The following is a 72,089-nucleotide window of genomic DNA, read 5'->3' as shown; positions in this document are numbered from 1 at the left end:
GTGGATGGAGCCTTTCAGACCCATGAAAGCCGTATTACATATCAGGAACAACCTACACAGAGAAGGACTTGGGGCAATTGTCACAGCTGGCAACTGAAGTTTGTAACAAATGGGTTGGGAAATGGAAATTGTAGGAGTGACTCAGTGGGAACATAAAAATGTATGTTATAAAAAAGTAGGTTTGGGACTGTTTTTAAAAATCAAGCTATAGGTTCAGAACTCTTTTGTAAGAAAGAAGAACCAGCCTTTCCCTCCTTCACTTCTTCAAGTTCTAGCCTGTTATTTGAAGCTTGCTGAGTTGCTATCATGGAGAGCTAGTGAAGTGTACTCAGGGCCGGCGCGCCCATAGAGGCCAGGTAGGCGGTGGCCTCAGGCGTGAGGGCACTGGAGAGGCGCCGTAGGGGGTGTCGGGGACGGAGGCGCGTGCTGCGGAGCTGGCATGGCTGGCCCGCAGCTGCTGCAGCCAGCCAGCCTTGTGCCACTGCTGCCGCCGCCACACGACCCAGCCAGGTGCAGCAGCCACGAGCCGCTGCTGGGGCGGCGTGCGGAGTGCGGAGCAGCCTCTGCCTGCCACCCCAGCCATCCGCCGGCGAATGCCCCCAGCTTGCGCTGCGTGATGACGTCATCGCACGATGATGTCATTGCGCACTCCATGGTGCGCGCACGCTGCATGCACGCGCGGTGGGGGGTGCCGCAGGCGCCAGAAACCCTGGCGCCGGCAGTGAGTGTACTGGTTAGCATGTTGGACTCAGAGCCAAGCTACAAGTGACGCCTTACACAGGTTGGACACTTGTCAGCTTCCCTCAAGTTTGGATGGGAAATGTAGGCATCCTGGTCTTGCAGCTGTAATGGAGAGCCAAGCTGTAAAACCAGGACGCCTACATTTCCCATCAAAACTTGAGGGAAGCTGACAAGTGTCCGACCTGTGTCAGGCGTCACTTGTAGCTTGGCTCTCAGACAAGGAGACCTGGGTTCAAATCTCTGCTTTGTCATAAAATATATTGGGGGACCTGGGGCAGTCATTCTCTGTAAACCTAACCTACTTTAGGGTGATGGTGAGAATAAAATGGAAGAGGAGAGAAACCATGTGTGCTCCTTAGCAGATCTTGTTGAGCGGCTTAGAGGAAGGGTAGGATAGAGGGCTGCCAATTCTAGGTTGGGAAATTCCTGGAAATTTGAAGGTGGTGCCTTGGCAAGGTTGAGTTTGGGTGTGTGTGTGGAAGTAGCTCATCAGGGATTCCTAGGATTCAGGTTCTCCTAGACCAGGCATCCCCAGTGTGGTGCCTGTTGGTGCCATGGTGCCCATTGACACCTAGCTGGCACCCACCAAGTGGTTTCAGAAAGTAGGTGGGGCTGTTACCCAGCATCGTTATTGATTGCCCATTGGAGACCTGATTGGCTTTGCAGATAAAACTAACATTGCTTCACTGGCAGCTGCCACCATAGTGTTTATTTTACCCCCTCTCACACTCTTTTTCCCCATAAGACTAACAAAATTAGTGGTAGCTCATGAAAACTTATACCCTACCACTAATTTTGTTAGTCTTATAGGTGCTACTGGATTCATGCTCTTTTCCATGGCTACGTATCTTGATCTTTTCCCCCAGTTCTATTTTATTTTTATGAAATTAACATCTGAGTAAATATGCATAGGATGAGGCTGTAAAGTTATCCAATAATGCCTGCAGATATCAAAAAAGTCAGCAAATATATTCTCAGCTGCCCTGCTTAACCGATTTGCAAACTGTGAAGTTGAAACTTTTCTCTTGGTTTGGATCCACTTTCTACATGTCAGAGTTGAAGAACTGGAAGATAGCAGTGTTGGGACATTAAATAACTTCTTGTTCCCTCCCCCCCCAAAAAAGGCCTTGCTAGATTACATGCTGAAACACTGGGAAATCCCATCTATAAGTTAACGGAGTTAAATGTTGTCTGCTTCAGTTTGTGTGGATTCAAGTTCTTCTTCCATGCAAGGTGGAATATTAGGCAGAGCTTAAGATAGAAATATTGCTTTTATTATACTTTTTTTACAGTTCCTGCCCTTCTTTCTATTTCTTTTTGTCTTAATTTCCTTCTCCTCCTCTCCACAGCATGGTAAGCAACATAGTCCCTTAATGAGGATCAGCAATATTGTCTTGAAGGTACAGAGAACCTAAATGGCAAATTTCTGAACTCAAACCAGAGACTGAAGTCATAAGGATACATACAACAGTGGGGGGGGGTCTCTGAGTAACAGCTGATCTTGAAATTTGCTCCCCTCCCGCCCCAGGAGATCAGAATATCAATTCCATCATCATTTATGAATTTCATAAATAAGGTGTTTGGCAGCATCCCTTCCACCACCTCCTGCTCTGTACTTTCAAAATTAGTCACTTCCCTTCTGTGTTTAGGAATGAACTACAAGCAGCCAATTGCTTTTTTTGCTCAGCTGTGAGTCACTAACATCTTACATAATGATATTCCGCGGTATCATCCTCTTTACAGTTGGACCTAGATGATAGAGGGATGCCTAAAAGTATTGTTACACGCAAACACGTGTCCTGAACTGCTTCTAGGCCAGACTCAGAAAAGAAGCAGACGGCAGAGTCCAGGGACAAGGGTAAAACTTACTGCTTTATTCGAATAGACGGAAGAGAGAGTGGGTAGAAAGTGTAAGGCCCCTCAGAACCCAAGTGCTCTTCGGGGTTTCAAAGCCATTACGCAAACTTTTATCACCTTTGGTTCATTAGCAGAAATTACACATTCAATAAGTTACTGGTCAAGTTAGTTATGTGGACATATGACCTAATGTCATTCCATTGGTTTGGCATAATGAGGGGTTGTCCCGTTACTCAACACTTGCAAAAGTTGTTTATCATTTCAAAGAACAAACAGTCCTTTTCTGGCACCTGTAGTATCAATAAAGTAACTATCCTGCGGATGCGTGCCATTCCAAAGGCCGGCAGTTCATCTGTTCCCATCCATTAAGACAAAAAGAGGCCATTGTTACCCTGTCCCATATGGAGACAAGAGGCAATTCAAACTAAAACCAGTATCCTAATTCTGAGGTTTGAACATATCTAATCTACTTAGCAGAGACCAGGCAGGATGGGCAAGTTGTTTCGTATCTCTATGTGGTACACAGAATTTTGTATCTCTATGTGGTGCAAATCGCAAGTTTGTTTTGCAGTTTCAGGAATGCAGTTCCAATTGTAAAGTCAGCATTTTACAAGTTTGCACAGCTAAAGGAAATGTGGGTAAGGGTTTTTTTCTACTTTTTGTAGCAATGTGAGAGCCAGGCTTCTTCATAGTAAAACAAAATCATATACACAATTACATTAATATAAACTCCTTCTATCCTGCTAATGATTGTACTATATCTAGTGTTGCGTAAGTGCCTCTCAGGTGTCCTGAGGGTTCCTGCTTACTACACTTTTGGGGAAGATTCGAGTGCATCCTACAGTATCCTATAAGTGTTTCCTCAACCTGATGTTCGTGCTCATTGTATAACGGCTTCAACCAATATTCAGAAACTGTCCGCCACACTTTGCAGACTTTGTCCAAGTTCTCAAAAGCACCTTAGCATGCCTTTACAGTACGCGTTGTTTAAAATATCTTCCTACCTTCTTGGCAAACTAACCATTGAAAAGGGACACATGTAACGGTCAGTTTGTTGCTTCCTAAAGGTAAAGGTAGTCCCCCTGTGCAAGCACCAAATCGTTACTGACCCATGGGGGGGATGTCGCATCACGACGTTTTCTTTACGGGGTGGTTTGCCGTTGCCTTCCCCAGTCATCTACACTTTACCCCCAGAAAACTGGGTACTCATTTTACCGACCTTGGAAGGATGGAAAGCTGAGTCGACCTTGAGCTGGCTACCTGAACCCGGCTTCCGCCAGGATCGAACTCAGGTCGTGAGCAGAGCTTGGACTGCACTACTGCAGCTTACCACCCTGTGCCACGGGGCTCCTTCCTGAACGACACAAAAAACTGCTGAAAAGTAAATGACTTGGGGTGCCACTGCCAGCTTTTTCTGGCCTACAGCTGTGCTTTTAACAACTGTGTGATACTGTCTCAAGATAGAATTATAGACACGGCAGAAGGGGCTGGTTAATAAGTTGGCACCTTTGTGGCAGAGATAAGCTTCCAGCAGTTGTTTTGTGAAAGTGTGTGTGAGAGAGGCACCATGTGCTCCTCAATATCACAATGTTAAAAATGCCCCTGTTTTCATCTATGAAATCTTGGCAAGTGAGGTATTGATCAGGCATCGTGACAGGAACTATACCCTGAATGAGCTGATTTGAGATCATTTCTGCTTACGATTTTTCCCAGAAAATGAACAATCACACCTTCCATTGGAAAAGAGCAAGAGTCCAGTAGCACCTAGAAGACTAACAAAATTAGCGGTAGAGTATGAGCTTTCGTGAACCACAGCTCACTTCTTCAGATATCTGCGTATCTGAAGAAGTGAGTAGTGGATCACGAAAGCTCACACTCTACCTCTAATTTTGTGCGTCTTAGAGGTGCTACTGGACTCTTGCTCTTTTCCACTGCTACAGACACAAGGCTATCCATCTTGATGCCTTCCATTGTAAAACTTTGGGATGTAAAAGAATCAACAATGTATCCTAACATATTGCTATCTGCATATCATATATCTAATAGCGAACCTGACTATTGTGTAAATCTGTAGATGGGGCCAGGTACACACATTAGATATTTTCTACAAGGCTCCCCTGCAGTCTGCAGAAAAATTCCAAAAGTAAAAAAAGAGGGGGGTTAAATCATACAAAACAGAGGTACAGTGTATGCACAGACAATATGACTCTGTAGGCCTGCTGTGGGAGCAGAAAGGGGAGTCATTGCTACTGTAAACCAGATTGGCAGAAGTAGTGGCAGTGCAGGTGGGAGAGGGAAGAAAAGAAGCTGGGAACCATCCCCCTCCTTGCCAGAGATCCCCCATGAATAGTGGGGAGGGGGTTTCCAGATAGGGCAGCAGGCAGGCAGACCAACAGGCAGAGTAGGGGAGGGGTACGTGAGATTCAGCCTCTCTTGCAAGGTTAGTGGGTACCTGGGGGCGGGGAGCAGGAACCTGAGAACAGGCTAGCAAGCAATGGAGGGAAGGGTGCCCCCCCACAGGGCGGGCCCCCCACAAAGTTCACAGGTCCCCCACTTTTAAGTACTGAATTTTACCTGAGTCATCCTGACTTTGGAAAGGTCTTTATTTTAGTTAGTCTGCTAAAAAAACCTCCAGTGCACCTGTGATGAACTCAGCTTCAGATGCTGAGATTTCCAGTCAGTAAGTGTATGATTGACATGTCCCCCCCCCCCCCCACCAATGTGGCTAGCCTGAAAAGGCAGTTGGGGATGGAATGTTGAGGGGGCTGACAGTTGGAGGAAACTGACGAGTGACAGAGAGTGGGAGCCTGGCTTTTGAGCAGAGAGGGTCGGCCAGAGAATCCTCTGTGTGAGGAAGTAATGTTTATGAAGCACTTTTAGTCTTTGAACTAAAGTGGGTAAAAACCAGCACTAACTCCTGCTTAGACTTGAGAGATCTGGCAATTATAGTGGGCCAAGGAAGTGGGTAGAAAGGAGTCTCCCCTTCAGCGCCAGGAATGGGGTTATAGCTCATAACTATAACACCTGCCCAGTATCTAGTGAGGGTTTGACTCAGTGGAGCACCCTAAAGTCTGGAGAGGAGGGAAAGTCGTGCTGTGTTTGTGTGTAAAAAGTGAAACATTTGTGAAGCAGTACCAACCTCTCAAAGAAACCAAGTGTTTTTGTGCCTCACACCAGTGAAGTTGCTGTACAAAAACCTTTCTGTTACTTCAGTTTAAACACCTGCCTACCTGCCTTCTGACTTCACCTACTGTAAATAAACCTTCTGTTACCTTTTGAACCTCCCCAAGCCTTGTGTGCCAGTTTCTGCTAAAGGGAAGCGCAAACCCTTGATCTGTCCCCTGCTAAGACTTGGCTGGCTAACCATTCCATTTTTAATATTCCTTAAGGGTGGGACAAAAAAGAAAGTTGAAGCTACACATCAACCACGCTACCAGAGGCTTCCCAGCCCAGTATACAGCTTCATAGGCTTAAAGACAAGGAGTTTTACCTCAGAGCAGGGGAAGGTCAGCCCAAGCCTGAGTTGGACATGAGTTTGTGACAGCACCCAATGCATCTTTGTAAATTTATGAGCTTTTCTATTCAGTCTCTTTCATTTCCTCATCTTGGGCCACCTTTCACCTATCCACAGCTACATACTCAGAGGATTTTCTTAAACTTAAAAATGACCTAGTTCGTAACACTAACTTTTGCTGTTACTCCCTTTCGCTATAATCTTGGCCTCTGCTCATACATACAGGTACCTGTATGCAAAATTCATGCATTTACTTTAACTTGCCTACCACTCTTTGCATGGAGAAGTCCTTTCATGTGCAGTGGGATGCCAGTGTGTGTGGGGGGAGTATCAGAGAAACTGAAACATCTCAAAGCCTCTCTTCCTTTTGTTCCAGTAAAAGAGGCACTTCTTCAGACTTGTTCTTTATTAATGATATGCAGCGTTCTAGCAGTGTAAAAGTAGGGCAGCAGTTCCATTCTGCAGATATTTCTCTTTTTGCATGATCCCAAAATATAAAGCCAAGCCCATTTTTATGCAGGATTATACCCCATCACTGAATATAAACCAAGTTATGCTCTGAGAATACTGAAGCGTTGCACCAGCTCCCCAACAGGATTTGGCCTACTAAAAACTGCCTGAGAGATTTTGGCAACCAAGTAGTATTTTATGTTGGCCTAGTTGAAGAGCCAGATTCAGGTCCAGTAGCACCTTAAAGACCAACTAGATTTCCAGGGTATGAGTTTTCAAGAGTCAGAGTTAGACTCTGACTCTAACGACTCTGCGGTTCGTGGTTCGGTGCCGATGATGATCCCAAGGTCGCGAACTGCAACGAACATTTTCTGTTGGTGAACCGGTTCGCGGTTTGTGGTATGGCCCCCATGGCACTTAGAGAGCCCATATTCCCGGGGAGTGTTTTGCAAGCTCTCCTACAGCAATCACCCAAGTTTGGACAAGGTTCCAAAAGGGATCTTGGAGTTATACATTCTCCAGTCCAAGGCCCCCAGGAAACTCCCACAATAATCCAAGCTCAGTTATACTCTCAGTCTCCCCAAAGGCTAGCAAGTGGCAAGCAAGAGCTCTGTCCCACTCCACTGCTCACTGAAAGTGAAACCCAGGCTGGGAGCCCACGGCTATTTATAAGCACAGGTCCCATTGAGCAACGCAGGAGGTCTGTGTTTGGCCGTCAGAGCTGCCTATCAGGGTTTGCAGGGATGAGATTGGAGTTCCCATGGCTACAGAACACCCCTTTTCCCCTCCCTCCCCTTGGTGTCTTCTCCCAACTTGTAACCGCTTTGCAGCTCTGTGGTTGGAAGGAAGACCTGCCGATCAAGGTAAGCTGGGCTTCCATTCGGGTTTCCAGGGCGACAGAAGGAGCGCAGACAGAGTTCAGGCATTCCCCCGGCTCTGTTTCCAGGGGAATTGATTGCTGGCGCCTGTCTGGCTTCCCGAACCGTGGCCGAAAGCACCGAACCAGCCTTCTTCCGAATGCTGGTTTGTTGGACGAGGACAATCACGAACCGCCGGATTGCGATCGCGTGATTGCCAATTTCGTGGGTTTTTGAAGTTCGTAATGTGGTTCGTGCCCATCTCTAGTCAGAATTGCTGCATTTTTTTTTCAGATTAGACAAGGCCTTTCTGCAATCAGGCAACAGTACAGTAACTAGGGAAGCAAATGAACACAAGATGAAAATTATTTCAGTGAAGTGAGCATAACCCTACAGATTCTTTATATACTGCCAGTGACTGGAAGAAGCTGAAAGAAATTTCAGCAAGCTAGCACTTACCAAAAATTGCAGATATTCTCACTGGGGCAAGAATAGTTAAATCACCTAGCTATCTTGTCTATTGACAATGAACTTGGAAGAAAAATGGACATTAGTGAGCTAGTTCATAAGGACCAGAAAATAAAAGCTTTAAATTAACTGGCCTGATTTTTGCAGCCGCATTGAACCACTAGAATAATTTTTAAAGACATTGGCAAGAGAATTTCTGTTTAGTGACCAAAAAGTTACAAAATAGTTATCATCCTTGTAGGACTCTCAGGCTGGGTGCTACTATTAAACAAAAATTGCAAAAGCAGGCATTTTTCTGAAATGTCAACTATGTAACATTAATAAGTAAAACAAACTTTTCCATGGGTCATGAGATTGTATGGGTTGAGGGACAGTGGAGTTAGTGTGTACATGGGACCTGAAAAAATATTGCCTGAGCCCTGTTGCCGGAGATTGGGAGCCTGAGTGAGTTACTCATCCCTGGAACTCCCAAAAGGAAAGTACTACACATAGAGGCTTTGTATTGCTGTGTCTTTCAGGGAGGAAACATCTGTCCAGTATTGATGTTCAACCTCTCAGGATTCCAAGATTCCTAGGAAGACAATTTGAAAACAGCTAGTCTAGATTATCAGTTGTACTTCCTCAATTTAAATGTCCTTTTCAGATATGCCTGGTTAGATCTAGTCGCACTATGGCCATTTTATCTAATCTGTACTTTAGCAGGAAGCCATGGAGACACATGGAGAGCAACTGTAACACAGAGGTTAAGTGGTTTGGCTGCGAATCAGCACTCTACTGGTTCGAATCCCACCACTGCCATGAGCTCAGCAGGAGGCCTTAGGTAAGCCACTCCTCTCAGCCCCAGCTCCCCAGCTGTATTGTGGGGATAATAATAACACTCACTTGTTCACCGCTGTGGGTGGGGCACTCATCTGTCTAGAAGAGTGGTATGTAAGGGCAGTTATTATTATATCTTTCCCATAGTATCATCCTACTCCTTTCTCATCGGTTGGTGCTGCTTGCTTGTTACTGACTGGCAGTCTATTCCAAATGGGTTGCCAGCAGCTGGCCCAGAATCACTTTGTATTGGCTTGAGAGAAAGGAAAAGGATGTCAAGATAGATCATCCAGTTCTGCCAAAGCAGTGGGACATGGCTTTACGCCTTATACCTATAGTTTCTATGAATCTTAAGCTGATACTTATCCAGCAAAGAATTATGTTTAGGGTTTATTGGATACCACAACACCTTTTTAGTAAAAATGTAAATACAGTGTCTAATTGTTGGCATTATACCTCACCGTTTCCACACGACTTACCTTCCTCCAGAACGTCACGGAACATCGCGAAAAAGATGCGGAAGGTAGTGTCTTCTCGCACAAAATCGTGCCAAGAAGGCACAATCATCTGAGAATTTTTGTGACATTGCGTCTTCCTGTTGTGAATTCACGCAAGAAGACGCTATCTTCCGCATGTTTCTCGTGACGTTCTGGAGGAAGGTAAGTCGTGTGGAAACGGCCAAGGTCATGGTCTTGGTCGTGTCCAGTTATTTGGTCCTTTGGGGAGGAAGCTATTACTCATATTAATTTTATAATAAAATACTCATTTATTTTTGAGGATATTTATGTACTTTTAAACTATTTGCCTGTCTCATGGAACCTAACTGATGGTTAATGGCAACAGACACTCCATGCCCGTACAGTTGCTAAAAGACTTATACTACAGCATTGGAAAGACAAAAAGCCACTTCCCATAATTCATTAGATTGAAGACCTTACAACTTACCAACATGTGAGCATATCGCACAGAGACGATAATTGTGTATGGACTTATTTTTAGGTATCCAGAGTCCTTTTATATGTTATGTATACAGTTGCCTCCTTCCTTCCCTCCTTCCTTCTGCTATGCACAAATTAAAAAATAAATTAAAAATAATTTTTAAAAAGGAAAAGGATGTCAAGATAAAGGGTTACTACTTACACATAATCCCCCTTTGGTATTTTCACAGCAGTTTGCCTCACCTTTATCAGAAAGCCACTTTACTGTTTTATACAGTTGTCTCTCAAGTACCAGACGAGTTCTTTTTGTGGATCCCTAAAATCAAAGACATTTTGTCCAAAGTAATACATTTAGATTTGGAAAATAGGCAGATTGGGTGGAAATTTCAAGTGAGTCATTTCTTACTTGAGGTTGGCCCTGCATTACATTAGCATCACTTCCAATTTTAAAGATTTCTGTCTTATGGCCCTTGTTTTTGGTACTTTGTCTAAATGTGATTATCATCCTATTAGATAGTGCCTTTGGATGTGTTTTCTACAGTGACTATTTTTTTAAAAATGTTTTATAAATAGTATTATTATTAATGTAATAATAATAATAATAATAATAATAATAATAATAATAATAATTTATACTCTAGTTGTATGCGTTCAGTTCCTATTAATGACAGTAATGTGTACCAGCAGAGGAAGGACAAGCAGTTCACAGCACGTTATACATGCCTAAGCTGCCAGTTTTTCTGTGCCTGTCCCTGAAACGGAGCCAAAAAAAAAAAAGCGAATTGACTGTAGCTAAACGGCAGTTCTAGGATTCAATATATCACAAAAAATAATAATTTGTCAGACTTATCTCATTGCAATGCCAGACTCCGCATCTTCCTAATCCTATTATGAAATCACTAGGGAGAGATTTTTCAGAGGCTCAATCTAAGAGACACTTTACATATTCACTGTCATCTGTAGATCTGCTATGATAAGGATATTTTTATAAATTCTTTCATGTGTCATTTTTTAAACCCATAGCGGAGGTGCCTGCATATATCCAGACAGTTAAATCCAGGAATCATTAATAGCACAATATCCAATGTTGTGTAGATCCATTTGGTAGAGCAAAAAATGTTCTAAGGGTCGACTGTATGTGTTTTCTTTGCTTAGAGCAGTAATAGCTTTGGCTGGTATCCTTATCAGCCCAGCCTGAGCCATACTGCCTTTGGTTGAAAGATGTCCCATTTCCAGTAGGTGCAGTCTAGCCTCTTCAGTGAAGGTAGCAAGAGTTATGAGCTGATGGATAGGCTCCAATGTATCTGGCAGCTGGGAGAGGGTCCAGACTTGAAAAGGAAGAAGCTGGGCAGCGGATTAGCATTCCAGGAAGTCACTTCACAAAAACCCAACTATAGGGAATCCTGTACCAGCAGAAGTTAGAATTAATCTTAGGTGACCTATATTTTGTGGTTTCCCTCCAGTTTCTTGATTGAGTGTGCCACAAAACTTGCCAAGGCTCAGAGCTTTCCTCCTGCCTCAGAGCTTATCTCTGTGAGCTGTGAGACCATTACTCTATCATTTGGACCAAGCAGCTGCTATATCGACTCACTTCTGACACCACTCTTCGGTGGGTGCAGGTGTTCTGTAGCCTGTTAGGCCCAGTCTGGAGACTTGGTTCACCAGTCCCCTGATTCCATGATGTGGCCTTCCAGCTTCCCTCTGGGCATCTCGACTTGCTCTGGTGCTTGGGTTTGGTGATTTTTGAAGGGAGGAGTCCTAAGGAGATATCATCCCAGTCTAGAGCTAGACTGGTAGGTCCTGACAAAGACAAAGAAGTTGGGGCCGTTAGTCTGGGGAAAGTAAGTGGATCCCTGTCTTTAACATGGCACAGTGCCCCTCAGATCAGAGAAGGGGAAAAAAGGTAAGCATGTGAACTGAGGAAAGACTTAAAGCTTAAAGAGTTAAAGCTTAAAGGATATTCTGCTTGCACATCTGTACAGGCAAAGAGTCAGCAGGAGGAACACAGTCACTGACATGCCCCTAAAGTGGAAGGAGGAAAGACCATGCCTGACGTGAAAGGCACAGAACAATTCATGGGGAAAGGAGAGAGCAAAAACAACCATGTAAGAGAGGTCTGTTAGAGATAGAACGTTTTGGAGGTCTTTCATTCATAGGGTCGCCATAGGTTGGAAACGACTTGACGGCACATAGCACACACACACAAGAGAGGTCTACTGAAAATAGAGTATAAGGTACATAAAGTAAAAGTGGGAAGTATCTCTAAAGCAGCAAGTTTTCAGATCCTGCTGACAAGTTGGTTACCTCTGTGCTAAATTCAGTTCTTCCTAAACTTCTTTTTTGGACCATAAAATTAAAAGAGGGCACTGTCAGGTGCAAAAGGTTAGAGCGTGAACCCAAAAATATGTGCTTCAAATTGCACCTCAGCCACAAATTTTCATGAATTCAACTTAGCCACATATACCCTCAGCGCTTTCCTCTATGTACAATTCCAGGATAGCAATATGAGCCTACTTTGCAGGGCCATTGCGAGACTCACTGAAACAATACAAGCAAAAATATTTTGAACCGCTGTGCTATAAAAATGCTCAGTATTTAACATTTCTGATTTTGTATCATTTGGAAACTTCAGTCCTTATTTAACAGTTTTGCCAATGTTAAGGAATGGATTGAAAAAATGATTTTTGGCTTCAAAGTATTAAAGCCACGTTTAAAAACTTTGAAACTTTTTTGAGAATTTAAGATGTAGGGTGAAAAATAAGAGTGGTGATTTCCATGTAGCAGCTATAGTGAGTCTGGCAGTAGCTACCAATAAGGAGAACAGATTCTTCTGCTGTTTAGAGACAGCAGAAAAGGGCCAAAGGTCTAACAACAAAAATTCGGGGGTAAATGTTACCGCAAAATTTGACATCCTTTCAATTTGCTCTGTCACTTCTTTCCAAAATGCTTGACTAACAGGACAAGACCACCAAGTGTGTAAATAAGAACCTATTTGATTACAATTTTCCCAACAAAATGGATTATAGATTTTTGTTATCTTAATTCAATTGTAATGGATTATAATACCAGAATGTAAACAGTTTGAAAAATTGAAACCAGATATTATATAATTTGGATCTATTAGAGAGTGAGTTCCAAATTCTGATCCAGAAATCACCTTTCCACCCCCCCCCCCTCCATCTCGCTGTGGCAAGAGAAACTTTGGTGCAACTATGTTATGGGTAAAATTACAAACAATTCTTTTTTTGAGACTTAAGATAAATTTCTCCCGTCAATGGTATGAAGATATATGGGCTCCTGTGATACGCTATTTAAATGACCAAGAAGTTATATCTTCAAGTTGGGAACGACTTCTGATAATATAAGGGGGGATTTGGTTATTAGGATTTTAGGATGTTATTTATTAAGATGTTGTATAAGAAATTTTTAAACTTTTATCGCATGTGCCTTTTTTGGTATTCATTATATTGCATGTGATGAATTTTTTTTTTTTAAAAGTAAGAGTGAACAAGAAAAGAGTCTTTCTTTGGCACAGGAGTTACCTGATTACAGCAAGGCCTGGCCTGGGTAAAGGTTACTTCCTATAGGCAGCTCAGGGCTTATTATGTAGTCTCTACTAGTACTAATAATAAAGTAGTACTATGTGTTCTCTTTCCTGGGTTTGGATGTTATTGGGAAGTGAGTTTTTCCCTGCTTCCCCTTAACATTGTGGTGTTTCCATTCACCTACCTGTCCCTTCTGCCATGTTTCCAAACTTTTTTGCTTCAAAGTTTTGAGAGAGATTGCAGCAAACCAAGGCTGGCACCCAGTCTGGCTCTTCCCAGTCCTGCCTATATTGGTGTCATTTTTCCTTTACAAAGGAAATGGAAGGTGGCTATCATAATAACGTTGTAACAGTCCTCCAAGCATGTTCTCTGAATTCCCAACATTCGTTTTAAAAAGGAAGTCTCTAACTGCTTTTGCTGTGTTAGGGTTGCCAGGTACTTGCAACTGGCAGGAGAGCCAGTTGACAAGAATATGGAGGGGGACATTTTAACATCAGCTGTGGTGTCACATCTCTTCTGGTAAAAAAAAAACCCTGGATGTGACATAGGTAGCTCTAGGAATCGCCAAAAATTCAGTTGTAAAACCATCGAGTTTCTAGTGTTTCCCAGATCTGCTTATATCATTTACTTTTTTTTTACTAGAAAGTGAGATGATGCCACAGTGACACTGTAGGTTTTAAAAATTTTTCTCCCACCAGTGGTTTGAGCAGTGACGGGCAGAGGGCTGGCAGCCCTTGGGGTGGGGATACCCTGTCCCCACCTGCTACCCCTTGCCCCGTCTCATCTGGCTGGTGGGGCGGGAATTGTCAGGACGCTGGCTGGAGCCCCCAGAGCATGCAAAAATAGTGTATGTACTCCAGAAGGCTTCTGCTGATATCACAGTTTAAAATGGAACAGGGGTTCACCGTCAAATTGCTCCCAAACAAATACATTTCACTATGTCTGGGGGCAGATTTGGCCCCACTGCCCTCTCATCTCTTCCTTTTTAAACTAGAAGTGATATCAGTGGAAAGCCTCTGGACTCTGTGAAGAAGAAACGGAACTCCCCCTCCCACCTGGCCAGAACCCCCTGCCCTTGCTTTGAAGGTAAGGGGGAATGACAACCCTAGGTGAGCAATGGGAGGGGGGGAATGGGACCCCTGTGTTGTGTAGATAGAGTTACTTATTTTTAAGATGAACGCAGGGAATACAGAGAACATGCGAGACAGTTTATAGTGTTATAATAATATGCCAAATGCTAATATCTATTTTTAAAAAGGTCTTTGGGTGGCAAGAAAGGGAAAAAAAGACCTCTGGGGGCAGGCAAGGTTGTGGGGGGACTAAAATGGGCCGTTTGGGGCCTGTTTTGGTCTTCATCAGGGCGAAACCGTCCTGATCGGGTTGGTGCTGGGCAGGGGATGTTTCCCCCGCCTGGCACTGACCCAGTTCTGGCCATTTCGGCCCCAATCCGGGTCCAAAATGGCCATTTTTGGCCACTTTGGCCCCCTTTTCCACTGGGATTGGGGCTGGAACGGCCAGGATCAGGTTGGTGCCAGGTGGGGGACCCCTCCCCTGCGCAGCACTGACTTGGTCCGAGCTGTTTCACCCCTGAGCCAGGTCCAAATTGGCCCCAAATGGCCATTTTTGGCCCTTTGGGGCCTGTTTCGGCTGGGATCAGGGCTAAAATCACCAGGATTGGGTCGGTGCCAGGCAGGGAACCCCTCCCCTTCCCAGCACTGACCTGATCTGGGCCATTTTGGGCCTGATCCAGGCCAAAACGTGCCCCAAATGGCCATTTTGAGCCCCTTTCGGCCTGGATTGGGGCCAAACCATCCCTGATCGGGCCACTGCCAGGTGGGGGAACACTCCACTGTCTGGCAGCAGCTGAATCCCGGTCATTTCAGCCTGGTCAAGGGGCATGGCATATGCTAATGAGTTATGCTAATGAGTTCCTGCAGCTCTTTTTTTACGAAATGACCCCTGTATCACAGGTTCTGGAGACCTCTTATGACAGCCAATAAGCACTCCAGGTTTAAGCAAGTGATGTTTTCCTCAGACTCTGGAGTAGTCTATTTCTTGCCCTATTTTATCTTGCCTGTGTCATCTCTTTATCAGTGCAAACTAAGTCAGAGGGACAGGACAGCTGGCACAGTTAAATCGTTGGCTGCTTCTGGACCTGTAGTGCCAAGTTTCCCTTCTGGCTGAAGAGGATGAGTTATCCTTGTAAGCCCCTTCTTGGACATCTTTTCTTCTGATTGGCCTGCTTAGGCTATTTGGGTCCCTTTGTGACCTGGCATCCCATCTGGAAGAGTGTGATAACAGATTAGCTCCTTTCGGACAGTCTACTGGGAGACTAGAAAGAAAGTGAATGGGTAGGTGGGGGAATAATGGCATTGTAGTGGAAAGCTCTGCCCTTGGATTCACTTTCACTGTGAAGTGTGCATGGAAAAAGTAGGGTTCTTGAATGCACAGAGAGAACTATGCAGGCATAGCCACGAATGTATTAGTGCGCACAGGTCATGATCCTGCCTTCTCCTTTGCACAACTCATCTTACATGCGTTGAACATCTGAAAAGAAGTAGTGACCCATTTTCCATTTGTCAGGGACTTCATGCATCCGAACGGGAGAAAGAGGAAATTTAGCCGTGCCTAATACAGATTATTGTCTAGGTTGACTGCTAATGGTTCTGTCCTTCATCCATTCAGGACTTCTCTCTTGTCCCGTCGGACCCTGATGCGTTTGGGAATGAGCACTTGCGGCAGAAAGGCCCTGACTCTGCTCAGCAGTGTATTTGCCGTTTGTAGTTTGGGACTCCTGGGGATTGCTGTAAGCACTGACTATTGGTTGTATCTGGAGGAAGGCATCATCCTGCCCCAAAACCAGAGCACTGAAATCAAGATGTCTCTACATTCTGGCCTCTGGAGGGTTTGCTTTTTGGCAGGTATGGTATCTTCGAGTCAAATCTTGCTTTTCTTGTCCTTGTTGCTAAGTATATCTATTTATTAATATTAACTGTTTCTATTAGTGGAGTATCATGATTAATTTATAATTATAATCTTTCTCCCACTCAGTCTTGGCTTGCCAATTGTTCATTACCTCCCTCAGAATTTCCGTGACAAAACTCATTCTTCTCCTGATTATTTTCATTATAAACTTGTGCTTCCTTTGTTCTCTCGTTCTGTCTCAGCCTCAGCTATTGTATTTTGCTTCTCTTACTCATCCCCTCTTTCCTATTTGAGTTTCACTTGCTCACCTTGTAGCTCCTCCTCTTCCTTCTCCTCCTTTTTCTCCATGAGTTTTGGTGAATTCTTGGGTAAAATTTCTTCTCTTCGCTCTTCAGGTTAGATCCATGAGTGAATTCACGGGACACATCTCTCCCCTTTCCTTCTGAACAATTGGCTCTTGAGGGTCAAGGAACTGTCACAAAGATGGGGTGCAGGCTGGCAAGGGGGCAGAGGAAAGTGGTAGAATTTGTCTCTCCATGTACACTCTTGATGGAAGCTTGGCCTGCTGATTTGCTTCTCAAGCTGCCGCCTACACTCCATCCTACTCTGTTCACAGGTTCTCCCAGTCCTGAGGCATATTTTTCAGGGAACTGCAAGGAGAAGAGAGAAAAGGGGAAAACCTGGCTATTTATAGATATTACGAACACAAGTAGTAATTACAAGCTGAAACCTCATCAGAATTGTGGAAGGAAAAATCATTCTGATGTCCTCTCATCCTTCAGCTGCCTGATTTCTTTACTTTTTAACTGACTGTCAGCTGTTCTCTATAAAATCTCCTTCAAGCTATTCTGTTTTCTGATTTATTTTCTTTATTAATTTATGAAGTCTTAATTTTCTTCATACGTGGGGAACCCCCCAGTATGTAGAAACTCTTAGCGTATATGGGTGGCCCCAGTGTACTGTTGTGATGGGCATAAGAACCAGCCAGTTTACTATTTAATATAATAACAAGCTAGGAACCTATGAGGAGTTGTGAGAAAACAATATGAAATCTTGTCTCACCCACCAAAACGTTGTCCTCAAGGCTTTTAGAAGTGTTCAAGGACTTGGGCAGGCTGATTCTTCTTTCTTTTTAACTAAGAGCCAAGCTACAAGTGACGCCTTACACAGGTTGGACGCTTGTCAGCTTCCCTCAAGTTTTGATGGGAAATGTAGGCATCCTGGTTTTACAGCTTGGCTCTCCATTACAGCTGCAAGACCAGGATGCCTACATTTCCCATCCAAACTTGAGGGAAGCTGACAAGTGTCCAACCTGTGTCTGGCGTCACTTGTAGCTTGGCTCTGATTCTCGCTTCCTCCTGGATGATTTTCAGCCCATTTTAATGGTTAAGTTATGAAATTGTATTTTCTCTGCTTATCTGGAGAGTCTCCCAAGTATGTAGAAATGACCCCTGCCTTTTCTCGGTGTAGCCCCAATTGCATAACTTTGGTCATCTGTAGCTAGGCCAACCAGTTTATTATTAGCTAGAATTCTTTGATAATAATTGTGCTTAAACATAAACATTACTTAATATATTGATTTGTGAGTATTGCCTCTTTACTTTTTACTTCTACCACCTACCTAAAAATCTTGATGGCCGTTACGAAGCTTCTTTTAATGATGGGGAAATTATCTGATAACATCCTGGTTCATATTATCAAGGGTGTATGTTGGCTGATATAGACGCACACAAATCACAATAAGTGTCACCACAGAAGTGTAACAGTCACCATAAAATAATTGACAAAAGGTATGTAGCTGTGTTGGTCCACAGCAAAACCCAAAAACAAAAGCCATGCAATACTTTTTATGAAGACCTACCAGTCCTTGAGCAGGATTATGGAGAGATGGCATATACATTTCCTAAATAAATATACAAAGAATAACAGCACAGTACACAAGCTTTCGAGTTCTCTAGATGTCTTCAATGTGCAAGCTTTCAAATTCTCCAGTTCGTGGCTTTTGTTCACAAAATAATTGGTTACTTTTTAAATTACATTTCCCTTTCTGGTTCTTGCGTGAATCTAGAAAGCAAGGAATAGATGTATTTTGATAATGAGGGTTTGTTAGCAGGAGCAGAACAACACTAAGATGGAAATCGTCTCTGGCCACTTCTCCACTAACTGTGTAGGCCTTTTCTCAATATCACCTACTGATCAGAAATTGGAGCGCTCCAAAATAGTTTTCTACTTTGTCTTGAATTCTATGAGAGATACATTTGATCCCCTTTGGAATTCTATTTTAAATCATTATGTTTGTCTTAAGGATTTTTTTTTTGCAAATATCTGAATATTCTCCAAACTCTGCAAGCCAGTTTCAGCTGCCTTGGAGTGGGTATGGTACCTTTCTGTACAGTTGGTTATCATAACTAGACATGAGCACGATCTGAATTACGATTTCAAAAAGTCCCCGATTTTGGCGTTTGCTCCATCGTGACTGAGCTAATCGGTTCTGTCCACGGCAACCGATCCAGCAGTCGGGAGTTTGCTTGTTCGGGACTTGATCGGATATATCGGTTTCTGTTTGGAATTGCAGACAGTCAGGCACCAGTAATTAATTCCCGGGGCAACGGAGTCAGGGGGGGAATGAGCTGTCTTTGCCCTCCTTCTGTCGCCCTTGAAACACGAATGGAAGCCCAGCTTTCCTTGATTAGCAGGCTTCCTTCCAACCACGCAGCAGCAACCCAGGGGAGGGAGGGGGAAGGGGGTGGGCACAAAGGAAAGGCAAAAGGCAGCGTAGGAGGCTGGGAGGCCACCTGTGCCATTCGCCTTTCCCCAGGACAAGGGGCGTGCGGGCAAGCCAGCCGCCCCTTGTCCGGGGGAAAGGCAAAAGGCAGCGTGGGAGGCCACCTGCGCCATTCGTCTTTCCCCAGGACAGGGGGGGGGGGCATGTACTAAAACAAATGACAGGATCGCCCATTGAAAATAGTGGGAGAGGCTTGAATGCCCGTTGGAAATAACACCCATCTGAGACACCCAAGGGCCCTCATTCCAGGTAGGGGCCTGTCATTCCAGTCCCAGAGCCCTTCTGAGACACTCAGGGGCCTGTCAATCCAGTCCCAGAACAGTCTATCTGGGCCCAGAGAGTTTCCTTCAAAATCCATTCCACGTTTTCTTTGCACCTTTTTTTTTTGCTCTAATGTGTTTCAGTGGAGCCCATGCAAGTCTATGGGCATTCCAGGTTCTCATTATTTCCAACGGGCATTCAAGCCTCTCCCATTATTTTCAATGGGCAATTCTGTCATTCGTTTTAGTACATCCCACAAGGGGTGTGTGGGCAAGCCAGCCGCCCCTTGTCCTGGGGAAAGGCAAAAGGCAGCGCGGGAGGCTGGGAGGCAGCCTGCGCCATTCGCCTTTCCCCAGGACAAGGGGCGCGCGGGCAAGCCGGCCGACCCTTGTCTTTCGAGGCAGGTGAATGGCGCGGGCAGCCTCCGAGCCACTCGCGCTGCTGCCAGCTCTGCAGCGCACCGGGACAGCCGGCTTGCTGAGTGGGCGGGAGCGACTCAGGAGTGCTCGCGCATGCGCGCGCGCAACAGCCTGGCTACGGTTGCTCTGGGCGCTGGCCTCCCTAATTTACGATTTTGGATCCGATTTTGGATCGGAAACGAGACTTGATCGGTTAGAATCAGGTACCTGCGTTTGGCGGCGGCGCAGAATCACGATCAGCTAAATTGGGATTATTTTTTGGATCGTGTCCATGTCTAATCATAACCCACCATTTGGATTTTTTTTACAGTCCTCTATTCTATAATATCAGAATAGTAGAAGAAAGGTAATTCTATACCATTTGTTCTAAGAGAGGCATAAGATCAGTTAGCGACAACTCCTTGATTTGTTATTTTGTTACATGTGATGTTTTCAAAAACAGGCGTTTCAGTCCTTAAAGATCTGGATACATCTCTGTTCACTGTTGGATGTAAGCATCTTGACTTGAAAGTCCTTGAAGCCACTGGAAGCAAAAGAAGCTGTTGTATTTAATTAAAACAATCAATTTCTTGAAGGAGGTATAAAACAACTTTCTCCCTTGCAGGTGAAGAGCGTGGGAGGTGCTTCACAATAGAGTACGTCATGCCAATGAATGTCCAACTTACATCTGAATCGACAGTCAATGTTTTAAGTAGGTAGTTTTTAGGGTATGGGTTAGGGAGGGTGTTTGTGTCCGTATAAATATTTGGTTTTCAGAGACTGGGAAAGAGATTTATGTTATTTATAGTCTGCCTTTCTCACTGAGACTCAAGGCGGATTACACAGTGTAGGTCAAATACAATCAACAGGGATATTCCATAAGTAATCCAATAGGATTTGGATTACAGAAATCTGAAAACAGAGTTGAAAGAAAGCATAAGCACTAGCACGATGTGTTAAACGATGCAGAAATGACATAGTAGGATCATAGCGAGAGCCAGTTTGGTGTAGTGGTTAAGAGCGCGGGACTCTAATCCAGAGAACCGGGTTTGATTCCCCACTCCTCCGCTTGAAGCCAGCTGGGTGACCTTGGGCCAGTCACAGCTTCTGGGAGCTCTCTCAGCCCCATCTACTTCATGAGGTGATTGTTGTTGTGGGGATAGTAATAACCAGGGCTTTTTTTCAGCGGGAATGCAGTGGAATGGAGTTCCGGAACCTCTCATGTCCGGTAGCCCCTCCCCCTTGTCTCAAGACAGAGATGAGTTCCCATGGAGGAAATGGCCATTTTGTAAGGGGGCCTGTGTGTTTCTCCCTCATTTGAGAGTTCCACCGCCTCATTTCCCAGAAAAAAAGCCCAGATAATAACATACTTTGTAAACCACTCTGAGTGGGCATTACGTTGTCCTGAAGGGCAGTATATAAATCAAATGTTGTTGTTGTTGTTATTACATCAACAGACAGTACATACTATACACAGTAGTGTAGTCCACACACAATCCCTATCCATTTACTAAAGCAACATTCTGGAACATTTGTAACAGTACAGCCCTAATTACCCATGTAAAAAAACATCCCTGAATCAATCAGTTTTGCATAGTTTGCAGAAAGCCAGGAGGGTGAGGGTGTGATCTTTCCTGACCTCATCAGACAGACCATTCCATAAGGGGGGAGCCGCAACGGAGAATGTGCACATATGGGTAATTGTTGATTTTGCCCATTTGCAAGGTGGCACCTGCTGGAGGCCTACAGGTATGAGGGCTTTGTATGATAGCCAATGTCCGGGGTCAGCAGCCCAGCCCCCGGACTTGCTGACAGGCAGCGGCAGGGCGCAGCCGGGAGACAGCAGTCCAACTGCTCTGTCTGGCAAACAGAGCCAGAACCTGCCTACTCCAGGGGGAAGGGGCGAAAGGCCAAAGCCTCAGAAGGCTGGAGGGAGCAGGGAGAGGCCAGCTAGTCCCACCCCCCAGGGGGAAGAGAGGGGGCTAAGCAGGCTAGAGGAAAAGGGCCAAGGCAGGGGGAATAGGGACCCAGCAACAGCCCAAACAGAGCCCTTACCTTCCACGGAGGAGAAGCAGCCACTACAGCCCAGAGCAACACCCTGGCTAGAGGACAGCAGCTTGGCTCAGGAGGTGCTAGGAGCCAAGCCCCTCCAGGTGGAGCTGCCACAGGCATTCTGGGGGAGGAGATGGGTAGCCCCGCCTGGCATCAATGAGCAGGCAGCCCAGAAGCTGGCCAGGGCAGCTCCTCATGAGCAAGGCCAGGCATGCTCAGCAGCACAGAAGTTGGCTGGGGCAGCTCCTCGCGAGCAAGGCCAGGCATGCTCAGCAGCACAGAAGCCGGCTGGGGCAGCTCCTCGTGAGCAAGGCCAAGGAGACCTCAGCTGGGGATGGCTCGCATTCAACCCCACCCTGCCAGCAAGGCAAGGAAGCCAAAAAGGGATTAGTGGTAGGAGGGAAACACCTCAGGGAAGGCACAGCTGGGCCAAGTCAGGAGAGGGAACAAGCCTAGAAGGAGGGTGGGGTGGGGGAAAGGAAGCCCTATATAAGGTGGCTAGGAAGAGCGCTGAGGTGGTGGGTGTGAGTAAGGAGAGCAGAGAGCAGAGAGCAGAGAGCAGAGAGCAGAGAGCAGAGAGCAGAGAGCAGAGAGCAGAGAGCAGAGAGCAGAGAGCAGAGAGCAGAGAGCAGAGAGCAGAGAGCAGAGAGCAGAGAGCAGAGAGCAGAGAGCAGGCTTGGAGGAGAGTTCTGGGAGGAGGAGATGATGGAGGACGCAGAGGGTAAGCAGGCCAGCGAGTGGACTGAGAGGGAGTCTGGGTGATGTATACCGCCCCTCCTTCCACAGAGCAGGGTCCTGCAGTATCCCTGGCGCCCCTCTGATGTCAGGGCTGGCCCAGCTGCCTCGACAAGCCCTGACAGCCAACATCTTCAGCTGAATTCAGTAACTGATGGCAGCCAATAGAGTGACTGTAGAATGGGAGTCATATGCGTGTCCACTTAGTTCCAGATAATAATTGAGCAGCAGTATTCTGCACCAACTGGAGTCTCTGAGTTAACTGAGAGCAAAGCTACAAGTGACTTTCTTCACGTGGAGAACACTAGATTTTTCTTGCAAGGTTAGCTGGGAAGTGAAGTCCAAGTGGTCCTCCCTTCACTGTTCGAATTGCTGCCTGAAGAACCACAAGAGGGTTTCAGTTGGGGGTGGGCAGCTGCTACTTTCTCCACGGGCGTCTTGTGGGCTGCCTGCTCCAGGGGAGATGCTCTGGAAGTGGCAGCGTCGTGAAGCTTCAGCCGCAGTGACAGTGGAAGAATCTGCAGCAGATCCTTCCACTGTCGCTGCGGCTGAAGCTTCACTGACGCGGCCTCTTTCTCCAGAGCAGCTCCCTGGGAGCACGCAACCTGCAGGACACCCTGGGAGAAAGTAGCAGCTGCCCGCCCCCAAACGAAGCTCTCCTGTGGCTCTTCAGGCAGCAATTCTAACAGAGAGGGGAAGGACCACTCGGACTTCACTTCCAAGCTAATCTTGCGAGAAAAATCTAGTGTTCTCCACGTAAAGAAAGTCACTTGTAGTCTCACACTCTGAGACAAACTTGTGTAGAATGCATTACAGTAGTTGAGTCTTAATGTTACTATGGCATGGATCCAAGTGGCCAGAGTCAAAGTATGGGGCCATCTTCTGGGCTAGATTGAGTTGGAAGAAAGTGTTTTTTGCTGCCGCATTACCCTCACAAAAGTGCTGCATCCGTACATTGCAGAAGGGCAGGTGCTTTGTTTTGTTTTTCCCTTGTGCTTTCTCTCATTAACAGCAGCTTAGGAACAGGTGAAGGCACAGAGGAGGGAGGCAGAAATTTTTATTTCCTGAGCCCTTTGCTGTAGTAAGACCTGCTTCCATTTCAGAGCCTCTCAGTCCCAAGATGTCCACCATATCCAGCAGTAAAGGACAAGCATCCGTATCTGCTTTCTAGTTTAATTTTCTCAGTGTGATATGAAAACAGGGCAAAGTTTACTCCGATGGGTGAAAATAGTTAGGATTTAAAAGAATACTGCATCTTTATGTGAGAATTTTTAACAATACGAATGAATGCTAGGAATAGAGCTTCAAGTTCAGAAGCAGTGTACCTCTTACTAATCAATGATGGGAACAAACACCAAGAGGTGTCTGTCTTCAGAATGCCACCCTGTGAACAAGTCTTGGTCATCCTGCTATCCACTCTCAGAGAGAGCTGGACTAAAGATACCTTTGTTCTGATCCAGCTTTGCATTTTTCTACCTTTTATATTCTGACATTCAGAATTAGAAAGGCTCTTGCCTGGTATTTTAAAAAAAATCATATTTACATTATTGATTTCTGCTGCTCCTAAATTTGAAGCTGTCTTTTGACATTGTCTAAATATTTAGCTTATTATATGTCAGGAACAATCAGTTTTTAAAACTAAACAACAGCTCCCTCCAAATTTGCTTTTACAAATTCTATTTTGACAAAAATATTTGCAGTCAATTTTCAGTAGGAATATAGGGTATCTGTGGTTTTTTCAAAAAAGATTTCTTTTGTTGCTATAGCAATGCACATTACTGTTTCTGGAACGAATGGTTTTATATTTTGGTTTTGCTGCTGAGAGGGGACTCGTAAATAATTTGTAGCAATTAATATTATATTATACCATCCCAGTCTATTTTAGTACCTTTTGCAGAGTGATATGGTAAAGATAAGAGTGCCTCAACTTTAATTGTTCTCCTTTTTTTAGCGTTTCTATATGAATCATAGTAAAAGGTGTGATTTTTTTTTCCAGCTAGAGAAGCAATTGGAAAACAATGGCTTCGATCCCATGGAACATGTATTTAAAGATACCATTCTTTCCCACCTTCTCCATTCTTCCAGCACCCCACTAAGACCTCCAAAATCCTGCTACTAGAGGTTGTGGGATTTTGTAGGGTCAAAAAGCGCTAAAATTGTGGGGTTTTGTAGGGTCAAAAAACCATGTGACTCAGGGGCTGGGATGAGAAAGGGGTACGAAGTGAAGTTGCCCTCACCTTTCTCGTGTGTCAGCAAAAATTCCTCATTCCTTCTGTTCATTGCTTCCCTCTGCCCCCCATGGATTTTTGTCTTTGTGAACCTAACAACCTTCAGTATCAGCAGTTTGGAAGTCTCAGGTGGCTGCTGGGGAAGGAAGGAAGGCAAGAAAGAACAGTGTCCATACTCATCCTTAACTTCCATGCACACTTTGTAAGATCCAAGCGGCAGAGTTAGGTATTCGAATGGATTCCAAAGTTTCAAAAAACCCTTTTCACACTAATCGAAACAGAATTAGAAAAGGATGGGTATAAAATCTGCATACAGTTTCAATCATCTCAGTGTACAAGCAAGCTCACTCAGCGCATATGGTTTTTGTGTGTGTGAGAGAGACAGGGAGTAGAGATGGGCACGAACCGAAATTCGAATCAAAGTTTGTGACGAACCGGGCCAGTTCATGGTTTGCAAACCGGCTGTTTGTCAGAGCACATTTATTTTTTTGTTTTATTTTATTTAGGTCATTTATAGTCCGCCTTTCTCACTGAGACTCAAGGCAGATTACACAGTATGAGATTAGTACAATCAGTATCAAGTACATTTCAATACAGTACCATAGGGTAAACAGATACAAATTGAAAAGACATAGCATCAGCAAGAATCCAATACGGAGTAGAAAAAATACTGAAGCAGAACATAATCAATTCTAGGACTAACATTAGACAACATGGAGCACTGGTAGTACATAGGAATACATATTTAAAACAGCAGATATAGATATAGTATCTATATCTATACTATAGTATACTATATATAGTATACTATATATAGAATAGTATCGATATAGATACAGATATAGTAAGGCAATATAGTGATGAAGTCTATGGTCCCATTAGTGAAGCCCTCCCATTTGAGTAGAAAGCCTTTTTGAATAGTTCGGTTTTGCATCATTTACGAAAAGCCAGGAGAGTGGGGGCTCTTCTAACTTCCTCAGGCAGGTCATTCCACAGGATAGGGGCCACCACAGAGAAAGCTCGTGTACAGGCTGCTGCTGACTTCACCTGTGTGCAGCCTAGCACCTGCAGGAAACCCTGTTTATTTGAGCAAAGCTGCCATGGAGGAACATAGGGAGGCAGTCCCGTAGATATGCCGGACCAAAGCCGTGAAGAACTTTGTATGTAATAATTAATACCTTGAACTGAGCACGGCAACTGATGGGCAGCCAATGGAGCGACTGTAGGATGGGAGTGATGTTCATGCTCCTGCTTGCTCCTGATAACAGTCGAGCTGCAGCATTTTGCACTAATTGGAGCCTCCTAGTTAACTTAGATGGGAGACCTATGTATAGAGCATTCCACTAGTCAAGCCTTGATGTTACCATAGCATGGATCCAAGTGGCCATGATAAGAAGCACTTTAGGCTGGGTCGTTTGGTTCGTTTTTTGGTTCGTCACTGCAGATAGCCTGGCGCCGATCAATCAGTTTCCTAGGCAACAGGGGATGGTCTTCCTGCAGACCTTCTGCTGGCCCAGAAGTGACCTTCTGCTGACCTAGATGTGACATTTTCACAAACCAAACGAACCAGTTCACGAACTGGGCCAGTTCATGAAAGTTCATGGTTCATGAAATGTGGCGAACCACGAACCACATGGCTCTTCCCCCCCCCCCAGTTCGTGCTCATCTCTAACAGGGAGAGAGTGAGCATGCCGAATCAACATTTTAAAAGCAAGATCAAATAGGTATATGGATTATAAGTACAGAAAATGTTTTCCTATTCATAATGTTATCATCTCATGTAACTCTTTTTCATTCTGTGCTCCCTTGTTACCTTTACAGAGATGATTCGTTCTGCCACTCCTTTCCCGTTAGTCAGCCTCTTCTTCATGTTTATTGGATTCATTTTGAGCAATATCGGACACATCCGTCCCCATAGAACCATTCTGGCTTTTGTGTCTGGAATCTTTTTCATTCTGTCTGGTGAGTCTTAAGATGGTAAAATCTTTGAATTACATTAGTACACATTCAAATTCCAATCTCTCACATTCACATCTAAGAAAAATAATGGCATTTCAGGACCTTGGTACACTTTAACAAATCCTTGTATTTGTAGGGGGATATATCCTGCAATCATCCCAGACAGGCACCACTGGTTCCTTTGCAAAAATTACAGGCAGCCTAATAAGTAATATGCTTTTTGCAGCAGAGCCAATAGAGACCCCATGGGGCAGTTTGAGGGCACTAAAATGGCATCAGTGGGGCCGGGAGGCTAAAGCTACTTCTCTTTGCTGTAGTCCTCCCAAACAGAAAGGGGCTGATGTACACCTGAGAGATACAAAGCTCCCTTGCACATCTACAATAATTAGAAAAGCTGGTGGGTAGCAGATTTTTACCCTGTTCTGTATTGAGAACATCTCGTGAGCCCAGTGAGATGCAATGTCCTGGTTTTGTGTTAGCCTGAGTACAGACTTTTCAAGCACACTCAGATTCCACTATATGATAATGACTACCGTGCAGCCTTTTGTCCCATTTCCTAGCATGTAAGCAGGCACTTTTTGTTTGGTTGGTTGGTTATTTGCTGGTTTGAGCCTGGTCCATCCTAAAGGTTCAGGGAAGGAAATAAAGCAAATATTGACAAAATAGAAAAAGATTTTGTCTGAATGGTTTACATTTTCTCTCCCTTTCCTGACTGGAGTCCTCAAAGCTAGCCCCAATGGACTGGTCTTAACAAGGCTTCCCAAACAGATGGTAATAAATATATTTAGATAGAGTCTCCTCTAAAACAGGCTGCTTCAACCATGTGCTGCTTGGACACTATTTCTTTAAACCTGGACTCCCCAACATGGCGCCTGTAGGTACTATGCTGCCCACCAACACCATTCCTGGAGCCTGCCAAATGTTTTTGGAAAATGGGTGGGGCCGAGTGAGGGTTTTGCCCAGAGGGCTTCTGATTGGCTGTGCAGATATACATAAATTGCTTCAGCAGCTGCTGCCCAAAGATCTTGGCCCTTTTCACACTACTCACCGGCTTCCAAAACGTCGCAAGATGTAGCGCAAAAAACGCGGAAGATAGCGTCTTCTCGCGCGAAAAGACTCTATCTTCCGCGTTTTTTGTGCTACATCTCGCGACGTTTTGGAAGCCGGTGAGTAGTGTGAAAAGGGCCCTTGATTGTGTGACTGAAGGTAAGATGTGCATGCGCAAAACTTTTTTTACAGTATGTTCATTTCAAAAGGCATCCTGTTAAGCAGTTTCTGCCTGAAATGCGGAAGAGTTGCTATTACAACCTCACTCCCTTGCTATTTTGTGGTTGGCTCCACTTCCTGTGGCAGCCATTTAGGGGTTGCACCCACCACCGTGCGTCAGAATTCCAGAGGTGCCCACAAGCTCAAAAGGATGGGCACCCGTTCTTTGGCCTTGGACAAGTGGTTGCACCTGTGATGTCTGGTGTTAATACAGGAGACCAGAAACATAATACAGTCCTTACTCACATTCAGAACTCGGTGGGGGCGGGGAGGGCTGGAGGAGGATTGACTTAACATTTGCATTTACGAGTTACGTCCAATAATATGTCTTTTTTTGGTGCGCATAACAGTTTTAAAGGGACTGTCTTACATTTCTTTCAGGTAAATACGATAATCAATGAGCATCTTTCTGTTTGACAGAAGGCAGCGTTTTATTCTTTGCATCAAGGGAGTCTTGAATGTGTAGCTGTGACTTCAGAGCATAAGGCTTTTTACTTGCTGGTAGTTCAGAAGAACGTTGTCCAAGAACATAAATATACTGCTTAATTTAATGAGAGGAGTGCATTTTCCAGGGGCTGAAAATTCAGCCTAAACCTAATGCCCTTTCCTTAGCCGTATTCCTACCCGAGACACAAATTTTCTCTTAGGCCCGTTCTAGGCGTGCAGCAGAATGAGGTGGCAGAGTGCTAGGGAGGAAGATTGGATTGTACCCCTTCAGGCTTCAGGGCTGGGATTATATTTTTCAAAGTTCCCCTACATTAATCATTCCCAATAATTTAATAAAAACCTACCATAGTATGTGGAAGGATAGGTTAGAAGAACCTTTCCCCCTGGTTATTTATTTGAATTATTATTTACTTCATTTATGAGAGTTTACATCTCTTCCATTGTATCCTTGCCGCCTCTTTGTCTTCTCCATTTTATCCTCACAACAACTCTATGAGCTCGGTTAGGCAGAGTGTGTGTGACTGGCCCCAGGTCACCCAACAGGCTTCCATGGCACAGTCTGGGTCTCCCAGCTTCTGTCTGACACTCTAACCACTAGACCACATTGGCTCTACAGCCCATTCCAGTTCTCAGACTTCTGCTGCCACTCTCTGCTGCATGTTTAGAACAGGATACTGGAAAAGCAGAGGGTTTGTATGAACTGATCTCCATAAGAGAATGTTTTTTTTTTTCATTTTGTGTTCTTGTTTCTCCAGGTTTATCTCTAGTTGTGGGGCTTGTGCTGTACATCTCCAGCATCAACGATGAAATGCTCAATAGAACCAAGGACTCTGAGACATACTTCACTTACAAATATGGGTGGTCATTTGCTTTTTCTGCTATCTCTTTTCTCCTGACAGAGGTAGGCCTGGGTTGCAAGCTCACTAAAATAGATATTAGAAATTCTTATGGTCCCAGAAGATTATGGGGCTTTATACTGTCTCTGTGAGGCTAACATGCTCTCGAGTTTAAGTCATTGTTTCTATTAAAATATTTCTATACTGGTTTTCCTCACAGTGGTGAACTCAAGGTTGTTTACAAAAACAGATATCCAACTTATCACCAGACTGGCCAATTCAAACTTTTTCCCCAAAAACCAACAGGCAAAAATCAATAAACCACAAACTCTAAAAAAACAGCCAGCTTAATTAAATTAAATTTTAAAAAATCATTTTTAAACCATCTGTTTTATGAAGGTTGTGGAAAATGGGAAAGGTTCTGTTTGGACTTCAACTTCAGGTACTATTTGGACTTCTGCTGGGAGTCTGTTCCAGAGCTCAGCAACAAATACTTTGGAACAGGCCATCATAGTCCACACACTCTTGTGGAAGGTGGAAAGAGATGGGGAAGAGGAGCTGAAGGAGAGCATGTAGTTGTATGGAAGGAGGCAGTCCTTCCCATATGAGGGCCTCAGGCCACACAGGCATTGAAAGGTTAAAACCAGCATCTTAAATTGAGCCCAGAAGCTAACAGGCAGCCAGTGCAAACACTCTAAAGTAGATTTAACATGTTAGCGGAGCCTGGTCTTAGTCAGAAGCTGAGCTGCCATATTCTGCATCAAGTTTAGCTTCTGGGTCATCCTTAAGGGCAGCCACATGTACAACAATCTACTGTAATCTAGCCCTGAGACTACAGTGGTGTGGATCAACATTGCTAGTTTGCCTGAATCAAAACAGAGTCAACCTGCAAGCAACTTGCATTTCGTCTGCCACTGTCACTCCGTTCAGAGTTGGCAGAGTAATTCCTTTTACGTTACCAGCCTTTCCAACAAGCATTTGCTTTTGATACAAATATCTACCTGTAGTCTGCAGGTCTTAGGACCCAGCCATATGACAGGTAACTGAATGTAGGTGGACAACAACATTGGCCCCTTTCACACTCAGTCTTTACAGTACATTCATTACCTGTTTCGCATCCCATGTTTTACTGCCTTTTACACTTCCGAGCTAGTCATGTGATACAGCTCTGGGCTATGTTAGATTTTCTCCAGGGTATCTGGCTGTGGACATACGGTGATTTTATTTTTGCCTCAGCTGCCGACACGCGCTTAGCCCAGTGTATGCATGTGTGAATGGCTCACCTCTCTCATCCCCCCTCTGTCCTATCATAAATTGATTGGCCAGAGCAGATTTAACCACACCCTCCCTTAGCAGCTCCCCTAACGCTTATTTCACCATTTTTTCCCTAAAGGACGTTTGGTGGCAGTGCAGTGCGGCATCCTCCATCTGGCCCGGCCTGGCCCGAGGGGGGAAAGATGGGCACAGAGCGCAAGGGAGGCGGGAAATTCCACGGGTCTTGGGGTCGTCCATCCTGCATTCCGGAGGAACTGGGGTTTGGATAAGCGAGCAGCCCCGGAGGGGGTGGGGTGGGCTCCAGCTATGTGCTGCACTTGGTGCCCGACAAGCGGAGTCAGGGCGGGCAGCAGCAAGCAGCAGCACAGCTGTGCCCATTGCTCACCTTGTCCGCTTCCTTACCAGGCGAGTGGAGCTGGGGGCGGGCTTTGCCCCCTTCCCCCTCAGCTCCCTGTCTGAATTGCTTTTTTAAAAAATGTTTCTGAAGGGCAGTAATGTTGCTGTGAGTGGCAGCTCAGCCATGCTCGTTGCTTACCTCGTCCGCTTCCTTACCGGGCGAGTGGAGCTGGAGTGGGCTTTGCTCCCCTTCCCCCTCAGCTCCCCGTCTGAATTTCTTTCTTTTTTTTACTGTTTCTGAAGGGCAGTAATGTTGCTGCCATTCAGAATTGTGAGCGTTTAACACAATTGTGGGCATTTAACAATCCCTTATGATGAGTGGTTGAGCGAGTACACAAAGCAAGAAAAACAGCGGCTTTGTGGAGAAAGGAGCTTTCCCCACCACAAACCAAGATTATTTTCTTGCAAGCATGCAGTTCGGACCTGGCTTAATGGAGTGGCCCCCCTCCCCCCCACACACACACCTGTTTCTGTCCTGTAGTCTTCCCTGTGTGGAACTAGCTTTCTTTTATTGCTCTTCTCTGACTGCAGAGAACAGTAAAAAAGTGAGAGGAAGAGAGAGGAAGTTGGAGATCATTTCGTGAATCGAGTTGGCAGTGGGTGTTAATTTCACTGTATCTGCTCTTGTGCTGTCTTCCTTGCAAGTAAAAAGGCTCAAGCTGTAACCGTTTCACAACAAAACTTGGCGCTACTTTCAACAGTTTGGGTTCGAAATGGCAGCAGAGAGAGGGGGCAGGGTTTCTTAGCGTTACCGCGCATGCTCAAAAAGTGACATGTATTCAGTAGCCCACAAACCTCGCAGCAGAACAAGTGCCTGATCTGGAGTATAAAATTCAGCAAAGAACATGAGACCAAATTGGGAGTGGAGATTGTAAAAAGGGGCAATGCAAAGCTGCTGCCAGGTCAATAGGGGATAAAGCTCAAATCCATCGGTTTTAAATGTGAATGTGAAAGGGGTCATTGTGTCAATAGGCTATTGATCTCACTAAAAAAAAAATTTTCAGTTACAACTTTTATTTTAGGCCTACATACTACCAGAAAGAACCAGCTTAATAAATGTATTGAATTTGTTAATCATTACAGTTTTTTTCCCTACGACACTTCCTCCTTTTCACATCAGTCAGCTTGTGGTCTAATTAATATCTTTTTTTATATATCTCATCTTGTCTTTTTAACATCCCAACTCCATATTCTTAATTGGACCAATCATTCGTTCATTTTCCTTCTTCATTCGCAGAGAGTCATAAAGGACTTCCAATTTGCCATGTGTGTAAAGAATGATTTTATCTCTCTACAGCTATGAGTTGGGCTGTCTCAACTAAAACCCTCATCTTTCCAATCCAATCCAATTTTCCACTGACGATAGATCTTTACACCTCCATTTTTAAGCTTATGTAAACCATTTCACTATTACCACATGTAACATTAAAAAACCATACTCTTTTCCCAAACTTTCTATCCATATTTCCCAACACATAAAACTCCAGTCTAGACTATGAATTGATATTTAACATTCTCATTAACATATATAATTATAGCCAATTTTTTTTCAATTTGTCACCACTCTACCAAAGATAATAAAATAATCCTTACTATTCCTCTTTCCAATCTTTAGTTAACATACCTTTAGTCATTTTTACTATTTTATCTAAGAACATATACCATCAATAATTTTATAGGGAGTTCTCGTTAGGAATTTAACGCAGACTAAATTTGGGGCCCACCTGTTTTCCATTTATTTATTTATGCCCAAAGTTCTTTGCTCAAGTCCTCATAACTGTTTTGTTCTTCTTTCTCTTCTGTCAAGTCTAAGATATTCCTTTATTCCCACTCTTTCATAGGATAATTTTTAAAACCTCCATTTTTGTAATAACCTTCTTCACAACATGAATTATGAGTTCTCTTGCTAGTATATTTCAGGTTGCAAATCTGGTATAAACCTTGTAAATTCTATTTCCACTCTTTGGGCATATGTCTATAAGAAGCCGGCAAATGCCTCGAGTATTCTTTACCTGATATCTTCATCTTTTCCTTGTTTGATCCCATGAAGTAAATTCCTTCTCTCTTATCTCCGGTAAAGTCAAATTATTTTGATGCATAAAAGTCCAATTTCATAGAGCAGAATTATAAAGTGCTATTTCTCATAAATCCAAAAGGTGATCTTGTTAGACCAAAGTTTTATAATCAGAAAGGTAGAATAGTTTCAGAGAGAGAAAAAACAAAAGCTTTACAGAACAAGTTGTATTGTTTCCCCAGCAGCTACTTGTCTTACTTCTTTTACTCAAGTTACTCTCCTTCACAGTACTTTTCCTCTTCTCTGGGCCAAACTTTCCTGCTTGCCAAAACAAAACATAGCCTTCATCAAACATAGCAAAGAGTCACCCTATGCCTGTTTGAATCTTTTTTTCCAATATAAATGTAAACCAAGCTCCTGCGTATATTCATTTCCTTTAATTCTTATTTTTCAACATGGAAAGCATTTCAAAATTAGACAAGAGACTCACCCCAAGCCACATAATTACTTCTTCTGTGTCACAGGTTCCAGACTGTAGTTAGACATTCAGTGAGAAAAGTTGATAGATTTAAGATTGGGATTGCTTACAGCGATGTTCCCGGTCCTCTGGCTTTTCGACATTCAGACACTCCCTTGACATAGCCCAGGCAGTAAATCCTTCCATTGAACTGACCAAATGAGGCACAAATGGGCAATCTTTCAATCACTCTCTACCAAGAGTGATAAACTGCTGGAGTTTAATTCTTCAGCCGAAAAAAACAGCTGCGTTGTCTCTCCCACAGTCATGGGAACTTCAGGAAGCCATTGCCTCCCGAAGGGGTGGGAATGATCTCATTAAAATTCAAGGAACTGCAAGTCTCCTTGAAGCTGTGCTGCAATCTGCTTAACTTGTATGAACAAACAAATTCCGAGTGAGGCCATTAGGCTTTCAGCTCGGTGCCGCCACCTCTGTCTGGTCACGCCTCTCCAGGATGTCTGGAACACTTGCTACCAAACACCCTTTGACAGGTGAGGCCAAGGATTGGCCCGAGGACTTTCTGTGTACAAGGCTTATTCTTGATCCCCAGACCTCTCTTAAAATGTTTTGAATATATGAAGTTTCCGTATACCACATGAGGGTGCTGACCTAACTAATTCCGCATAGTCTGCAGTACAGAAAATGGCTCTCCAAGGTCTGAAAGTGAGAGTCTCTCTACATGTTACTAAGTACCTAGGGACACTCAAGTGCAGGCTGTGTAGTCCTTAATTCATGTGCAGGCTGTTCTTGCTCAGTGCATGTGAATGCTGCTTTCACAGGAGCTCCCTTTATGTGACTGCTCTGCAAGTGATTCTGAAGGGCAAAGCACCAATTCAGCTCTGTTATTATTGTGAGAACAAGTACTGCAGGCTCCTTTGAATTGCCAATTTGCATTTCGCTAAGGTGTGAGAAAGTGTCAAGATCTGCATTTCAATGAATGGATGTGGGAGAAACTGGGATACTTTTAGCAGTTGAGGAACTGATATGAAACGCATGAATGTACTCACGAGGAGTAAATTGAAGCGTGACTGTGCAAGCGAGTGCATGGAAAGTTGGAGGGGGGGCATGTTAAATGAGGTTCACTTGAGCATCCCTAGGTACTTAGTAACATGTAGAAAGACTCTGAGAAAGGCCTTTCCTAACACTTCTATTGGAGATCCTTTAACTGGAAGATATCAGGGATTGACTTTGCAGCCTTCTATATGCAAAGTGTGTGCCAGACCAGTAAGCCACTGCTCCTTCCCCTTACTTGCTTCACCTTTGTGTATTTAATTAGAGGACATACGGGGGGCAGGTTTAGTTTTGATGGATTTCTTTTTTTCTGCCTTTTACGGATGAATTCTACTTCTTCAGATTACATTTCAATACAAAATTAGCTCATGGCAAAATCTTGCAGTATGTCTGCCCCTTTCATTGGGAAGTAGTATAATGGCATTCCAAAGTATGAGGCTTGATACTGTAAGGATGCCAAGCAACTCTCAAGCAACTTCACTGCAGAAGTAAAAGTTCTTTATTGATAAGCTGCCAGTATCATACACTTACGCCATGTTTGCCCGGAATAATGGTTATATGAAAACATCAAGTGGTTATAGGTTCCAAAGCATGGCTAACTTCCAAGCCCCCTCCTTCCAATCTAACTTCATCTAGCATGCATTGGGAATACAGTTAGGCAGGGAAAGAACAGGAAGGATGGATGGGGGTTCTCAAGGTCATGCCAGAGCCTCTCCCAGGCTACGGCAAGAGGTTCAAAGAAGTAGACAGATAACACCAAGAGTAAACACTCCCCTCGCATACTTTTCCATTGCAGGTCCTGTTTGTTTGTTTGTTTGTTTGTTTATTATATTTTTAATCCGCCCTCCCCGCCAGGCGGGCTCAGGGCGGAGTACAACATTTCAATTTACATAAATACAGTTAAAACAGATAAAACAGTATACAAATAACATTAAAACAACTTTATACAATGCAGCTTCTCTTCAGATGGCGATGATAAAATACTGCTTTTCAAGCCCTGGCTCGTATGTAGGGTGGTGGACAGATCTTTAGTGTGGCCAGTGGGGGCCCAACCTAGCCTCCTCCATATGCCTGGTGGAACATCTCTGTCTTACAGGCCCGGCGGAAAGATCCCACTGGGCCCTGGTTTCCTCAAACCGAGAGTTCCATCAGGTCGGTGCCAGGACCGAAAAGGCCCTGGCTCTGGTCAAGGCCAGGCGGGCCTCCCTTGGGCCAGGGACCACCAACAGTTGTTTATTTGTTGAGCGAAGCATCCTCTGGGGTACATATGGGGAGCAAGGTTAACAGCTTTTTACAGTGCAAGCAATTGAGTCATAACATGAAGCATAGGAATCATTAAACCACTATCACAGTCAGGATTGAGTCTGAACATGACATGTGGTACCAGACACCTGACCTCCTGCTCGCCTGAAACTTAACTCCCCTCCTCAGCTTCTCTGGATATTTTTTATGGAAGGCTTGAACCAATCTGCCAGCCCGAACATCAGTAGATTTAACCCATTCATTTTGGCTTCTTGAAAAATGTTTCAATTGAATCAAGTAGTATAACCCTCCCCCTTCCACTTAGAGTCCAAGATCAGTTTGACCTCCTGATGGAGGTCAAACTGATATAGTCCATTGACTATAATCGGAGGGGGGTTGCTGGCTCTGGATGCCACTTATCTGGTCCAGGATCCTTCTTGAGGAGGCTAATGTGGAATACGGGATGTACATACCATAGGTTTTTAGGCAATTCAAGTTCAACAGTTACATCATTAATCAGATGCTTTACTTTAAAAGGCCTGAGGTACTTCTAACCCAACTTTTTATTTGGCTGCTTCCCCTTCAAATTTTTCATGGACACATAGACTGCATATCCTGGTTTTAAGTCCCAAGGAGGGGACTGTTCTTGTCCGCCTGATTTTTATAATCCAGTTTGGCTTTCTCCAGCATTTGTTTCACCAACTCCCACTGAGTTACAATTTTAGTCCACTAATCCTTCAAATAACCACCCCCCTCCACCTTAGTTCCATCATCCAGCCCTGGCATTGGCTTTCCCTCAAAGCCTTGAGTCACTTGGAATGGGGAGACTCCAATGGAGCTGCGCACACTGTTGTTTGTTGTAGCAATACTCTGCATCAGGCAGAAAGTCGACTCAGTCATCTTGTCAATAGTTAATACAGCATCTCAGGAATTGCTCCAATATCTGATTTGTATGTTCTGATTGTCCATCAGTTTCCAGATGGTACCCCAAGCTAAGACCCTGCTTGATCCCTGTCACTTTCCTAAGCTCCCGCCAGAAGTTGGCAACAAACTGGCTGCCTCTTTCTGAGATTATCTTATTTGGGAAAGAGTGTAAACACACCACGTTCTGCATGAAGAGACTAGCCAGTTTCTTTGCTGTGGGGAGTTTAGAGCAGGGAATGAAATGAGCTTGTTTAGAAAACAAATCCACAACCAAAAGGATCACAGTTTTCCCTTTGCTAAGAGGAATGTCAGTGATAAAGTCCATAGAAATTGTAGACCAAGGGCAAGGGGGGGCGGGTTCCAATGGCTGTAGCAACCCAGGGGTTCCCCCCCTTCTTTCCCATTAAGCAGACTTGACTAGTGGTCACATACTGGGAAATGCCCTTTCTCATACCCGGCCACCAAAACTGCTGAAATGACCTGCTACTTTGGCGTCATGGCATTTCTGTAACACCTCCCCACAAAGGGGAGCATGCAGTTTACCATTTTTGTACCAAACCCGGCACAAGTCTTGATACTCAGAGGGGGTCTCTTTAATTTCCTCCCTTGTTAGGGATACAGTTTCAGGCATGGGAGGGGCTTTGGCGCCCCTCTTGGCTTCCCATACACGTTTTTGGCAGTCCTCAGCTGGGAAGCACAACTGACCCATCTTCCACTAGATGTGTGGATGGATAGATAGAGCCATCGAACCCCTAGGACCACCGGAAATTTCACCACGGAGCTCACTATAAAAGATCTCTCCTCCCAGTGACTACCCATCCCCTCTGGGGTTGACTCAGTCTCATAGGTGCATAGGGTTCCCTTCACTGGTGTCCCATCCATTTGCTCAAACCTAAGAGGCTCTGGAACTTTACCAGTCCAGCAACTAGGGCAGGGGCTACCAAGTCTCGGCTGCATCCCAAGTCAATTAGGGCCCTCATTCTGATATGGGTTCCCTGTCGTGGGTGCGGTAATGTATATTTAAAAGGTTTTTTTACTCCTTCTCTTGCAAGAAGCATTTATTGCCTATGCTTTTATTTTTTTCTAAATGGTGAATTATACAAAGAATGCTTATGCAGGCAAACCCCCAGTTAACGCAATTACATTTTTAGAATGCCACATTTTGTTTCCTTCCACTCCAAATTCCACTTCTACACTGCCTGGGCCATTGGACTTGCTGGCAATTTTGCCAGATTGATTTGGCTTTTCAGCCAATTTGGGGGTGTGGCAGCTGGAGGGGTATTTATTACCTTGTTGTTGCAAGAAGAACCACACAACAGTGATATGAGTTCTCTGTTGGTAAGTGGGCTTAGACTGGCATAACTCTGCCTAGGATTGCACTGTGAATTTCTTGGGGCTAACACACACTTGTAGGACCACTTCCAGCTAGGAAGTTCTGCTCTCCATGCCCTGCCTTCAAAGGTGAGGGCAACCGGAGACAGGGCTTTTTCAGCAGTGGCACCTCATCTATGGCACGTCCTTTCAATCAGTGCCTACACTACTCTCTTTAAGCATCAGTCCAAAATGTTACTTCTTACTCCAGCTTTAATTAAGGGGTTGATCTTTTAATGCCATTGTTATAGTTTGTGTTTACTTAGCCTGAAAACTTTCAAATTCATTTTCAGCTGCTCAGTGTTTTATGGTGTTATGCTCTGGCTTCATTTTTAATTCTGGATTTTAAAAAACAAATTTTAATGTTTCATGTTCGTGTTATGTTTTAATTTGTAAGCAACCTTGAGTGGGTTCCCTGGAGAAGTGCCATAGACATTTTCTAAAAAATTAACAGAGGAAGGTCTGGGACAGGCATAATTTGACTGACTGAACTGTTTGGATTGCTAATGAGCGATGTAATGTGAAACCGTGGTTTGTTTTAACTATAATTAATTTGTGTAACGAGGATTCAGTCCACCAACAACCATTAAAATCCTGCTTTGCTTCAACAAATGTTGGTTTCACCACCTTCACTTTCCCTTCATTTTCCTTGCAGAGGTCAAAGTATCTTAGCCAGTGAAGGTAGGAACCTCCCAGAATTAAGCCTGCGTTCACAAATCACACAAAACCATGGTTACAACTAACTTTTCTAATCCTGGTTTCCTGAACCTAAGTTAGGGTACAGCCTGACAACAGTTAGCAGAGTGGCACTATCGGATGATCACACTAAGTGTGACATGGTTAATTCAACCATGGTTTCAGATGAGGTATACATTGGGCCATTATCTCAGTTCCTGGTCACACAAGTACCTTCAACCAACATGTTGTTCTCTTCCCACCCCCTTCAGAGTGCAGGTGTCATGTCTGTCTACCTGTTCATGAAGAGATACACTGCTGAAGAGATGTACAGGCCTCATCCTGGCTTCTACCGTCCACGGCTTAGCAACTGCTCTGACTACTCTGGCCAGTTCCTCCATCCAGATGCGTGGGTACGTGGGCGCAGTCCTTCTGACCTCTCCAGCGATGCTTCCCTTCAGATGAACAGTAATTATCCTGCTCTACTTAAATGTCCAGATTATGACCAGATGTCATCCTCTCCGTGCTGAATGGCAAGTAAATACCTTCACTTTGGGGATGAGTGAAAAACAGGTGGAGGTTGTAATGTCCTGAGTCTGTACTTTAAAAAAGGACACTTTGCCAGGACAGGTTTTCCCCTTCTGTTTATAGAACTAGTAAACTATTACCCAGAGATGGTGTCTCCTCGCTCCTGTAATGCACATATGCATATCCAGTAAACCACAGCTGCTGCTTTGATCCTGCAGCTGCTCTGTATACCCAGAACTCTTGGAGCCAGAGAGGAAAAGGGGGTGTGGAAAAGACGCAGGATCATGTTCAAGGGAGCTTAAAACCAGGCCAACATCACCAGGAAGGAAAACAAAGTGTCTTATTTTAAAAAATCAATGGTTTGGGGGTTCATATAGTTTTATTTGTGAATTGTTTCCAGAATAAAAGAGTGAATAATAGGTAATTATTAAATAGTTAGGAGTAAATCTAGTGATTAACAAGTAACTGCAGGTTGCACAATTGCTTGGCATTTTGTTTAAAAAAGATGGACATCTGGCTATGGCTTGAGGACATACCATGTTGGAACGTACATCGATAATTACTTCGTCTCAGCTGTATGAAATAAAGTGTGTTTTTTGTTGTAACCCTCTCTGGCACTCCCCTTCCACTCTGCTTATGCGAGGCCTCAGTCCAATTTTGCTACTTCTCAATTAGGGTCATCTCTCCAGTATTAGAAGTGCAACATCTTGAAATGAAGTGCCTGATGCTTTGCTAACGTAACTGTTTATTCTTCTGGTATCTGACTCAAAATGGTACCAGTTTTGCATAAGATACAATATCTGTTAGGATAATCAACATTTCAATTGCTTCATTCAGCCTTACAACTGATGGAACAGGGGATGTGACTATTTATACCCAGTGACAATCAAACCCACAGTCTTAACTCAAAGATGTAATTTTCATTAATTTTGCTATATACCTTTTGGGACTCGTTCACAATGAATCTGCTTGAGATATCTACTTCAGCCCTAGAGGATTTATTCGTCATGCTGGTGTTCAGCTCTGTCTCTTTTTGTAAATAAAGTATACAGAAAAGTTCATATCTGTACGTTGTACTATGTGTATATTGCCTATTGTAAGAACTACTGGATTATTGAGAGAAGTGCATCAGATGTACAGATTCTCAGCTTCTGATCTTTCATTGCTCAGAACAGCTGTGGTGTAGATAAGCAAAAACTTTTTGTTCTAATTTTTGCTTTGAAATTACAATGTGTTGTAATTTTATTGCTTACATTATAAAGAACTCCCCGCTCCTTAGCAGCAAGAAGTTCTGTTCTTATTGAATATATGGGATCCTGTGCAGATGTTTGCATCTGGACTTGCTTACCCTCCGCCTATACATGGAATGGAAGTATTTACCTTCTCACTATGTATACTGATAGTTGATGCATACTGAATTTCTAAGCACTAATGAAATACAATACTCCTGTTCTATTAGCTTCACTATCAGAATTCTAATTTTCCAGCTCAGTCCAAAAAGGGGGGGGGAGTACTGCTGATCATACTGTTTCACAGAATCTAAAATATAAAAATATCAGCACTCCAGTACAACAGAGTGAATGTGGATTGCGGAAACTTTTCTTTAATAGTTAAAATCCTTGCCACATTCGGGGGGCGGTGGGGGGGAGTGTAAGCAGTGGAACTGAAGCGAGTCTCCTCTTCTGAACAGCATGGGATTTTAGCTATTAAAAAAGAGCTCTATGTATGTTGCCTTGGCTGCAGAATTAGTTGCACATATAGTTCTCCATGCAACAAGGGATATGTATCCAGAAGCATGCTTGGTGCACATATTGTGGATTGGTGATGTGTAAGTAACTAAGATGTAGATGTAGATTTAAAAAAAAATTAATTGAGCTCCAGGGAAAGCACTTGTACCCTTTCTTTCCTCTTCCCCACATCTGGAGCTTCTCTTTTTCTTTCTTCATGTAACAGTTCAATTCCTTTGAAGGGCAGGCTCTTGCTGTTCCTGATACAACTATGTGATACAACAGTTTGAGGTATATTCATTTCAGCCAAGTGCTGTATACAAAGGAAATGATCAGGTCATTCCAAACAGAAGAAATAGGTGCTATTAAAGCTCCATCTCATTACAGGCTATGTTGATTCCATAGTTTTCCTTTAAATCCAGAACCTCGTTTTGTATATTCTAAAATATGTAAATACTCTATTTTGTATTTTCAGTTTGAAATTATTTATTTCTTCTTTTAAAGACAATGTGTATGTTTGTGTATTACGATGATTTTTTAGGAATGTGCAAGAATAAAAATAGAAAACTTACATTAAAACAATATGTCAGCAAGGAATTATTGACTCTCATGTCTCTGAGAACAGATATCTGATTATTGATCTCTCAGGCTTCTGTCCCCATTCAACCCTCGGTTTCAAACAAGGCCTATCAGAGCTTATACCTCTAGCTCTACCAATGTCACTATTCAGCTCTGGAGCATCTGAAGTTCTAATAAGAATAAGATTATTATCCCTTTGGGGTGAGAGAAGATGATCTCTAGGTATGTTTGAACTCAATCTGTCGTTTGAGGAATTCATCTCTGAAGCTGATGCCAGGGAAAGTAAGAGATAAGTGATACTTCTAAGTATTCATTCTAAGCACAAAATATCCAGTGGTTTAAGCATAATGGCTGAACATATATTCATAGGGTTTCCAAATCTAGTTTGGGGGAGGGAGGGAGGGTATAATGCCACAGAGTCCACCCCTCAAAGCAGTCAGTTTCCCCAGGGGAACTGATCTCAGTAGTCCGGGGAACTGATCTTTTTATTCTGGATCCAGAGGAGTTAGCCATGTTAGTCTGTAGTAGCAAAATCGAAAAGAGTCCAGTAGCACCTTTAAGACTAACCAACTTTACTGTAGCATAAGCGTTCGAGAATCACAGTTCTCTTCATCAGATGTGTCATGCATCTGACAAAGAGAACTGTGATTCTCTAAAGCTTATGCTACAGTAAAGTTGGTTAGTCTTAAAGGTGCTACTGGACTCTTTTTGATTTTGTATTCTGGAGAGAAGTTGTAATTCTGGAAGATCTCCAGGCCTTACCTGGAGGTTAGCAACCCTACATATTCACACAAAAAATCATTTGTTGAAACTGAAATGGTGAGGAAATAATTTATTTTGTTTTCTCCTGCTTCAAAAATAATGTGAGAAAACTAAAGAGAGATAGTTGAAAAAGTATTTAATTTGGTTTGCTGAAAGTATGTACGTCTATAAGTATATTTAAGTGATGTCATTCTCAAATATATGTGCCCAGCATTTTGGATTCCTCTCCAGTTTTAAAAAATCCTGTGATTTTTTAAAAAGTTTCTTTCATTCCTTGGAGGTCCCTAAGAAAAGATTCCCTCTGTTCAGAAGAATACATTGAAGACGCTTGATTAAAACAGTTATTGAAACATAGATCTGGATGTGACCACCTGGAAGGAGAGCCCACCACCTCCCGAGGAAACCTGTGCCACTGAGAAACCACTCTGTCAGGAAGTTCTTCCTAATATTTAGCCAAAAACTCTTTTGCTTTAATTTTAACCCATTGTTTCTGGTCCAACCCTTTGGAGTAACACAAAACAACTCCGCTCCATCTTCTATGTGACAGACCTTCAAATACTTGGCTATCATACCACCTTTCAGTCACCTCCTCTTCAGGCTAAACATACCAACTCCTTCACCTTTCTTCATAAGACTTCATCTCCAGAAACTCTCACCATCTTTGTTGCCCTCCTTTGGACATCTTCCAGCTTGTCAACATCCTTCTTAAACTGTGGTGTCCAAAACTGAACACAGTACTCCAAGTGAGGTCTAAACAGAGCAGAGTAAAGTGATACCATCACTTCATGTGATCTGGATACCATACTCCTGTTGATACAGCCTAAAATCACATTTGCCTTTTTAGCTATTGCATCACCCTGCTGACTCATGTTCAGTGTATGGTCTAATAAGACCCCTAGATCCTTTTCACATGTACTATTGCCAAAAGAAGTTATGTAGCTGCTATACTCCAGTGGCATCTTGCCAAGTTTCCCAGACTCCAGGGAGACATAGAATGCTGGAATTTTATATCCCTTGTCCTCCATCCAAGCCCTGTTTGCATGAAGCTGAAAGGTTTCTTTTGCTGTTAGCTTCGCAATACACACAGAACTGCTCTCTCTCACACACACACGTACACACACACAGATTAATTTTAGTTGACAGTGAATTTGTGACATTAGGATGCTGATTTGGAATACCCAAGCGAATGACGAAACAGCCTGTGGGATAAGCCTACTGTTTAGAGAGAAACAGAAGATCATGAAATGGAGTTTGTTGATTGCAGTTCTCAGGTTAACACCAAATGCCACCATTGTCTTCATGCAGACATTTTATAGTAGTCCTATATAATATATATAATTTTTTCTTGCACTGGGCGATCAGAAATAAGGCAGTGCATTTTGAGTGGCAAGAGAGTGAACTTCCTCAAGGCCTCCTGGAAGCTTTTGTCATTTCATTTTAAGTAAATTATTGTAAAATAAAAGTCATTGTTTTATTGCATTGAATGTTAATTAGTTGAAAACCTTATACTAAGTAATGAACAAGAGCAGGTTGGAGGCCACAAGTCATACCTGACTTTTTTCACCATGCAGTTAAAACGACGTAAGAAAGGTGACTACAAAGGTTTCAGTCATATGAAGGACACATCAAAGTAAAATTAAACGTAATAATTTATTGCCAAACAAACATTATTCTCCTAGCTTCCCTGAATGCTCTCTGACTCCTACTGCCTGTAGCTCCTCCCTCTTAGCCAGCAGGGATCCTCTGTAAACTCCCACCCTCCGTGTTCCTATAAGGATTTGTTTCTAAATTACAAAAATCACCACAGGTAATACACTGGAAGGCCCAGCAGGACTCCCTTCTCCCACCTCTGAAGCATTATGTGCTTCAGATATTTTTATGACCCGATAGCGTATTGTAGTAAGCTGCCGTCAGTTCGGGAATTTTTAATAAGTAACGAAATTTCAACACGGCCTTAAAAAGATGTCCACTAGTGCCCTTTCTACTCTGATTGCCTTCCAGTGAGAAATTTCTGGGCCCTGATGACCCAACAATTTCAGCAGTGATCCACCGCTCTTGTCAGTATTCAACTACTCCACATTTCCTCTACAGTATTCAACTACTCCACATTTCCTCCTCTGTCTTGGGACACCACAGGCTGACAGATGCAGGATGTAGGAAGATGCAAACAGTACAGTCATGTCCTCGTCCTTATTTGGACTCCTGTTCTTGGAAAAGGGCCAGGTGAAGACAGACAACCAGGTAAAGAATTTGGCATCATCTTGGACCATGGCATTTCATGCATGACCTGATGTCAGATGTGATTTGTGAATGTGGTTTTCAGCAGTCAGGTTATACATTATACATGACATTCTATCTTGCCTTTCCTCTATAGAACTCAAGTTGATGTGCACAGAGATCCTCCAGGCATTGACGAGCTCCACTGTCATGCATTGAACGAAACAGTCATGATAATCATACTAGCAAAATATCTACCAATATGGTAGAGAAGCACATGGATCTATGGCCCACAGATGTCTCTCAAAGCTCTGTCATTTTTAGTTTGACACAGACCTTGAAGAATGTGTCCCTGTTTTAACAAGCCCTGTGTGCACTTGTGATTAGAGACAATTTGGTTGGCTGAATGTTGTCCACATATGCAGGCATACGTTCATTCTTGATCATTTGTAATGGGAATCTTTTCCCCCCATAGGCAAACAAGCAATGGAGGCTGATCCATTAGGGCAAATGGAGCAGTGCCCTACCAACTCAGGCTACCTAAGCCCCTGCCGCCTTACTCTCCTTAGCAGACAGACCAGGGAGTCACAGGCTGTCAGGTATGCAGTCAGTCTGCCCTGTCCTGTCTTTAATTCAGCACTGGAAATGAATTCCTCCCCTACTCCTCTGCCAAACCAGCCCATATATACCAGTGTATTAGTCCATAGGGTGGAGGTAATTGTCCTTAGGGGTCTATTGTCTTTATGGGTCCTCAAGGCTTCATTGATGAGGCCTGTCAATCTTTCTCCTTTTTCAGGAAGCAGGGGAGGAAAAAAATCAACCAAAGACTTTCCCAGATGGAGAAATTTTATGACTAGGAATACTGAAATCAACTGGTGTGTTGTTCTTTAAAGCTGATGCACGCACAACACACTACCTCCAGGGTGGGGTTTTAACACATGCCTATTTCACTTAGGATATCCAACCAAGGAAAAGGGGCAGCCACTTTCTGTTAAGGGAGGGGTAAACCAGAAGAAGAGATTCAAAGGTGTGTGTTTCACAATGAAAATTTGTGATTCAGTAACATCTTAGTATGAAGGGGAAAATAGCATTCTTCAGCCTAAAGAGAAGGGTGATAGTTGTTGTGGGTTTTCCGGGCTGTATTGCCGTGGTCTTGGCATTGTAGTTCCTGACGTTTCGCCAGCAGCTGTGGCTGGCATCTTCAGAGGTGTAGCACCAAAAGACAGATCTCTCAGTGTCACAGTGTGGAAAAGATGTAGGTCATTTGTATCTACTCAGGAGGGGTGGGGTTGAGCTGAGTCATCCTGTAAGAGTTTCCCAGGGTGTGGAATGCTAATGGCGGGAGGCTTCACTGTATCCTGAGGAGGGATAGTTAACTCAGTTGTTGAACAAAAAGCTGGAGATTTCCCTGTCCTTCCCATATAAACTTCTGTGCCCAAAGAAAACCAAACCTTCAATCTGCAATTGTAAGTGAACCTTATTAAATATGGTAAGACTGACTTCTGATTAAACATACATAGGATTGCACTATTCATGGTATATTAAAGGCACTCTACACACGCTCTCATTTTGTGAAGAGAACAACTGGGTGGAAATTGTCTCCTGAAAGTCTTTTCTGAAATCCGCAACCCTTACACTGGTTTGAACTTGTGGCATACAGAGTTGTCCAGTGGTTAGGTGACTTTCAGGATTGCATTGGTTGACTTTTACATGTGAGGAGAAATTCAGTTCCCCGGCTACATTATTTTGCCTCCTGTTTTTACCCACTGACTTGACAAAGAGGTATAGGAAGAGAAAATGGTCAGACCAAATCTCACACAGGAGTGAGACATTAGAAAACACTGGCGGATTTTTTCCCTCATATTCCTTTCATATGCATACTCCCAAGTATCCCTTAATGTATTTTCCCCCTTCTTTTACTGTTTTCCTGTTTTAAAGATCATTTTAACACAGTTTCATTGTCACTTTATGTGAAACATATTTCACAGAAGGTGAACTATGTTCAAAATTAATACTATTAGATGAAATGCCATCACCGTTTTGCACTCACAATGGCAAACTAAATGTCAGCCACAGAAAGGAGACGGCTGATCTGCAAAATACAGAGAGTTGTCTTTCATCTGGACTGCTAGGAAAATACCACAAGGACAGTTGCCCTTCTGGCCTGCCTTTTCTTATGCTATTACAGTACATTATCCATCTTGTTTTTCTTTCTCTGCATACCTGGGGATACTCATTGATGAAGTGCTCCCTGGTCCCTCCACAAACCTCCCTACGCATGTGTTCCACAATTATAGTGCGGTCTGAGTGCACGATAGCATTGGCGGAAGCTGTTGCCTGCTGCAGGAAGCCAGTGAAGAGACTGCCTCATCTGGAGTGCTGTTTTTGCCCCATGTGGCATTTCTTCTCAAAGAGCAGGATCATCTTCTTAAAATACGAAAATGTCTGGTCAAAGACATTAGTGGTGGCCGGTGCTTCATCAAAGCAGTGGTGTTCTAAGGGGTACCCATCTTGCACCATAGAACATTATCCTTGGAGGAATTCCCAAGGTCATGGACATGCTACTACTTTACACAAAGGGTGATAAACACATGGAATTCGTTGCCACAGGAGGTGGTGGCAGCTACAAGCATTGCCAGCTTCAAGAGGGGACTGGACAAATATATGGAGCAGAGGTCCATCAGTGGCTATTAGCCACAGGAGATAAATGGTATTCTCTTTGTGGGGAGGTGGTGCTCTGTTGTCTTGGTGCTGGAAGGAAGGCAGTGGGAGGGCTTCTGGTGTCCTGGCCTCACTGACAGTCCTTTAGATGGCACTGGATTTCTAGCCACTGTGTGTGACAGAATGTTGGACTGGATGGGCCACTGGCCTGATCCAACATGGCTTTGCTTATGTTCTTATGTTCTTATGCTATCTTTTAAAGAGGGACTGCTGACTCGCCAGTAGGATGACCTTGCACCTGGGAGGTAAGGTGGATGTGCAGGGCTGGCTACTCGTCCATTGCAGCAACAACGATGGTGGGGGCAGTGCAGGGAGGAGCTGGGGTAGAGCTTGGCTGTACTCCAGCAGCCCCCATGGCCCTCATCGCCAATCCTATTGCAGTTGAGCTAATGGACAGTCTACCTCCCTGGCTGCCAATTGCAGCTGGGGATGCCTGGTTGGGTAGCTTGTCTCCCTTTTCTGGGTCCCCTTAAGGGATTTGGGGGAAGCTTGAAGGTACATGCCACTAAATAAAGGTGGTCAAAAGACCATCGGGAAGGAAAATTCTACAATACTATAGTGCAACAGTTTATAAATCTTTTCAAGTGATTTTAACAATAATACATAATTACATCATATTACATATATCATTTTTCAACATTTTTCAGCAATCTTATTCATAATACATAGAAACGAGTCCTCTGCCAGAGGACCTGAGGGTGTGACGGCAATGCAGCAGGAAAAGTCTTTAAAGACTCAAAATAACGTGTCTTCTTTAGCTTTTTTCTTTTTTCAAATTTTTCAAAAGCCAAGATGGAAAAGTACGTGGCTGGTCCAAAGATGAAAGTTGGAAAGCCCAGCGGTGCCCGGAACTAAGACCGGCAGATTTTCCTATAGTTCTTCGTCCATAAGGACTTCCTCAGGGGCATCCAGCTATTTCTATATTTCAAAAAATAAATGCCATACAATATAAGCCACTCCTGGCTTTACGTGTATTTCTTTACAATGATAATAGCAAACATAATACATGAACATCCAGCTTACCCGTACACAGTTGCATCATATACGCGCCGAGAGAACACCCATGGACGTGGAGGTAATCCTACGTACTATGAGTTTGGGCATTCTAGCTTTTGTACATTAGAACCCTCCTGATCCTGAGAAAACTTACAGCATATTATCCCCAAATGGCAAATATCCGTCTATACCAAAAAACATTTCAAAGACAGTTCATTGTTCAAGCCCCGTGGGTGCATGGTATTTAAAGAATGAATCCATCTTGCCTCTTTCTGGAGGAGATGTAATTGCAAGTCAGATCCTCTAATGGTAGTATAGAGACCTGCCACTCTAATGTCTTCTGTGTTATGCTTCTTGTCCAAAAAATGTTGTGTGAGTGGCGCTTCTAATACTCCATTTTTAATTCTTGATATGTGTTCCAGGATCCGTACCCGTAATGGACGCGTAGTGCTACCCACATATAATTTAGGGCACGGGCATGATTCTCTATACTCATTCTAAAATGATATGATATGTAATATGATGTAATTATGTATTATTGTTAAAATCACTTGAAAAGATTTATAAACTGTTGCACTATAGTATTGTAGAATTTTCCTTCCCGATGGTCTTTTGACCACCTTTATTTAGTGACTGTAATTGGGAACAGCCTTATCTTTTGGCATGAAGGTACATGCCAGGCTGGCCATTGCAGGCATCACCTTGGGAGGCAGATTTTGCCTGGGTCACACCTGGACAGGTGCTACACCTGCCATCCTGCAGTACCCAGCAGGTGGACTGGGACAGGTGTGCCATCAAATGGCAGGCAGGTTGTTCAATGCCTGTGGATCCATTTCCTATTCTGTGCCAATGCTCTAGTGGCTGTAATTGATAAAGTTATGGTCTATTTTCACTCAAGTTCCATGTGTAAGTGTGTTTATTGCCTCTAGCAACAGTCTCACACATAAACAATACAGCCACCCAGGGCTTTTTTTCTGGGAAAAGAGGTGGTGGAACTCAGTGGGTTGCCCTCGGAGAAAATGGTCACATGGCTGGTGGCTCCGCCCCTGATCTCCAGACAGAGAGGAGTTTAGATTGCCCTCTGTGCTGCTCCAGCAGCACGGAGGGCAATCTAAACTCCCCTCTGTCTGGAGATCAGGGGGCGGGGCCACCAGCCATGTGACCATTTTCAAGAGGTTCTGGAACTCTGTTCCACTGCGTTCCAGCTGAAAAAAAGCCCTGCAGCCACCAATGAATGAACTTGTGCAATCCTAAAAACACTTTCTGGGGAGTAAGTGTTATTGAGTAGAACTAACTAGGATTCTGAGCAAACCTTAGGATTGCTCTATCTACTAGAGTGGAGTTCTTAAAGGGCATGAGTGATAACTGAAGAAAGTTATCTATGTAAGAGAGACGTTCTTTATAAGAGGTAAATGCTGGTTCATCTTCGTTCTTCTGTGCCTCCACACATGGGGACTGCGCAGGCGCAGGCCAGCCGCCGGAGAATTTTCTAGAGCTTCCATGGCTCCGAAGGGGCCGTTTGTCGCGCGCCTCAGCGACCGTTTTCCCGCCCAAATGGTCACGTGATCCTCCAGCGACCAACGGCCCCTTCCCTCAGTTCTCTTCTTGCCGCCGCTTGGAGAGAACATGAGCTTCGTTGCTCTGTGCTTTTTTGTGCTTCGTGCTTTATTCTGACTGATTGCTTGGCTTTTGACTTCGGACTTCGTGACCTCGACTATTCTTCGGATCTCGTTTTGGACTTTGTTGTGGACTCGGTAATTTGACTCGGACTGTTTTTTGACCTTCCTTTCGCGTGCCCCTGAAGATGGCCTCAAAGGCTCTCTTCAAGCATTGCCTCCAATGCCACACGAAAATGGCCAAGACCGATGGCCATGAACTGTGCCTGTTTTGTTTGGGGGAGACCCATAACGTGTCGGCCTGTAAGATTTGCCAGGGCTTCACCAGCAAGGCCCGGCAGGAGCGCAAGGCCCGACTGAACTCCTCCCTGTGGCAGAAGGTCATGTCTGGAGGCGCTCCGTTGCCCTCCCCCAAGGCCGGCCCTAGCCCCTCTGCCGAACGGCATTCAAGAGCTGGCTCAGTGGCCTCCGCGAGGTCGGGGTCGAAACCGCGTCCCCCGAGTACCTCGGCGTCGAGAGCGGCCTCTCCAGCGCAGGGACCGGTGCGGCCGCCCCGTAGCGCGTCATCTACCAGGTCGGATCCGAGACCTACGTCGGAACCGAGGATCCTGGTACCGAGTCCCCGGTCGGAACCGACGTCCGGATCGGTTCCGATGAAGCCTAAGAGGTCGAAGCCGAGGTCCCCTTCGAAGGCGAGGAGCGCGTCGGTTCCGAGGTCTTCTTCGGAACCGGCGAAGAAGAAGAAGAAGACCAAGCATCATCGGTCGCCGCGTCCCGCTCCTCAGGAGGAGGTCATCGTGCTTCCTCACACGCCTTCCCCTCATCTGGGCTCCCCTGAGCCAGAAGGCATCTCCGTGCCGGTGCCGGATCCGATGGCCTTCGAGACGGTGCCCGCAGAGTTCTCGTCGGGGCCGGAGCTGAGCCCGCACCGTCGGAGCCGACCATCGCCTGCCCTTCGGTCGCCGAGGCTGGGACCGAGCCCGTCTCCTCGTCGGAGCCGTCCGTCGCCTGTCCGTCCGTCTCCACCTCCGGTCGGTCGTGAGCGGCATGGTTCCGGGGACAGTGTCCGATCTGTCCGGTCCACTGCGTCCCGGCATCGACAGGCTTCCTACCTCCCCTCGCCATACCGTTGCCAATGGGAGGGGGCACCTGCGGGCTTCTCCGTGTCGGAACCGAGGCCTTCGACATCGAGGTCGGCGTGGGCTCCCCCTCCACTCCGGGCTCAGGAATCAGAGCTCGGTTCCGATGAGGAGGAAGTGGGGAGCTTTGGCGGCTACCAGTCGGAGTCCTGGTCCGAACCGTCGCCGGCTGAGGAGCTAGTGCCATCTGCGGACTCGCCATTCGAGGACCTCCGCATCTACGCCGACCAGATGGCAAGGATGGCCAAGGCTCTCGAGATGGATATCTCTTCAGCAGCCCCCCAGACCAAGGACAAGCTCCTCAAGCGTATCTATGGGGATAATCCGGCGTCTGTTGGCTTCCCCATGCTCGAGGGTATTGAGGAGATTGTGGAGAAGGTGTGGCAGGTGCCCTGTGATCAACCTCCAACATCCAAGCGCATCGAGCAGCTTTACAAGATCAAGCAGGGCACCTGGCCGGCGTTGGTGAAGCACCCTCCACCTTCCTCCTTGGTCACGGAGGAGTTCAACCCCCGACGATCGGGTCACTCCTCGGTGCCTGCCGATAAAGAGGGCAAGAAGCTTGATGCCATGGGCAGGCGCCAGTACATTGTGGCTTCGCTGGGTCTGAGGATTGCCAACTACCAGACCATCATGGCAGGGTACCAACTGTACCTCTGGGAGAAGTTGGCATCCTACACTCGAGACCTCCCACCTGAGCAGAGGGCTGTCGTCTCCCTGTTGCAAACAGAGGCTGTCCGGCTGTCTAAACAGCAAATGAATGCTGGGAGCCACGCTGCCGACACTGCTGCTCGGGGAATGGCTTCGGCGGTGGTCCTCAGGCGCCACTCCTGGTTGCGGTCTACGGCCCTGTCCCAGGAGGTGCGTTCCAGGGTGGAGAGCATGCCCTTTGAAGGGGACTCGCTGTTCTCCAAATCGACCGACGAGACCCTGAAAAAGAAAAAAGAGGACAGGCAGACGGCGCGGTCCTTGGGGCTGGCTCCTGCGGACAAGCCCTCCTCCAGGCCACGGTACGCTCCCCGGTCCGGCCCTTACCACTACCAGGGCAGATACCAACAGCAGCGGCCGGGCTACCAACAGTATCCTGCCTACCAGCAGCGGCCTTACCCTCCCGCACAACAGCAGAGGAGGCGTCGGCCCTTCAAGCCTCGCCCGGCACAGCAACCGGCCCAGCAGAAAGATCAGCAGGGCGCCGGGAGGCAGTACTGACGGGTCGCGCCAGCCGTATCCCCGAACTTTTCGGACAGACTGAGTCCACTCCTCTCTGAGTGGGAGTCAATAACATCTGACTCATGGGTCTTAACGATTGTTGAACTGGGATACGGGCTGGAGTTTGTTGAGCTGCCTAGATGCAGTTCACCCCTGACAGCTGTCAATAACGCTATGGCCGAGCTGGATGCGGAGATCGTGTCGCTCTTGGCCAAGGGTGCTGTGGAAGAATTGCCCTATGAGGACTCTGTAAAGGGATTCTTCTCTAGGTTCTTCCTGGTCCCTAAGAAGGATGGGGGCTTACGTCCCATCTTAGATCTGAGGGGCCTTAATGCCTTCCTCAAGGTGACCAAATTCAAAATGGTTACGTTGGCGGCTGTGATCGCCTTGCTGAAACAGGGGGATTGGTTTGCGGTTCTTGACTTAAAAGACGCATACTTTCACGTGGGCATACGGAAGGAGCACAGGAAATACCTGAGCTTTGTTTACCGGCAAAGGGTTTTCCGGTATAAGGTGCTCCCCTTTGGCCTGTCCACTGCCCCACGAGTGTTCACTAAATGTGTGGCCCCTGTGGTTTCCTTCCTACGGGAAGAAGGCTGTACCATCTTTCCGTACCTCGATGACTGGCTCATCGTGGCTGAATCGGAGTCTAGGCTAGTGCAGGACATTGGCTTGGTACTTAGCACTTGCCAACGCCTGGGGCTCCTGGTGAACTTGGAGAAATCCAAGCTGGTGCCCAACTGCAAAGTGTCCTACATTGGTGCACTGTTAGACTCTGTGGAGGGTAAGGCTCTGCTTCCCTTGGAGAGGGCTCGGTCCCTAAAGGGTCTGGTGTCCATGTTTAAAAGGAACCGATTCCAGTCTGTGCGCACTATCCAGTGCTTACTAGGGCATATGGCAGCGGCCACCTCTGTGGTGCCTTTCGCTAGGCTGCGTATGCGCCCTCTCCAGAACTGGTTTGTGCGGAGGTACGATGCTCTGCTGCACCCTCCGTCCCTCAAATTCTCTATCCCGAGGGTCATCCTCTCCTCCTTGGACTGGTGGCTGTCTGATGACAACTTGTTTAGAGGGACCCCTTTTGGGTATCAGCACCATGACATCACGGTTACCACTGATGCCTCTCTGTTGGGATGGGGGGCTTACTGTGGTGATGTGTCTGTGCAGGATGTCTGGTCTGAGAGGGAAAAGACCCTCCATATCAATGTGCTTGAACTAAGGGCCATTCGTTTCGCACTTGTGTCTCTTACAGCACTGCTGAGAAATCGTCAGGTGTTGGTGCAGACGGACAACACGACTGCCATGTACTACGTGAATCAGCAGGGGGGCACAGTGTCCATGGCCCTGTGCCGGGAAGCCACGCTCACTTGGCAGTGGGCTATCAGGAACGGCGTGTCGCTCCGTGCTATACACGTGGCTGGGTCAGACAATGCCCGGGCAGATGCCCTCAGCAGGGTCCCTTTACTGGACCACGAGTGGGAACTGAACGTAGAGTGCGTTGGGCCGATCTTCCAGATGTGGGGTCATCCAGTAATAGACGTGTTCGCCACTGCGGCGACCACCAAGGCCCTCACATTCTGTTCCAGGGCAGGGAGCGACCCCCTCTCTATTGGGGATGCCTTCCAGTTTACGTGGACGCAGGGCTTGCACTACATGTTTCCTCCATTCCCCTTGATTCCCAGGGTCCTGTGCAAGATAGAGGAGGACGGGACGGACTGCATCCTGGTGGCCCCCTTCTGGCCACGGCAGGTTTGGTTCCCGAAGCTCCTGCGGATGTCCCAACGGACGTATGTGAGTCTGCCCCCTCGGCAAGACCTTCTCCTAAACGGGAACCTAGTCCACCACGATCCCAGGAAGCTGCACCTAACGGCTTGGCGGATCGTTCCTCCCCGATAGGCTTTACTGACGAGGTACAGAGGGTCCTCCTGAATGCTCGTCGGCCATCCACTAGGCACGCTTATGCGGCCAAGTGGCGCAGGTTTGAGCTCTGGGCACTTGCCAGAGGAGTGGTGCCTGACAGCAGTCCCTTGGGGGTTGTGTTCGAGTATTTGTGCCACTTGCGTGACCTGGGCTTGAAGGTTTCCTCCCTCAAGGTCCACCTGGCAGCGATATCAGCTGCTCACACCCGAGTTGAGGGTGCTACAGTGTTTTCTCACCCACAATCCCGCCAGTTCCTTAAGGGCATGTACAATCTTTACCCACCTGTGTCGGCGCCAGTGCCTCAGTGGTCACTGTCCTTGGTGCTCTCACGTCTCATGTTGCCTCCATTTGAACCAATGGCTACCTGCCCCTTGGATATGCTATCCTATAAGGTGGTGTTCTTGGTGGCCGTCACATCGGCCAGAAGGGTCAGTGAGCTGTCTGCGCTGCGGTCTGACCCTCCCTTTCTTGTGTTTCATCCCAGCAAGGTGGTCCTGCGTCCCTGCCTCGGGTTCCTGCCCAAGGTGGTGTCCGCCTTCCACCTCTCGCAGGATATCTCACTGCCTGCATTCTTTCCTCGACCTTCCTCTAAGGGGGAAAAGGCCCTTCACTCCCTAGACTTGAAGAGGGCCCTAGCCTATTACCTGGATAGGACAAAGGAATTCCGCACCTGTCCTCACCTGTTTGTATGTTTTGGGGCCAAGGACAAGGGTAACAGGGCTTCCTCACAGACCCTGTCTAGGTGGATTGTGGCGGCCATTAGCAAGGCCTATTCCCTGGCAGGGGTGGCTTGCCCGCTTCATGTCAGAGCCCATTCCACGCGGTCCCAAGCATCCTCTTCGGCACTCCTCAGGGGGGTGCCCCTGGTTAACATTTGTAAAGCCGCCACATGGTCCTCTGCAGACACCTTTGTCAGGCATTACGCCATTGATGTCAATGCGGAGCAGGATGTATCTGTGGCCAAGGCTGTCTTACACTCCCTTTTTTCCTGAAGGAGTTTTGGTATGACTTTCTTGGCGTACCTGCTGGGTACCCTTGAGTGAAAGAGTGTATATATGTACCTTGGGGTGTATATATGTAAATATTGAGTATTTATGTGTCCTTACACAGTTTTTTACATAGATGTATATATGCATATCTATTTATGGTTGTTCTTGTTTGTTCAATAAAATTGTGTTGGACTTCACCCCCGCCTTCCTTATTGTGTGAAGCTTGGTACACTCCCATGTGTGGAGGCACAGAAGAACGAAGATGAAAACAGGGTTAACATACCTGTAACTTGTGTTCATCGAGTTCTTCTGTGCTGACACACAACCCTCCCTCCTACCCCGCTGTGAACTCCAATGCACGATAATGTGATGGCTGTAACGGAAATTGGTGTTTTTAAGGTGTTATGGCTGAAGTGTGTTGGTCAAGCGGCGGCAAGGGAGAACTGAGGGAAGGGGCCGTTGGTCGCTGGAGGATCACGTGACCGTTTGGGCGGGAAAACGGTCGCTGAGGCGCGCGACAAACGGCCCCTTCGGAGCCATGGAAGCTCTAGAAAATTCTCCGGCGGCTGGCCTGCGCCTGCGCAGTCCCCATGTGTGTCAGCACAGAAGAACTCGATGAACATAAGTTACAGGTATGTTAACCCTGTTTTTTTATTCAAGTTGTATTTTCTGATGCTCACAATACAAGAGATGCTGGAGTATGTGTAGACTTGGGACTTGATGGAAGAGTTCCAGCCATGTCTTTCATCTTGATTTTTTTTTTAAAGCTGTCCATTGATTTTTGATGGAAATCCCACTGGAAATATAGCACCCTCACCTAGAGATGAAGAATGGCTCTGACCCCTGAGATCCTTAGGACTCTCAAGGCCGTGAGCCATTTATCAGGAATTGTGACCCTCGCCTTTGTATTTAAGCCATCTATTTTCCTTCCCTACCTACTGTAGCAAGCAGGACTCTGCTTTTGCTTTGCAGTTAGAGAAGGAGGAAGACTGAATGAACTGAGTGTTCTCCTTAAAGCAAAATGCTCAGTCTCTGGGTTAGGAGCCAGAAGTTCTAGTGGTGGTGAAGATGGTGGCACAGCAGCAACAGCATCTTCAGTAGAGACCCTCCTTTTCTGACTTTTCAAAGTGATCTCTCTACATGCACACTTGTGCATTTAATATGCCTTCTCTTGTGGCAGTATGTACTGTGCTCTTCATGCCACTTGTTATTGTTAACGACCACCTGTTATTGTTATTCTTGAAAAAATTTAATCCCACCCTTCCTCAAAGAAACTCAGAAACACCTGAAGTGGTTTACTCCCATTATATCCTCACAATCACGCTATGAAGTCAGACTGAAAGAGTGGCATGATTCTAAGGAACCTTTCTCTAGCCTAAGGAGTCTTCTTCCAATGTCCCCCAATTCTTCTTGCAATAAAAGAGCCAATTAAATTAGAGGCTAGAGAAGGCTTCCAACTTTGGTCCATGGAGTGGCTAGAGAAGGCTTCCAACTTTGGTCCATGGAGTGGTCAGATACATGCCAGCAACTGGCTCAAGGTCATCCAGAAGAGCTTCTTGGCTGAGTAGAGATTTGGGCCCATACCACCCCAATCCAAATCCAACACTTTGTTTGCATCTAGCAGAGATTTTCAAAGGGCTTGTCTGGCTTCTCTCTATGGCAATACAAGCAATGTACCCAGGTTGATTCACTTGTGTATCGGCCAACGTTACACATGTTATCGAGTGTCAGCAATGGTCTTCCACTCTACATTGACAAATAGGTTGGTCCCTGTGCAAAAGAATAAATGGACATAAATCTGACATTAGAAATCACTACAATCAAAAACCAGTCGGAGATCATTTTAATCTTCCAGCACATTCCGTTGCTGACCTAAAAGTGGTTGCCGTCAGAGAAATTTCAATGGGAGATTACATGAGATTTCTAGAGTTTATTCACAAAGTCAGAACAATGACACACACACACCCCGGGCTGAACAGGAACTTAGAATCCTAATCTCACTACAAATACTAATTTCTGCTCTAATCAATCTGCACTGTACCATTGTACCTTTACGTCCTGACGCCCTTCCTTGTAACACCCCATCCACCTTTGGATGGGATATAAAGGCTCAGGGATCTTTGTTCCTACTTGTGTCTCAAGAAACGAGCTCTGACTCTCAAAATCTTACACTCTGAAAATCTTGTTGGTCTCTAAGGTGCCACTGGATTCTAATCCTGCTGTTCTACTGCAGACCAACACAGCTACCTGCCTAAACTACCCTGTAGGTTCGTTTTCTTCATATTTCCTTAATATGCCACCTCTCTTGTTCTTATATTATTGCCTCCATTTTTTTTCTTAGACACAACATACTTAAATGACAGTAAACAGCAGATCATCCTATATGCAGCACACAAGCCTATCCTTGGTTTAGGATTGTCTTTGTGTGTCAATTCATTAGTGGTACAAAATGTTTGGTACAAACAGCATATTTATAAAGGACTTATGATCAACTCTGAAGCAAAGGCAACAATGCAATGTTGGGGTGGGGGACAGGGTCACACCTCATCTTCTTGGCTGAGTATCAAGCATAATTTTCTGTCAAAAATTAGTTAAAATGTCACTGAAATCAAAGGCCTTTTTCACAAGTCTTACCAGCCACACAAAATCACGCAAAACTCCAGGAATGACGGCATCTTCCTGGTGTGATTTCCCGTCATGGCTCCAGTTTGTGGCATGAATTGCACCACAAACCAGAGTCATGACTAGGGGTGTGCGGTTCAGATATCCAATTTGGGGGAAATTCCCAAATAGGACCCGATCCATAAAGATTCAGGATTTCTGGATCGGGGCTGGCATGCTGGCCCTGATTTGGAAATCCTGAATCAAAGCTTTCCGAAGCATTCAGAATGCCTCGGAAAGCTTCGGGCCTTAGTTTAAAGGGCCCTCCCGCTGCTTGCAAGCAGTGGCGGGGCCCTTTAAACACCATCAAAACAGCCACCCACCCCCGCCCCCACTTACATTGGCTCCACGGTTGGCAGTGGCTCTGGCCCTCCCCGCCACCTGTGGGGCCGTGGAGCAGCAGAGGAGGTGGTGCATCAGGAGGCTGTGCAGCAGCAGAGGAGCCGGCTGGCTCCAGGCTGCTGCGGCCACCACTGCACAATGCCGCTGCCGCCGTGGCCAGCGCTGAGCAACGATGCTGCTGCTGCAGCCTCCCCGAGTGACACCGCTGCCAAGTGATGCTGATGCTGCGGCTGCTGTGGCAGTGGAAGCCACCGCCGCTCAGCTGATCTCCCTCCCCCTCTCCCTCCAGTGCAAGGTAAGTGGGTGGGGGGGTGGAGGGGTTGCCCTGGTGGGTGGACGGGTTGCCCCAGGGGGGGTGGGAGGTGGGGGTGGGGGAGTCAATTCAGTATGCTCCGAATATTTACAGAGCATACCGAAGCAAGTAAAATACCATAATTCTGAAGTGGCTTGCCACTTTGGAATTATGGTATTCCTGAATTTCTTTCCCACTTCGGGCCCTGCACACCCCTAGTCATGACAGAAAATCGCTTCAGGAAGGTGCCATCATTCTGGGAGTTTTGCATGATTTTGCGCAGCCGGTAAGACATGGGAAAACAGCCAAAGACAAGAGAACTGCCTTTGCTGGAAGTGTTTCTAATATAGCACACTGGCAGATGAAGGGAAGAAACACCATCATCTCGGTGTCTCTTGACAAAGAAAGGTGTTGTTGTTGTTATAGTGGAACCAAGCTCATTAAAACAAGCGGCCTGAAGAAAACTTCCCACACAATACTTTTAGGATCTGATGTCTTGAAAGCTGAAGACCCTAAAGTTGGTATGGAGGGGAGTTACAACTAATCTACATTAACAAAGTATCTATTGGAAAGGACAACATAAAGCTATCTTGTGCTTAATCTACTTATATCTTTACCTCTTTAACAGAGTACTATATTCTAGTTTTAAAATAGGGATCTAAGAGAAATAGTTTTTCCATTATAGTCATACTTACTTTATCTGTCTTAATCTCATGTCAATCTGTGATTAGACAATGAGCCACTTCCAAAGTTATGGTTTGCACTTAGGGATTGGCTTTTTAAAGAAATTGAGCACAGTGGAGCTGTCTTGTGAGGCTGTTCATCTACTTTTAAATGATGGATTTGTGGATAAGAACTAACAGGTATCTCGAATATCGTTTTTTTTTCCAATTGAGAAATATAGTTCCCTGTGACAGAATGCACTTTAAAGACAAAATAGAAAAGAGTCCAGTAGCACCTTTAAGACTAACCAACTTTACTGTAGCATAAGCTTTCGAGAATCACAGTTCTCTTTGTCAGATGCATCTGACGAAGAGAACTGTGATTCTCAAAAGCTTATGCTACAATAAAGTTGGTTAGTCTTAAAGGTGCTACTGGACTCTTTTCTATTTTGCTACTACAGACTAACACGGCTAACTCCTCTGGACTTTAAAGACAGTTTCCTAAATGCAGCAGTTAGAGAGCTGGAAGGGAAGGAGTTAACAATTGTCTGGGATGAGAGTTTGATTGACAGGCTGTTCCCTCCTCTTTCTGATTAGCCACACAGAACCAGCCTTCAGGATGACTGTTGGTTGCTGACAGGATTTTGAGAAGAGTATGTGTGAGAGTGTGACCAGGAAAGTCAGACAGGTTTCCCTCTGGCATGAGGGAAAAGAAATCTTTTGTTTTAACTGTAACATCATTGTCTCGAGGAAGAATTCTAGATGAGAATTCTAAGTTTAAAAGCCAGCACAAGCTGAAACCCATTTACCCAGCCACAATAGAATTGGGGGTGCATTTTTGGCAAAGAGTGATTGGATAGTAAGTGGATACTTCCATTCAAGCCAAGTGAAGAAGGGTTATATCTTCTTAGGTGAAGGAGAAGAATTCCTGCCCAGAGTCTAAAGAACATAGAAACTAAGCTTCAAGAAAACTATTTTGCCTGTGACTTAAAGAATATTCTGTTTTACCAACAAATTTTACCTCTGCACTTTCATTCCGTGACTGCCCTTATTCCATCCTTGCCTGTTCAATAAAGTTGTTGTATATTTCAAACATTATACAGTCTCCAATGCTATTCCCAACTCAGAGGAAGAGGGCTCCTGTCCCCACCCCTCACATTTCTGGACTGGGCTGAAAAGGCAAAACTAAAACTGCTTATCAGGGTGGGACACAAAAGAACTTTAAAATCACAAAAAGAGACACACTTCTTGGGGCTGCTCAGCCAAAACAAAGAAACTCAGATTTTGGTGGGGAAATCAGCCTCAGAGAGGGGGAGTGAAGGTGGGGGCCCATCATATCCCATCATAACGTTTATATGAAGGCAAATTCCTTATGATAGCTAACCTGTGAGCTCAAATATTAGACTGTAATTGGCTGTAATATTAGCAGGGCCGGATCGACAGGGGGGCGGGGGGGGGAATCTGCCCCCGGCACTTCCAAAGAGGGGGAGTTGGGCGCAGCTGCCATGCTGGGAGTGCACAGGCGGCAAGACAGGGGGTGCGCTTGCCGCATGCCCCATCCTGTGGAGCTGGCGGCGGCAGCGCAGGTGGCTGGGAGACCGCCCGTGCCATTTGCCTGCCCTGCAGGACAAGAGGTGGCTGGCTTGCCACTCGCCCCTTGTCCTACGGGTAGGCAAAAGGCAGCACAGGTGGCTGGGAGGCCGCCTGCGCCATTCACCTGCCCCGCAGGACAAGGGTTGCATGGCAAGCCGGCCACCCCTTGTCCTGTGGGGCAGACAAATGGCGCGGGCAGCCTCCCAGCTACTCGTGCTGCCGCTGACAGCTCTGTGGCATGCCGGGACAGCCGGCTTGCTGCGGGGTGGCACGCCCTTCCTGCGTGATGATGTCACAGAGTGACATCATCACGCAGCACAGTGCGCGCATGAGTGGCTGGACTTTGGTTGCCTTGGGTGCCAGCAACTGTAGATCCGGTCCTGAATATTACAAATGCTTGATCAAAGGATCAGAGATATAGTGGAGAAAAGCAAACATTCTACAGAGAGAATGTACAGCCAGTTTGGTGTAGTGGTTAAGAGCTGCAGGACTCTAATCTGGAGAGCCAGGTTTGATTCCCCACTCCTCCACTAGAAGCCAGCTGGGTGACCTTGGGCTAGTCACAGTTCTCTGGACCTCTCTCAGCCCCACCCACCTCACAGGGTGTTTTGTTGTGGGGATAATAATGACATACTTTGTAAATGGCTCTGAGTGGGCATTCAGTTGTCCTGAAGGGCAGTATATAAATCAAATATTATACAAAGCTGTAATGAATATTTTTGTTTAGAAGGAGTGGTAGCAAGCTTCTTTCAATCTAGTATCTGTAACTCGTCTTCAGAGGAAAACAAGTAAGTAAATATAAGTTAAAGGGGTTTTTTTAATCCATAAGGAGATCTATGAAAAGATTCTTCCTAAAATAGTGTGTCTTATTGCAAATCTAATTAATACACAAACCATTCAGAACTAGATGGGGCTTTCCATTCCTCTGGGTCAGTTTGCCCAACAGTTCCATGAAAACAGAGATCATGTTTATGCAGGGCAACAGAATGCTATACTACTAAGCATTGTTATTTATGGTTTAGATTAGAAAAATAAAATGAGACATTTTCAACCAGGGCAGAAGTAATGAAGAAACCCTGATGAAATTATTTATGTCTATGTAAATTATATACCATCCAATATGCTTAAAACCCTGGTTTGTGAATGTTCTATGGAGATCTAAAATGTAGAATTCAACATGGTCAGAATGTGAGTTACAGTGACAGCTATTGTCGAATTTCAGTAATGTTGTATGACTCTAAAGTGGAAAGAAACACAGAGAGCTAAAAGGCAAAGCAGCACACAGCGTTATTAAGTCCATAAAAGAAAACTGGACACTTAAGATGTATCTGCAATATTTGTATTCAAAAATATACAAGCTGAGCACAGTGAAGACAAACTGATTCCTGTAGGGCAAGTAGTACATCCGCTAATCCTGCATGAGATTCCTCAAGCAAGAAGATCTCCTGGATCCCTGTTTTAGCTCAGATGAAAATCTCAAGTCTCTCCCTTTTCTTCCAGTTGAACCAGCAAATGTCCTGCATTGCACACACATACTTACAAAGCTCCACCCTTTACCTCTGAGAGGTGCTGCCTATAGAAATTCACTTCCTGGCCATCAGAAGAACATACCCGGAGATTCTTTGGTTAAAAAAACCCTGATTAAAATCAGTCACCCATTCATTCAAGATAGCCAGGCTTACAGCAGTGCTCCCCGCCCCCACCCCCCCAGTTTCTAGAAAAAGTAGGTCACTCGCTGCCTTCTTTAATGTAAACACACTTATTGCAATTAAAAATGCAACAGAATCTTACTTGCATCAGCACATCTATGATCCCAGTGAAAATGGGTCAAGACTGCTTGGGTAACTTCAGGTACACTTCAAGAATCAAGCTTGCACATTTGAAGAGCTGGGATTTGCAGCTATATTACTTCCAGGATTATATCTGCCATTAAATTTAGACAGAGATCGCTGCATTTTCCCTAAACTAACCATCAAGCGTTCACAATTTCCCAATGGTTTCTTCTCAGCAAAATACGTTTTTCAGATAAACTCACACCACATTCATTCCTCCTAATCAGCAGCTCATTTTTCAAAGGTACTACGTGCTGCTAAGCTACAGGAACTGTTGGTACCCTGTGAAATTAAAATGGTGGACCAAGGATCTGACTGAAACACAAAAGTCTTGTCAGACAGTAATGAGTCTGGATTCCTAAAGTCATTGAAAAGTTGGATTTGCTTTAACAAGCTAACACTAACAATAGGAAGAGGTCCAGAGGAGTTAGCCGTGTTAGTTTGTAGTAGCAAAATAGTAAAGAGTCCAGTAGAACCTTTAAGATTAACCAGGGGTCATTTCGTAGAAAAAGAGTTGGAGGAACTCATTAGCATAACTCATTAGCATAACTCAGCATATGCCATGCCCCTTGCCATCACCAGAAGTGTGTCATTAGCATAACTGATTTGCATATGCCACACCCCGTGACATCACCTATCCTGGCTGTTTTGGACCCAATCCTGGCCATTCAGGGCTGAAATTGGGCCCAAAATGGCAAAAAGGAGCTGAAAATGGCTGAAAAGGGACCCAAAATGGTCATGATCAGGCCACTGCTGAGTGGGAGAGTGATCCACCACCTGTCAGAGACCTGATCTGGGCCATTTCAGCCCCAATCCAGGCTGAAACAGGCCCAAAATGGCTGAGAGTCAGGTGGGTGGGGCCACCTAACATGTGACCTCTTTGGGGAACTGCCGGAACTGCATTCCTGTGCGTTCCCCCTCAAAATGAGCCTTGAGACTAACCAACGTTATTGTAGCATAAGCGTTCAAGAGCCACAACTCTCTTCATCAGAGAGCAGTGGTTCTTGAAAGCTTATGCTACAATAAAGTTGGTTAGTGTTAAAGGTGCTACTGGACTCTTTACTATTTTAATAGGAAGAGGGGTGATAAGCAAGTAAAATATCACTAGTCTGGTAGCGTTGCCTACTTTTCTGCCAAAGGACTGCTTCTCAGGCACGGCGTACAAATACCACTGGCTTCTCTACCTCCAAATCCCAGGTACTAGTTGAAGATAGATTTTATAAATATATTGAGCAAAACTAATATAGTTCCACACTCTTCATCAGTGAAGAACAAAACTGTTCACAGGGCATCATTGCTATGAGGAGATATTTTCTGGAAGGAAAGACCCACCATAAGAATGCAAAACAGCGCAAAGAAAACAATCAAAAACCAAACACAGGGCTACAGTCTCTACAGTTTAAACCCCTCACCTGGAGATTGGGGTTAGCACTTGAACAGGCAACTGGCATTTGCCACAAGAGCAGAAATAGCCAATTCTCAGCTTTCAGTTTTAACAAAAAGTGGGTAGAGATTTCTCACCTCACTGAGGCAGAATTTTGTTTGAGACTCCATTTCTCCCATGAGTTTTCCAAGTTTAGAGACAGGAAAGAGTGCATTTTATCACCGATCTGACCCATGTGTAACAAGACCAGAGGTCTTAGGCAATCTAGGACTGGGTATTCTATACTTTCCAGTTCCCTATGATGAAAGTTTGCAGCTAGAGGGGATCAGCAAGGGGACTGGTGTGGCTCAATTTTGTTCAGAATTCGTTCACAAGCTTGGTGGGAGGGGATCATATGAGAGGGAAGTGAAATAGAATTCCCAGATTAAAAGGGATACTAAGCAAAAATATATACCTCAGAAACTGTGGATGTAGCATGACAGCATGTCACTCAACTGGGACATGGATCCCTAGCATGTTAATGCTTCATATGCACACAAAGCATTTTAAGCAAGACATCAGTCATGGGGAATACCATACCACACACACAGGTATGTTTTTCTTAATTATCTGGCATCACATTTAAATTGGGCCAGAGAAAAGCCTGTTCATTACTCTTCAGCTAGGGTTGCCAGCCCCACTTGGAAAAAGAGAGTTGTTTTTTTCTGGGAAGAGAGTGTGGCCAAGAAAAGGAGGGAAATGCTGAGGGGGGCCTGCAGACTAGGAGCAGGATAGCTAGAAAACTATGAAGGAAACTAAAAAGATGACATGAAAAAATATATTACCAAACGACGGAAGGTAGATCTTTATAGATTATTTTGCATATGGCTTGGGCCAGCCTGCTAATACTGTTGAACTGCCTGTGCAAGTCCACTGTTGAATTGGTAGTCAGGTTAAAGACATGTATTTTTGCATTTAAATCTAGTTGTTTACTATTCCATGGGGGCTGCAAGCTTTCCTTTGTTCCTACCCAGTTAAATCCCTCATATTTGTTAGCCAAAGTTTCTTTGATCACTAGAATCCACCACAGTAACAGACAGATTACAAACACAGAAGTGCCTTCAGCACTTGCCCCCAGGCCTGGTTGCATAGACACGCTACCAATTTCTATTCTTATCAGCTTAAATCCACAGTCACAATACGGAGTTTTATTACTGAGAAGAGTGTTTAGCCTGCTCAAGTGTCTCTGGTCCAACTTCTGACCACCCTATACCCTATACAACATTGGCACTCACTTCCTCAAAAATAATGAGGGAAGCCGGCCCCACTGGTAGGGTTGCCAACCTCAAGATATTGCCTTGTTATAAACCTCAAGATGTAAGCAGTCGGCCCCGGCCTCCGCCATGTTTAATAGCTGTTTAATAGCTGCCTGTGATATAAAAATCACAAGGCCCCTAGATTAATGCAGCCTGATCTGCATCAGGGGAATTCCAGCTGGCTGGACAGAGCGTTGCTGAGTTCCTCCCAGGAGATTAAGCCATGGATGGAATGTTCATACAAAATGCTGAGGACCGGAGTGATTAGTTTACTGCCTCTCCTGCAGCAGACATACAGCCATGACAAGAAAGGGTCTCGTTGAGTCACCCCACATTTCGATATCCTCCTTCCGTGATTAAATCCCCACCCCAAGATTGAGAGACATCAATCTGCACTGATAAGTTTCTAATTTGTCTCTGGGAACATGCGTTTTATATCTAAATTCATCAACTCAGCTCAGGGAACATTGTTTAGCATACTGCCTCTTTTCAAACCACCAGGAGAACATTCTGTATTTCCTTTATCACACCCCGGCAGCCCCAATTAAAGGTAATCAAACCTTTGTCATTCCCAAGAGCTAACCTTTACGGTCTTTGTTCCAACAGCTGAGGGGGCTCCCCAGCCTCGGGGCACATTTTGCTCTAGAAGAACCAGGGCTCTTGCCCCATTCAAACTGTGCATGCTGTGCCTTCCGATCTGAGCATTGTACCCTTAGGGCCACTTTCCCTAAGACTCTCTCTCCTGGCTGAGAACACAGGACATTTGAAGCTCTCTTCCTCCGTGGACCACGCTGCTCCTCTAATCAGCAAATATACCCCCCTCCCTCACTCTCTTCCAACCTCTGGCAAATTTCCTAGGATTCTGTGAGTGTGTGTATCAAACCGTTCTATTTGCTGGGGATTATTAGGAAGGGAATTGAAAACAAATCAGCTAGTATCATAATGCCCCTGTATAAATCAATGGTATGGCCTCATTTGGAATACTGTGTACAATTCTGGTCACCACACCTCAAAAACGATATTATAGCACTGGAAAAAGTGCAGAAAAGGGCAACTAGAATGATTAAAGGGATGGAACACTTCCCCTATGAAGAAAGGTTAAAGCACTTGGGGCTCTTTAGCTTGGAGAAACGACGACTGAGGGGCGACATGATAGAGGTTTACAAGATTGTGCATGGGATAGAGAAGGTAGAGAAAGAAGTATTTTTCTCCCTTTCTCACAATACAAGAACTCATGGGCACTCAATGAACTTACTGAGCAGTTGGGTTAGAATGGATAAAAGGAAGTACTTCTTCACCCAAAGAGTGATTAACACATGGAATTCACTGCCACAGGAGGTAGTGGCAGCTTCAAGCATAGACAGCTTCAAGAGGGGATTGGATAAACATATGGAGCAGAGGTCTATCAGTGGCTGTTAGCCACAAGGTATAACTGGAACTCTCTGTCTAGGGCAGTGATGCTCTGTATTCTTGATGTTTGGGGGGCAATTAGTGGGAGGGGTTCTAGTGTCCCTTCCCCACTGGCAGACCTCCTGAGGACACCTGGTTTTTGGCCACTGTGTGACACAGTGTGTTGGACTGGATGGGCCATTGGCCTGATCCAACATGGCTTCTCTTATGTTCTTATGTTACTTGCATGACAGTTTTCTGAATTGTATATTAAAGACAAAGCCAGGAAGGGGGCTTTTGGGGGTGGGTTATGTGTGTGTTTAACAATAGTCTAGTCTGTATTCTTCAAATTACTTATCCTGTGTTTACTCCAGTGGGATAAATATTTTGGGGGTCTGTACAGGGGGCTGCAAGGGGCTATTAGATATATAGATCCTTTAATTGTATAGCAATTTTTGAGTATTCAAAACTATTTATCTACATTGTCTCAATAATCCTTAAAGGCAAACTAGATGAGAGTCAGGGAGTCCCATGGTCAGAACTTTCAAGCGTTTGTTCCTTTGTAAACAACAGCACTGCAGGAGTCTGTGTGAACTCAGACCATTTGGACTGGGTATTTTCCAAAACAACCCCCACAGAGCTGCTATTTGCCCATTAGGCCAAACATTCAGTCACAATGTACGTTGTCAATAATGGTACGGAGGAAAAAGTAAACCTTGCTGCAGCCCATGTACAAATTGGGGTGCCACATATAAATGCTTAGGAGCACTGAACACAGATTTCCCAATGTCTAGTCTAGCTTGACCCTTGCTATAAGGTCAGTTGGAATGATTGTCACCATTTTGCAGACAAAGATGCTAAGATCACTTAGCAAGTCCATTGCTGATGACTAGAAGTTGTTAAGTAGGAAGGTAAGTGATGCCATACGAAGATGGGAAGCCTAAAAGATGTAGCTGGATTACTGACAAGAACTAGGTGTGTAAATGGAGGGGTTGTAGATAGACACGGGCACGAACGAAAAAAAACAACCCAAGCTGTTCATTGTTCATTGTCATCCAACGAACAACGAACAGTAACGAACATGACCCTGTTTACAAACATGTTCGTTGTTCATTGTTTGTGGCCCCTTAAAGATCCCTTTAAACTATCAGCTGGCAGGTGGCAGGGGGAATTCTCCCCTGCTGCCTGCCAGCTGATAGTTTAAAGGGCCCTTTCCTACCACGTGCAAGGGGCAGGGCCCTTTAAACACCCCACAAACTGACCTTCCCAATGTCCAATATCCAACAAATTTGCAGGGGACATAGTCCTCACTGTCCTCCGAAGACCCCCCCAAGTTTCAGAGAGATTGCACCCAGGGAAAGGCATGATCCGTAGATCCTTCCCTTTGTTGTCATTTTCTCTTCACAGTGGCAAAAACAGGACTCTCTGGTGGAAGCTACTTTGAGGGGTTACAAACTGACCTTCCCAATGTCCAATACCCACCAAATTTGTAGGGGACATAGTCCTCACTGTCCTCCAAAGACCTCCCCCCCAAGTTTCAGAGAGATTGCACCACGGGAAACGCATGATCCATGTGTCCCCCCCTTGCTGTCATTTAACAGTGGCAAAAACAGGACTCTCTGTCGGAAGTACTTTGAAGGGTTAAAGCCAAAAGGAAAACCAGAAGGAGTTCAGACAGAGTTCAGTCCCTGCCGTTGCCAGGGAAATTGATTGAAAGGCCCCAGACTACCTGGCTTGACAAATGGATGGCAAAGGCAGGCTTGCAACGACCACTTGTTCGTTTAGAATGGAACCTCGCGAACAGCTTTTTCGTGAACAGACGAACGGGGTGTTCGTGGGTTTTTTCCATTCGTAATGCTGTTTGTGCCCATGTCTAGTTGTAGACACTTGAATGGTATATATGGAAAGATGGGCAGTTTCTGACAACATAAGGGGAGTTTACGTACTTTCTGTTGTCAGTACTGTCCCCCTTCTCAAGCTGAGCATGAGGAGGATGCAGACGTCCTACTTGCTTATGGAAATTGCTTTTTTGCTTTCTGTTCTGAGGGTTTCCTGGCATCTGGCACTCATATTTTGATGGTAGTAGGATTGCCAGCTGCCCAGATAAAAAAAGGCCTGTCCCTTTCATAGTGGCTTAATAGGATGTTATTTACCAGGTGATGTTATTTTACTCCATGCCACAAAAAACTTCAGCTGCTCATTTCCACACATTACGCTTCTATTAAACAGACAGGGCAACCAAGATACATAAACAATGAATTATTTTACTTCAGATTACATGCAGATTCAATGCAATTAAGAAAAAAAATCAGTTCCCCATTTCATGTACTATTTTTGCTTTTGAATATAAAAGGGAAATAAAGTAAAAGAGTTCTACTTAAGAATAATAATTTAAGAGCTGCCTTGCAGAGCCAACAGATCAATTAATAGATCGGCGTGTATGCAGCCTACATATTTTCTTTTTCAGTACTGAAAAAAGAAAGAATTGAACTGACCCACAAAACCTGATAGCTTTTGTAAAATGTGAGTCACTGAACAATCTAATGGTACGTGTGCCAATATTCCTGTGAAGCATCTTGGCATTTAGGAACGAAATGTCTAGACTCAAAATGACTTCACGACGTTCTGTCTTTGCCAACACAATAACAGATTTTGTAGAATTCCTGCAGGAAATATTGTCGCTTCAGACCAACAAGTGCTAGGATTCAGTGGTATAGTACTGTCACTTTGAATGCAGAGGGTTGATTGTTTCAAAGGTTGCTTTCAAGACTGAATGTGTAAAATTAATCTCATTTACTAGAGAATAAGTCTCATTTAGTTTAGTAGGCCTTACTTCTGATGAAAATACCTGAAACTACCCCTTATGTTATAGGATCACATAAATATGTCATTTAGTCACAAAAAACAGCTATTAAAGGGGAGACCTGGGCCGTCGTCACATGGGCTTTTATTTAGCGCTAAAATGGCGCTATTTCCCGGCAAACACCCACCTTATTCCAACACTGTAGCGATTTTCTCTCTTCTGCTTTGTGCTTGATAGTCGCGCTATTTTGTGCCTCAGTGTGAATGCCTCACATCGATGTATTTCGCCTCGCAACGCCCTATTCCCTCCCTTCAATCCCAGAATTCATTTCTTCCCGCGACTCCCCTTTTTTTATTTTATTATGTCCTTATAACGCCATAACAACATAACACAATGCAAACTTTCTGCTGAAGTAAAAATGACTCAATCGCCATGGCAGAGTCTTCAGCAATGGGGATCACATCAGACAGGGAGTTTTCTGCGGGCAAAGGGCTATTTATATAATTTCAAAGTTGGAAAAACAAAAGGGTCATAATGTTTTGCTCTAATGGAATGTTTATATGCTGTTATTCCGTTATAGCGGAATTAAACGCCAGAATAATTTTAAAAAGGGGGGGAGGAGCTGCTTCTGTGCGGTTAGAGAGAACAGAACAGAGTGCTTCGGTGTGGACAGCTGGTAGCGCGAAGAGCCGTTAGGTGACCCAAAGAAACGTTACTGTGCCGATAACAGGTAGGACGCTATATGCTGTAAATTTAACGGAACAGATGCCCGTGTGACGACGGCCCTGATGCAGTTTGGGCCTGCTGCAACAGCAACTCTTCTCCCTGTGCCTGTGACAATGCCCTCAACTAGCTGCTTTAACCCACAGTAGGGAAAAAAGACAGATGCTGACAGCAATGCTGATTCTGTGAACCTAGGCAGATCAGGAGAGGGAGGGCAGGAAGGGTTACATCAGTGTTCAGTTCTCGTGGCCCCTTCATACATGCCCAGGGTAATGCCAATTGCCACCTTGGGGTCAGGTAACAACAACAACAACATTTGATTTATATACCGCCCTTCAGGACAACGTAATGCCCACTCAGAGCAGTTTACGAAGTATGTTATTATTATCCCCACAACAAAACACCCTGTGAGGTGGGTGGGGCTGAGAGAGATCCTAGAAGCTGTGGTTGACCCAAGGTCACCCAGCTGGCTTCAAGTGGAGGAGTGGGGAATCAAACCCGGTTCTCCAGATTAGAGTCCTGCGCTCTTTTTTTTTTTTTTTTTTAAATTATTTGTTTTAGTTCCATCTTATTCCAATACCAAAATTAAGCAAAAGTCTTACATTCTTTGGATACATGTTATAAATCATACATTCCATTTCATCTCTACAATTCCATCATAATTATACTATTTTCACTACGCTATTATCACTATAAGTCTGCATTCTTTAATTCTAGTACTTCTTTACTCTGCTCATGCATTTGATTGTATTCTGCTAACATATAGTTACGTCTCTGTTTTATACTTCCATTTAACCCAGCTATAAAATGGGGTCCATTTTTGTTTCCCATCATGTCCATTTATTTCTTTTATTAATTCTGTCAGTGTATCCATTTCTGCCGTCTCTAAAACTTTCTCTATTAATTCTTCTTTTGTTGGGATATCTGTGTTTTTCCAGTATCTGGCATATACTATTCTTGCTGCTGTTATTATATGTATTATCAAATATCTATTTTCCCTATTTGGCTCCTCCGGTATTATATTTAACAGGAACATTTCCGGTTTATAGGATATGTTTATTTCCAGCACCTCTTGCAACAGCTCATGTATCCCTTTCCAATATAGAGTCCTGCGCTCTTAACCACCACACCAAACTGGCTCTCTTAGCAATTTTCCCCAGCCAGTTTGACTAGGGATCCTGACGGTGTTTAGCCATCTTCTGGGCATGGAGCAGAGGTCACTGGGGGTATGGGAGGAGGGAGTTGCGAATTTCCTGCCTTGTGCATGGAGTTGGACTAGATGACCCTGGGGGGTCCCTTTCAACCCTATGATTCTATGATTCTATGCCTGTATTATGCCTGTGTCCCTTGCCCCTTCTACTAGGGTTAAAAGCAGCACGGGGAGGTCTTTTGGATTGATTGAGGAAATAGAGCAGAGGTGGTAATTATTATCACTAGAGGGGGGCTTCTCCCTCCCTTCTAGTCACTGCCACCACCAAACTTTCCTAGGCGTAACCCTTCACCAGCCATTTGGGCATGTACAAAGGCTGAGCAGGACTTAATCAGCTAAAGATCTTTATTATACTAGAATAGAATATAAGCCACAGAAAGCACACAATGCATAGGAAAATGCAGTGCACTAGACTTAGCAGCTAATAAAAAGAAAGAAAATAAAACTGTCTATTGTCTAACTACCCCTTCCGAGTTACAAAAAGTACCTGGACATCCCTGCAGGATGGGTGTACATCTCTTGGAGAGGCAGGGGATAGAGGCAAGCCTCCTCTAGCACCTTCCTTTCTCCATCCTCAATGAACCACAAACACAAAAGGCTACTTCTCATCTTCTGCTATATTCATCATTTATTTACTGCATTTAGACCATACATTTGTCCACAACCAACATTCTTCTCCTCTCCTCCATTTTATCCACATGGCAACCCTGTGAGGTAGGTTAGGCTGAGCATGTGTGACTGGTCCAAAGTCACGCAGTGAGCTTCCATGGCAGAATGGGGATTTGAACCTGAATCTCCACTATCCTTGTCCAAAAGTCTAACCATTACAACCACCCTAGCTTTGATGGGGTGGCTGCTGTTAAAAAATAGCAAGCAGCTGGGCCTGAGAGAGTCATGAAAGTTGGGTTGCAGCAAGTTGTGTGGTGGCTGCTGCCAGTACCTGTTCTTATATGTCCTTCTTCAAATGTTACCCAAATGGGGGGGGGGGGGTCTCCTTGCG

The 72,089-nt window shown here is 44.9% G+C and overlaps 1 protein-coding gene across 1 annotated transcript; it reads left to right on the top strand.

Annotated features, from left to right (window-relative positions):
* The first annotated feature begins 15,899 nt into the window (after positions 1 to 15,899).
* Positions 15,900 to 39,033, top strand: CACNG5 (calcium voltage-gated channel auxiliary subunit gamma 5). Its single transcript, XM_054978532.1, has 5 exons — positions 15,900 to 16,107; positions 20,181 to 20,267; positions 26,392 to 26,532; positions 28,998 to 29,143; positions 38,776 to 39,033. The coding sequence occupies exons 1-5, from the start codon at positions 15,900 to 15,902 to the stop codon at positions 39,031 to 39,033; spliced, it is 840 nt and encodes a 279-aa protein (XP_054834507.1).
* The last annotated feature ends 33,056 nt before the right edge of the window (positions 39,034 to 72,089 follow it).

Source organism: Eublepharis macularius, chromosome 4 (genome assembly GCF_028583425.1).
Source record: "Eublepharis macularius isolate TG4126 chromosome 4, MPM_Emac_v1.0, whole genome shotgun sequence".
In the NCBI taxonomy this organism is placed as follows: domain Eukaryota; kingdom Metazoa; phylum Chordata; class Lepidosauria; order Squamata; family Eublepharidae; genus Eublepharis; species Eublepharis macularius.
Note: the sequence above shows the minus strand (reverse complement) of the source record. Positions and strands in the feature narration are given on the sequence as shown.

Coding starts and splice junctions, on each gene's coding strand:
- CACNG5 (XM_054978532.1), top strand. CDS start 15,900: ATGCGTTTGGGAATGAGCACTTGCGGCAGAAAGGCCCTGACTCTGCTC. Junction 20,268..26,391: donor ATCGACAGTCAATGTTTTAA/GTAGGTAGTTTT, acceptor TTACCTTTACAG/AGATGATTCGTTCTGCCACT. Junction 26,533..28,997: donor AATCTTTTTCATTCTGTCTG/GTGAGTCTTAAG, acceptor TTGTTTCTCCAG/GTTTATCTCTAGTTGTGGGG.